Here is a 72089-nt window from a genome sequence, read left to right as displayed (position 1 = left end):
TTTCAAACTCCACACACACCGCCACGGCCTCAGTGTGCACCTGCACGGCCGCAGGCATGGTGCATTCAATGGTGTCAGCTGTTTGCCTAGGAAAATGAAGTAAACATGATCACACCACACATCCCATGATGTTTAGCAGCACTACTGCACTTACTGCACTGTACTAACTACAGCAATTATCACACTCTGCCGACAGTGCATGTACTGCTGCATATGTTTTATGTTTTATCATACTTTATCATGCTTTTATTTTGTTTCATATGTGGTGTTTGTATTTGTGTTTGTTTCCTTTTTTTACCGTCTCTTGTGTTTTTTCCAACACATCCGAGAATTCCAATCCATTTTTATGTAAATGGAAAATAAACTTGAAACTTGAAACTTGTTTATTAGCATACAAGTTCCATAAAAATTTCCACTTTGAATCTAACCAACCTCAATTGCAGTTTGGCAGAACACTTCATACAAGAACTAACTAAAACCACTTGGAATACACTCCACTCTATTGAAGCCGCGTACAGCCACAACAACCAATTCAAAATAACTAGTACTCACGTTATGATGGTGCATTCCTGCGTGCTGTTGACCTTGACTCTGACCTGAGAGCCAGTGTCCAGGTGCTCCCCCTTGATGATCACTCTGGTCCCTCCGGCACGAGAGCCTTTCCTGGGCTCCATGGACAGCAGCTTGGGGACCTGGATGTAGAAGGGGAGACACATGACTAGTAAGACATCAAATTTATCACGGGAAGTCCGGCAGTTTCTGTCATTGGACAAGGCAAACTCACTCAAACCTCTCTTCTTAACACTGAAAGGACAAATCAAAGCCATCCACATCCTGTAGGCTTCAAATATCTTGTCTTCCTAGATCGGCTGAGACAGCTGCTGACTACAACAGTAAATTAGTGAAGAGAACTGTGAAGACAGCCCGCTCTGCAGTACATCATAGTGCTGCTGAAGCCGACTGGCCTTTGGGCCCCTGCTTACAGGACAGCTACCCCGGGTTAGAAACAATAATGTTAGCACACACGCATGAAAAACTGTATGCACACGTACATTTGTATGCGCACATGCACACACACAAACACACACACACACAGAGGCTCCTGGGGCGAAGATGAATATCCCTGTCCAGCTCTGCAGCTACCACAGCATCAGCATTCCCGAGCCTTTTCCGAAGCCTCTATCCCCTCTATGAACCTCGCCTCCAGGGAAACCTCTTATCCTCACTGACAGGATTCACTTCCTCAGTGTGCACGGATGGAGAAGGCCTATTGTCTGTGTGTGTGTGTGTGTGTGTGTGTGTGTGTGTGTGTGTGTGTGTGTGTGTATGTGCATGTGCATGTGCATGTGTGTGTGTGTCAGAGTGGGCGTAAGGAGGCAGATGTTTCCGGCCCAAGGTTTGAGGAAGGAGGTGCAGTAGAGGCACATATCCTGTCTCCACTTGGATGCAAACTGTTTTTCCTTTTCCCCCACCTTCTCTTTCTCCCACATCTTCCCCTCAACGCCCCGCAGTAAAACCTCTCTCACACTGAGCGGAGCTGGATGAAGCCGAGAGGGGTTCCCACAACAACCCTGTACAATGTTTGTTGTTTTGGATTTCCTTCATCCCCGTGCATCAAGAAGGGCTTCAAGACTGTGGTGATTTCTCTGTGGGATGACTCACAGGCAGAGCCGCTCTTAGAAGCCGCTGAAATGATCGACTGTTCCAGTTTCGAAATATGAAAAAACTCTTTGTCCGTAAACAAAAAGAAACAAAGGGCTAACATGGGTATTTCCACTGGCTAAATACTCTTAATCCAATGGGAGACTGTGTGGGTCGGGGTCAATTAACACAATGCTGGCTAGCCTGGCTCCGTCAGTAATGAATTGAGAGAGAGGGACATTCCATCAAGCGCCATATTTGTTTTTGCTGGCAGGGAGTTCAGAATGACAATGGTGCTTAGTTGCACTTTTGATGAACGTTTGAAGATTCCCACACACTCACATTCTTGGATATCATAAAACGCATCTGTTAACACTCAACTGACACACTTGGGGAGGCTTTCCCACTGGGGGACAAGGAACAAGGTTTGGAGCGAGTGGAGAAGAATGTGGAGGAGAGAGAGAGAGACGGAGGAGAAAGAAAGGAGGGGCAGAAGGCGCGATGGTTGGAGAATACTCACTAAGTATGAGAAGCGCTCCTTTGACATCCCCAATCCACTCTGATCCACAACCACCTGGACGATATCTGTCATGTCAGATGCAGACGTTCCAGTCACACACACCAGCCTGGGGAATAGAAAACAACACGTTTGAATTGGACCTCCTTGTTCGATAGTCAATAAATATTGATGAATTTATAATAAGCATTGCCAAACGGAAAACCCCCAGGAATACACTCACAAATACTTGCTTCCTATATTTTTGTGTTATGAACTAATTAAAATAAAACAAAAAGAAGCTGGAGGCGCTCAACTCGAAAAACACTAATCGGAGTGAAGTGCTAAGGGTGAACCAATAACGAAAATATGAAGAATTAACCAGCACTCTCCAAAAATAATAATCTGTCTTTGCTCAGCAGTCATGATCAAGATCTCATATGCAGACAAAAGACAGATAATTAATTTCGGAGAGTTATGAACTAATTTATCAAACCGCATTCCATTTACATATGGAATTCAATATATAAAGCCTCCACATATTAGGATGCAAAGTTCAAAGCCACTCAGACCAGATGTGTCGAACCACAGTGGAGATTAAGGAACTGCAGAGGTTTTTTCTCTCACCTCTTGGCTGTGATTATGCCTTGTGCCATCAACAGGGCAGGCAGCTCTATAGGGACGTCCTGTATTAATGAGACCAAGGTGTACTGAGGCACAGGGATCTGCTGTTCTGGGGATAAAGGTACGGGGGGAACACAGCCTCTATCACCTTGCATGATCCCCTCCCAGCTTGACACCCTGTTGATTTATTTAGTCAGGTGCCTGGTGCAACGGTGGTTATAAATACTTGGCTGCACAAGGGAGCTCATGATTGACATAGGAATTGTGGGGAATTTACATACGCGGAGGAGCTGTGTTTTACCCCAGAGACTGGGCAGGACGTACGATCAGATGAAACTAGGTTGAACTGGATTGGGTTTGGCTGGACTGAGTCTGTCTGAGTGGGGATGGGTTTGGGGAGCAGCTCTGTTTGGGGGACTGAAAGAGTCTGTGTTTTAAATGTCTTTCTGGCTCAGCTCTCCCTCGTATCAAACTGGTTTTAACTATTGGCATCTAGTACTGAAACACAGTGATTCGGATTCTTATGTGTGACAAAATGTGGTAAAAAGACAAACATTAGCACTGAAAGATATTGACAAAAAACCTAATTGTGATTATTTGACAGAATCTTGCAATTTTTCTTGTCATACATTTTTTAGAACTTCAAAATTGTTTAAAGAAAACTGATTTTGTTAAAAAAAAAAAAATAGATGTCAGAGATGCAGGATTTACTGAGTTTGAATTCATTCATGGACCAAAGATTACCTGGAGCTCTAAAACACCTTGTTCACAGGTTAAGCATTTAATTATTGGAAATTGCAGTTCATAATACAATTTCGATTTCTTTTTTTATTAATTGTTCAGCTCTAACAAACATACAACCAATATCTCCGGAAGAATAAGGACAAAGGCATATATAGAGAGTTCAGCATGGAGAAGCTCTGATGAACTCAGCCCATAGCGTTTGTTTTTTTCCAACCGACAGCTCTGGATGTGTGTGGGAGGTGAGTGTGATGTTGATGCAGTGTGATCCCAGTCAAAGGACACGCTGCCCCAGACTCCCAGTAGGAGCAGACACACTGGCAGCCACAGCCTGGACTGACCTCCGCTCCGCATTCCAGCACCGCCCCGCTGCAGAGATATTATGGGTTTCACATGGTGGTATTTTGGCTAGTATGGGAGATGACTCTGGTTATTTCCCTCGAGTGGATGATGAGGATAATCAACAATCAAGTCAGTGTGTGTGTGTATGAGAGTGTGAATGTTTTCTGTAAAGGCCACTCAAGGCTCCTATGAAAATGATGGAGAGGACAACTTAGAGGACTTGAGAGCTCGAGTATCCAGAGAAATACTCCAGTAAATGAGGTGTGCCGAGACTGACCGTGCCATGAATTAAAATGTTGACACAGTGGGACTGTAGCACCGTCTCTCCAGCGCTGCTCACTTTCTTCTGGCACACAGCTGTGAACTTTCACCTCTCAGCACACGAGCAGACACCTGTCTCAACAGCCCTAGTTAGTGAGATCATGTGTGCAGGTGTGCCTCAGTGTGAGTGTGTGTGTGTGTGTTCTTGTACTTCTATCTTTTCAGTTTGAGTTTGAGTTTTTCTGAGTGAGGACATTTTTGCAAAGTGGCGGCATTTTGGCTGGTCCACATTTCTTCAAGGGGCTTTATGTTAGGACTTGGCTTTAGAGTTAAGACTAGAATTAGGCTTAGATTAACGTTAGGGTAAATTGTAATGCTAGACATGTAGTGGTGAGGGTTAAAGTTAAGGTGAGGAGTTAGGAAATGAATGTAGTCGATGGAGGGTCCCCACAAGGATAGAGGTATATAAGGATGTGTGTGTGAGTGGATGTGTGTGTGTGCACGCCTGTTGTCAGATGCACTGACATGTTATGATTTGTCAGCGCCACCTCCAGCAACGAGGATATGCTCTGCTGTCATAACAACCAGGCTCGGCAGCCAATGAGGAATGACGACGCAAGATGAGATCACCTCAGCAGTGAAATGCGATTCGTTGTTTTTGACATGTGAGTTTGGGGGAATGTGTCAGGGAGCCGCAGTGACAGGTAAGACCTGCAGGTCACCCTTGAACCAGTCTGAATGTTAATACAGTGATTGGCTTCATTGGAGCAAAACCAGATAAACAGTTCCATTCAGGGAACATTACAGATATTGAATGGAAGTTTGGATGTAATTGTCGAGTTACTGAGTTCCACCAAGCTCTGTGCGCGAGTGTCAAACCAGGGTCCTGCTGTCTCCATGGCGACAGTGTTATGGTCCCTGAGCTACAGAGGGATGGGGACGGAGCCATTTAAAATGAGAAGTGTGCTGCATAATAATATTTGTGAAAATTAGCCTCATGAATACATGAAAACTGTACCTCGCTTCAATACAGAGATGGTCCACTTTCTATTCTCAAGACTGGCAGAGAGATGGATGGAACTATGATTACATGATGAACTATGATGATCAACTGGGATGGAAACTTTATGAACTCCTTTAAAGGTAGCTCATGTGGGATTTTCTTCATATAAATAATTGTCAAATAAAATCAGATAAGGACCATACTGTGGCTCCTGAGCTGCTTTTAATGGCATATTTTATTGTTCTCTTTCTCTGCTGGTTTGACAGTCTACCTGCTGGAAGTTAATCAGGCCTGAGATCAAGATCACAAGGTTTGTAACATCATCACATTTTATTTATTGCCAGCATTCTTATGTATGCCAACGTTATTCAGCATAATATGCCATCAACAAATGTCACATTTTCACCTCTTTAATCTTTATACAAAACCTATTAATGATGCATATAAATCCATGTGCAAAATCTTTGAATTATCACTCGGTCATTTTAATCTGATAATACTTTAATATTTAATAATACTCACCGCTCAGAGACAGTGTAGTGCTCAGGCAGGAGATTACATGATACAGATCCAATGGAGACGTCCACTGCCCCGGCCCTCCGGCCCAGGTTCCTGCCCTCAACTGTCAGCAGGGTGCCTCCTTCCACCGGACCGCTCAGGGGGAAGATCTGACAAGAAAAAAGGGAAGATGGGAAGAGGGAGAATGGAGAGCCAGTAAAAACTCTGAAACGAGTATAATAAATTAGCGCTCAGAGTGAGATTATCGTCCAAAACAATGTACCGCTAATGACACGGCAAAATGGACATCACCAGAATCAGAATGGAGATGCTGACATGGAGTGTGGCTTACAGAGAGAGAAAAGGACAAGTGTCCCATGTAAGTGTTCTTCAGCCGAAGACTCAGATCTAATTGAATAGAGACGCGGTTTAGGCATATACACACAAAGTAGACTCTTAACTGTGCCAGACTGAGACTCTTCAGGCTCTAGTCCTCTACAGCACATGCAAATAAAGAGCAGCCTGAGAGCCTCCTTCACATCCCACATGTGACAGAGAGAGAGAGCGAGAGGGGTGGAGAGGCGAGGCGGAGAGGAGAGCAGAGAGGTGGATGAGTGGGGAGGCAATTTAGGGAACTGAGTGTCGAGAGGAGAGCAAGTGCGAATGGGGGTAGTGAGAGAGCAAAGCCTCAACAGGGGAATTAATGCACAGTGCTATTCCCTTTCATCTGTTTCCCTATGTGTGCTATGTCAAATTCCTCAGTCCCATTTCTCCTGTTGTTCAGAAGCGTGCTCTCACGCATCATTTCAGCCCTCGCCTTTGTTCTCTTAACTTTCCCTTCAGGAGCGGCGGAAAGAACGGAGCGGGCCGATCGCCACGGAAACACAGCCTTAGAGATAGCATCTCTGACGCCCAGAGAAAAGCAATCTACCATCAAACTTCCCACTGTAGCGTAGCTCGCCCAGCAGCATGCGTGCCTTTCTGAGTGACCCCTGGCTGAGCCGATGTCACTGTGACCCCTGTGTGTTATTAGCCCGGCTCCAGCCTGCACTGGCTCTATTGCAAACTGAGCTTTTGAACGAAAACAACACTTCTGTTTGGTCTAGGTGAGAGGACAAGGGGTGCGCCTGCATTCAGATAGCTCATTTTATGCCTGCAAGATTGACAGCAGAGACAAATAAACCATGTATTTCCACGCTAAATGGAGAAGTGGTTAAGCAAACAGAGAATGTACAGCTTTTAATATTGTCAGAAAATAAACTGTTAGAGACCAGCCGACGGCTTACAGTATATCTGTGGGATCTAGATCTCAGGAAATGATGCAAGTGTTTTCATCGGTCATATCAAGCTTTCGGATATTAAGTGTGACCACCATTCAACCACACGCCACATCCATAAATATTACCTGTGACTAAAACACATTCCCACGTTCTCTCTCATAGACACACCTGTTCTCTCTCCCATACACATACACTGTACACACACCACACACACACACACACAGTGGCAGACACACACACACACAAGCACCCAGAGACTCCGCAGAGCTCAGCAGTAAGCAGAGTTATTATCACTACATGTCCTATAGCACCTTGTGTGTGTCTGCGGTGTCATTGAGCGCAGACATTAACGTTAGCTGGCATGCTGTTCATTTACACCTCTCACAAGTCTGCGAGTCTTGATTTACAGAGCAAACTCCCCGAGGACGAGAGAGAGAGGGGGATCAGGAGGTGCGAATCTGTCTCTGCGAAACAACTTTAAAAAACCTCTGCTAGGAATGCTGGAGCAATTACATGCATCTGAGGACCAAATCATTCCATGTCCTGCTATTCAAATCGAATAAATTTCAAATACATTGTATATGCGGACATGCAACCTGTACTAGATAAACAACCTCACTAACAAAATCCATATGTTTTATTTTTTTTCATTTTTTTTGTTCTGATTGGATCAGTTTGAGGTCAGAGCTTTGATCTTCCTCTCCTCACTCCAGTTCCTCTGCATCACACTAATCAAGGAGGACAAGGGGACAAAAACAGGAAAAAAGGCTCTGACTATACTGTACCCTTCTCCACCCTTTCTCTGTCCAACTAGCTCTCAATCCTCTCACTCAACCCGCTGTCTTCCGCCAGATCCCTCTGTTCTCTTTCTCTTTTCATCTTGTGAATAAACTATGTTTGGCAGTTCCTGTTTGGGACACTGAAGAAAATCTAATCAATGTTTTGTTTTTGGGTTTTTTTGGGTTTTTTTTTAAAAACAATGGACTAGACCGCACGTAACATGAGAATAAAGGCCCTGCAGAGATAATAAAAATATCTCCAATATCTTCCATCAATGCATGGAATAGAATGCATTTTTCACAATTAAGTGGTATGTGACAAAGAAAACCTCTGCCACACAGTTTGCTGTAAAAACCTCCACCTTATTGACATTTCGGGGCGAGAGCCTAGTGATAAAGATTGCATGTGACAAAGTAGAGCGAGACAAAACACAATTTATCTGTCTAACCTTTACACACAGTCAGTATGACTACATAACAATGAGCTGGCGTGGTTTGTGTGTGAATGTTTGGGGAGAGCAGATCCTTTCCTCTGCAGGACTGAGTAATCTGACTGGACCGGACTATAACTCTAACCCCTGCCGATTCTCTGGGAGAATATGGCTGCCAGAGTGTTGCATCATACACCCCACAGAACCACAGCCCCAGTTTCCTTTCTGCAAGAGTCTCTCCTGAGGCAGCCGATGGAAGTGTGTGTGTGTGTGTATGTGTGTGAGAGAGGAAGAGAGAGAGAGAGAGAGAGAGAGGGAGAGGGAGAGAGAGAGAGAGAGAGAGAGAGAGAGTTGGATAGTCTGCCCACGCATGAGGCATTTCAACAGCTAACTTCAGTCAAATAAGAAGTACACAAGTTATACTCTCACAGAGCATCCTGTTAGTCACAGTATGCTGACAGCTACAGAGAATGAGGGATAATCGTGAATACTTCAATATGGTCCATTTGTGTGACAGACTGTGGTCTGCTGAAACGCGGTGTGTGTGTGTGTAAGAGTGTGTGTGTATGTATGTCAGCCAGCTTTGTTCCGCATGCTTATTCTCCTCTACAGGAAGTTCAGGCCGACTGGGCCTCATGTGAGCCGTGCTTCCTATGACCGTCTACTGTAGCGGCGCAGATATGACGTTCAGTAGCGGCAGAGTGGGTTTGGAGACAGTTTCCATTACAGTTCACCAAACAAATCATCATGACCACGCAGATGATCTCAATAAACTGTTTAAACAATGGTCCTGGCAGTAATCTTGACTACACTGACCATGTTGAGGAGACTGCAGTCGGGCCTCATACTAAGTAAACACTCCCCAGCTCCCTTGACCAATGTGGTTTTGCTCTTACTGTGGTCACAAATCCAAACCCGCTGATCGTCCTTATTTTCTGATCTGTTGTTTCTGTGGCTGACTACACAAAGAGCCCTACACATACACAATATATACTCACACAGTTACACACATAGTATCACTCGCTCAGATAGACAGGGCTGAACGGATAGAAGGAGTTCCCATGCCCTCCTGAGTCACTGCATATCGGTTCAGCCGGGTCCCCAGAGGGCTGCGGCTAAGTGAGTGTTAGTGTTATTCCAGATTGAACTGCTTTAATGAGAGTCTGTTCAAACACTCCTCTGTCCAAACTAAACCCCCCGGCCGCTCACACTGGACAGCTTGGGCACTGGCACACCGCACCATGTGAGTGACCCCATGATTCACTATTTTATGGCTCGAAATTAGCGGCCGGAGGCTATAAGACGGGGTGGAGGTCGAAGGAGAATGAATGCAAGCTTTTGTAGTAGGCATTCGTGCGTGCGTAACGTGTGATCTTACCTTGTGGATCTCAGGAGCAGGGCATTGATCCTTGATTGGCTGGCAGTCGTCCCTGGGTTTACAGCTGTTGTCACACCAGCCACAGAGGTGGCCCTGGTCCTCCCGACCCCAGCACTGGGAACAGTCCCAACTGCCCACTCCACAGTTATACACCTCCACTAAAAGGGGGGAGGGGGGGGCAAAGGAGGAAGCGACAGAGGCAGTGGGAGTCACTGTTATTGTAATAAAGCCACTGTTGAACAAAATTTGGCTAAACTGGTTAACTCGTGGTGCCATGGACTCGTAGGTTTCTTTTATTGATTATAGGAACCATATGGCCTGCATGCTCTAGATGAGAAGCATAAGCATTTGTGGGATGATATATACATGGCTGTAAAAATAAATCAGGGGAGAGAGTAAGAGAACTAGTGGTGGAGGGGAGAACAAAGCCAGAGAGAAACAGATGATTATGTTCATGTTCCAGTGCACCTCCCAGTGAGAAGTCCCACTTGGATCTCTGTGTGTGCATGTGTGCATGTGTTTGCATGTGCGTTTGTGCATATTATGTGTATGTACCCACATATGTGTGAGCATGCATATATGTGTGTGTGTGTTTGTAATCATAAATTTTGATGACTTTGCATGCTATGAAGCATCAGTCATGTACAGTAACAATGCAAAGCTGTTGTTCACATGGTACACACATGGTCTGTGAACAGTACATCTGGGACTGGGATAGGCAAGGATGGGCTTGTAGCTGCACTGCAGAGGAGATGCCAAAAACACTCACACCACTTATCATCATACCGCTGTTGTCATGGAGCTCAAATTTTATTTGCAATAATACACAAGAGCATGGCTTGTAAGAGGAATTGGTGTCGCTTTAAATTGCAGCTCACTATGTTCTATAATTATGGGGTAATTAGACAGTAGCATAATATGATATTATGGTAAATTATCACTTGTTGGCAAATTATGTGTTGTTGTACAGAAACCACTAATATTGCAAGTGAGAGGCAGTCTGGACACTGCGTTTTTCCCGATAAGTGAGTCTTTATTATTCTCGCTGTGTAACCAAATCCAGCAATCTCACAACAAAACATTCATTCAAACTCAGGTGATAGGCATACTTAGACAACTGTGTCAAATTTTGTCACATTTTGCTGCTGTCTAATTACACTGCAATTATGGCAGTCGAGCTAAAATCTAAAGCATAGCTAATGACTATTCTATTTTTTGTCTGTTTTGTCACCATGGGTATAATCTCTTACCTGCCATGGGTTCGGGGCTGTCGATGTATATATCGAAGTATCCTCTCTTCCTCAGGCTGAGGTGGTATACCTGACTCCGCTGTGTAGTGTACAGCTACAGGGACAGAAAGGTCAGAGGTAAGAGTGCGGCATTATGGTTGTGCTGGACGAAGTGTGAATGTGTGTGTGTTTTGTTGCAACATACATAATGCATTTACTCCCCCATGATGTTGCTCTAGATAATAATGGGTTCTTAGTTAACTTTTAAACAAGGGTTTAAAATGATGGCAATAACAACAGCTTACAAACAGGGGGTAAAAGAAACAACAAGGAATACAGTGAACCAGTAAATGTACAGTAACCGAGTTAGATCTTAATTTATATTTATTCCTGGACTGGGCAAATTGACTGTCATTTCTGTCTATACTTACTGTCACTCCACTGCACTTCACTGTTGAGCTGTTCAACCATGTGGCCTCATATCGCTGCTCTGTCCCAAAGTCACATTCCAGCTCCTCCCCCTGTTCAGCAAAGCACTCGTATTAAGCAACATACACATATTTAAACTATTATTACCAAGCAAATTGTTACATTATGTTCTTTTCAGAATGGTATCATGACCAGCGTAATACTCAAACTGAAAAAGACAGAGAGACAGAGAAGGACAGCAAGTCACCTGAAAATGTTCTCTCGAAAAGGTCTGGTAACCGTCGACAACTCTGAACAAGTTAGAATACCAGGAAACTAAAATAACCCAAGATAATTGTCCCTGCCAGGAAAAGATGCAACCCATTCATAATTCATATTCATAAACATCTGGACTCTGTAGTCCCACACCTCAGTAAGTCATCTGGGAGCCAGAGTAATGAATATGAATTCAGGCTTCATAAAATGAGTGCCCCGAGTCTGACTGAGCCAAAATATGAGGAGGTAAGACCACACAGACACTAAGGGCAATAGAGGATAATGACTTAAAGTGATGAAATCATGTGTCTGTGAATCTAGCTAACCACGATTTCACTATTTTTCTGTGATCTTTGCAACCAGAGACACTTGATTTGTATTGCATATGGCTTTTTTTTTTTTGCTTTGTTTTTTTTTTTTTTTTTTTTTTTTTTCAAAAAACATATGTTGCAATGTTCCCTGTGCTTATTTGCAGTCTGAGCACTGATAAATACTGGAGGACAATGCTGCAAGGATCTGCTTGTTGCTAAGTGTTCCACTCTTAAGACTGTTTATCGTAGTTAAATTTAAATAATTTATTCTGAGGTTACACTGTGGTAAAAGTGTGGGAACTAATGCGAGTCAGAATTCACCACAGATTCCAGAGGGGTCTGTCTGATGGTGCAGCTTTTTTCAGAGAGAGGGGAGATGTGATTGACAACACATTTCATGCTCTATTGAATCACGGACAAGATGAAGACATTATTCAAACAACTTCAGTTTGTATAAACTTTCAAAATGAAACCTATGAATAGCTGATGATATCCAGGCTGACCTAAACGTGTGTGTGCGTACATGTGTGTGTATGTGTGACTCAATGTCTGTCTCCATAGCAACACACCAGGAGAGTGTTTGAAGGGCCAGCCAGGGTTAGGCGTGTGACTGACCACGCCTGGCAACCAGTCAGCACTGGAATTTTCAGGGGATCCCAGTCACCCCCTTAACACTGATGTACGATCATCTTTTGACTCACACAGCGTGGATAAAAGAAGATTAGGGGCTAAAAAACTGATCTGGAAGGAGTCGCTGATCATTAAAATGAACAATAGTGAAATAAAGCTCCTGCTGTGTGCGATGCCTCTGATTGACTGCACATTGCACACTCTGCTGACTAAGACACAAGTCAGTCAGTCACAGTTTGATACAAGAAGCGGCCTGGACAGCTGAGAGGTGAGCAACACAAGCATTAAGATACTGGTTCATTCATCACTCTCATCTCTGTCTCATCCCTCACAGTCTCATCTCCCTTTGTCTCACACCGCAGAGATGACTGTACCTCAGGTTTTGTTCAGTCAGTGACCCAAATCAGCATACGCCAATATCCATCTGTACTTAACTCAGTTTGAAGCAAATAGACCATATGCTGCTGCTTAATTCCAATCAATTTCACATTGTGCAATTTGGACGAATTCCAAGTCCCCCTCCGTGGTGAAATCGAGTAGCTGGTGGTTTTCTACTTTACCTCATTGATGTTGCTTAGTGATAAAGTGAAGTCCTGGGTCATCCCTGACGGGGATGGAGGAACCTCTGTGGCAACCAGGCTGGGGCAGGAAGCAGCATTCTGGGGTGGGGTGGGGTGGGGGGTGGGGGGCAGGAAGTGACATATAGGAGTTAAAGAAAACAATGGATCCCCCGCACACATCCGCATCCCAAAATACCTGTCCTGTTTATCTGAAGGAGGAGGAAATGAGAGGGTGAAGTCTGGCTCTGAGGGAAATAACAATAGCTTCAAATAGAGAGACGATGAGGGATTAGAAAAACAGACCCACTGGACACTGTGATGGGCTCAGCAGAGCAGAAACACAGAGCTCCTCGTCTCTTTATGACCTACATTGCAAAGCTAATAGAGTTTTCATGCTCAAAAAGCAACCTTCATCAATTTTAATCACTTAAAAGTGACTTAACAACACAAGCCTCTTGAGTTCTCTCATGTCTTTGTTTTGTCTATCTGGGGATCTCAAACAGCACGCCTGACTTGAATTTATTGCCTCTGTCAAGAAAAACACTATGATGTCTTTACTTGTTTGCTTATGCTGCGTAACAAAAAGAGCTCTTTTCTTTTTCAAGGGGTCTTGTGATATACAGCCAGACATAAAGCACTCACAACAGTAAAACTATTTGACACTACAAGGCCAGTAGACCAGCAGCTGACCACAAGACTATGAGTCATGTAATCTTCCCCCCGACTGGGACCAGTAGTGTCAGTGGGCCCAGTCAGACGCTCCGGCCCTGAGGCCAAAATCCGCTGGGAGAGCCCCTCCACACACAGGCCATGGGACCTGGCTGGACATTAACGACTCACTCCCTAGCTCCCGGTCCGAAGGGAGCGGGGATAACAGGGTGGCTGACTTAGTCACATGACTGATGTTGTCAGGACCATACACAAAGGAGGTGAAGGATGGTGTCTGGGGAGCTGTGATAGCTTTTAATGAGGCTGCACTAGTTAGGGATAAATTCTTGAGTTTAACAACCCTGTCACGAGCACATGCCAAGCCTTTTACTCTATACAGTTTGTTTTATTTTACACCCTCTAAACTCATGGGTCTTTACACTGCCAAGCCTACATCTACAAAATCCATGCGTACAGTCACCTACTTGAAATGACAGCGGATACAAGACCACCATCAAAAATTTAGATTCACAGTGTAGAGTTATCTCTTCACCATTGGCAACAAGCAGTCTTGACATTTAGGCATAATTCCCTACAAAAACAGGGACACAGTGAATCTATTCTTCTACACGCTGGTTCCTGTGGATATATCAAGCCCAACTGCCAGGAGGAGACACTTTAGAGAAGGTCAGGGGAGCTTTAAAATGCTACATTACCCTGTTAGGAGTCTGTTAAACCACACAATGAGGTTTTATGTCCGGTTTCAAAATATCTAAGTAGTTGAGACACTTGTAACCCCATACTTAATTACCATATGATTGCTCTTGCCTAACCCGTCTGGACTGAGATCATCATAGCAGACTGGATTATGTACGCTCTAAGGCTGTGACTGCTGGGATTTTTTAATATCATGAGATTCCCTAGGCGTCTGATTTGTTGATGGATTATGGAGAATTACTCACCTCTAGCAGGTCGTGTGTTGAGTCATCTTTACTGGAAATACATGTGTGGCTCTGCTGGTCCCAGTAACACCTCCACCTGGTACTCAGACAGCTCACACATCTGACACAGACAGACAGACACACACACACACACACATAGACAACAAAAGATAGAGTAATATTAAAATGAGAAACATCTCCCGGGAAAGTGAAGTGGTAAAGTCCCACGCCACTGGAGCCACATATGTGGTTTAGGATCGAATCCTGCCAGAGATTTCTCCCCTGTGTTCCCTCTCAGCAGAATACATAAGGTGAGTAGGCGGCCCACTCTGCTTTATGTGGAGAAAAAACAAAATATCAGAGGCCGAGTCGGTTACTGACATCAAAGTTCAGTTTTAATAGAGGGAAGTAATGAATAGCCGCGGTATCTGACACATTCATCTCACAGATAGTTACAACATCCAGGAGAGGTCAAACTGGGCCAACTTTGCAGAGACAAAGCATACAAAGCAAACAACGCATTTCTCTATAAACAGACAGAACGAAAAGCTTATGCGTGTGCATTTGTGTGTGTGCGTGTCTTCCCAGATAAACCGCCCAAAGTAGAACACCTCCACTGAGTGTGTGTCTGTCTTGCCTCCGGGAAGAGACAGATGTCCCACACTAGCAATGATAGCGCCTCCAGTGATAGCGCCACTCTGAGGGGGTCTTTAGATTGGAAGGGTGGGGTAGGGGGGAGTGAGGGGGTGGTGTAAGTAGATGCAGAAACATAGGGGGGGGATGAGTATGTGTATGTGTGTGTGTGTGTGTGTGTGTGTGTGAGGGGGGGGGGGGGGGTTGCGAGGCGTGATTAGAAGCAGACGGCCGTCTCAAGGCTCTGATCAGCTACGTCTTTTTTGTTTTCCCCAACTCCCTTTCTGTCCCACTAACTAACTAACACGTGTACACATAAACATGTGTACACGTTTGTATGTACATACACACTCACATACACACACATATACAAACGTATACATTTATACGCACGTATGTACATGCAAACACATCTAAAACAACATGTTCACATGCTCACTCTCTCCGCTTGACCTAACACCAACAGTCCATACCCTGTAACCCTGCCCACCCCCAATCGTAATGACCACGCACACACACACACACACACACACACACACTAAATACACAGACAAGCTAGCACTCTCAGGGCCTCTCAGTGGACACAGCGCCTAAACACACATTCTCAATCATGTCTCTGTCAAGGAGAAAGACAGTAGTAAGAAAAGACCGGTTTCAGGGTACAAGGGGGAGGGACAGAGAGGGACAAAGGCAGACAAGGAAAGACAGAAAAAAAGGAAGGAGATGTGCCAAATTAGGGTGCAAGGGAGGAAGAGAGAAAACTGGAGAGACAAGAGTGAGCAAGGGAAAAAGATTTAAAGCAAATACGAAAGAGAAAGTGTGTGTGTGTGTGAGAGAGAGAGAGAAAGAGAGAGGGAGAGAGAGAGAGAGAGAGAGAGAGAGAGAGAGAGAGAGAGAGAGAGAGGGCAGGTTAGGTGGTTGTCCAACTGGGCTGTTTGGTGAGAGTGGAATGCTATCGTCTGGTTGTCATTAACACTTTGCCTAGTGACCACTTAGAATGGGCCGTGGGAGAACTGTCTAAACACAAACACACACACACACACACACACACACACACATAATCGCTGATACACACGCAAACTGATGTAGCGCCCACACAGAACTGTCATAACATGCGCAAAGAACTTTAGTTTCAACATATGCCCCTCCAAAAAACTGAGGAACTGGCTCAAAACAAAAGAAGCTGCTATCTAGTTTCATTCAAGAGAAGTAGCTCATGAGGCTGTCTGTTCAGGGGTTATTAAAAAAAACAGCTTGAAGTGATTAAAGTCAGATAGAGTATAGCGGCTCCTCGGTTTGCAGCCCGACACTCTTCCTGTGAGAATGGCACTTAGCTCATTATCACCTTCAACAAAGCACCGTCTAATTTCACACTCCTGGACCTCACTGAGGACATGGGCCGTGCGCACATATTGGGTGTAGCCTTGCACACGCGTACATGCAACTACGCCGTTCACACCTTCAGACCATTTTGAGACGTGAACAAAAGGGAACACACCCACACAGTTTCAATCTCAGGGGATCAGTCAAACACTCAGACACATACACACGCTGATGCCCCACTAAGCCTAAGATCTGCCAATCAGATAAAGTGGATCCCCAGATATGGTCCAACATGCAGGAGGAAGCCAGCTGGATTGCCTCCAGAAGTGAGAAGGCCCTCTTTGTGACCGGGACGCCTTCGGCCATACGAGCCGTGCTCCTCCACAGGAACAAACATCAACACGACCAGCCAGACTTCATACATATCCAATTTCCTTGGGCTTAACGTTTACAGAATATTAATCCCACATTTGATCCTGTGTTGAAAAACCTTGAGCAAGCTAAATATAATATAAGCCATCCTAGAGGACGTGTCGGCAATGTTTACCCGCTAAGGCCTAGATAGACGAATAGACGACAGGAAAAAAAAAAAAAGAGAGGATGAGGTTAGGGACAGAGTGGAAAGCCCTCGGAGATGAACACAGAGTGGAGAGGCTTTGCTGTCCTTTCTGCTTCCAGCTACATGTGCACATCTAGAATGCAATAGAGACTCCAGCTGACATTTGGCCGACATTTGAGTGATGCTCCAGCTTGGCAGAAGCCTCTGTACAGGGATAGCTGTAATCTCAGTTATTGGTATTTAGGCCCCATTTGAGAGATGTTTGTTTTGGAGGATCTTGCGCAAATCAAGTGAGGTCAATGGAGGAAGGTGTGGGGGGTAAGTGTGTGTCAGGTTGGCGCTAAGGGAGCCAAGGGATGCTGTAGGTTGGCCAAGTATCACCAACCCTGAATGATTCAAGAACATGACGATAGCTGTGTGACTCACGGTGTCTTGGGGTGAATCGCTCCAGTCCTCTGACAGTCATAGATGATGAAGCTGCCTGATACCACGGATGTACCGTTCACTTTTATCGCCACAGGAACGGTGAGATGATCTGGAAAAACAAGCGCATGTACAAACTGCTGCCTATTTCAAGCATTTGAGATGATATGTCATAATACAAAGTAGTCGGCACAACAGCGAGATATCCTCGAGCTATAGTGATTTTACTGCGTTTTGAAATGCGAAAGGGGGAATTACATTTGCTTTAACACAGTTACTGTACTTTTATTGTGTGTAGAGTTATGACGGACGGTGTTGGCACAGAGCCAAATGGATGCCTGTTGGCAGTCTCACCTCGGCCAGGAGGGATGGGTGGGTAGTTTTCCCGAGGGAGCAAGGGACAGGTCTGGATCTGAGCGGGACCGTAATCCAGGTGCACAGTGGCAGCTGTGGAAACACCCAGTCCATAGTCACACTCCACCCGGGAGCCCGCCAGATCAGGAACACTGCCGTTTATCAGAATGCCCACATCCTGAGGGAGAAACAGATATAAGAGAGGATGAATTTAATGAACCGCCCATCTTTACATGAATTACAAATCCAGTTCTCTATATTTATGTACTGTATGTCTAAGGTAGAGGGCAAATGGACAAATGGTGCTGGAATTACTAAGTTTGCTCAGGAGTTCAGGCAGAGGAAAAAGAGAAACTAATGTGTCATGAAGAAACAGATGGTACAGTGCTACACTCGCATCTAAATTTGGCTATGTGATGAAGTATGACAGACGTATAATGAGAAACATAACACCTCACTGACATGAATGAATTTCAGCAAAAATATTTCCATGTGTGAGAAAAGCAGGGAAGGGGGGCAAGCAGGGGAAGGTTTTTGAACACCGAGAAAGAGCAAAATGACATACAGCTTAACAGAGATTAGCTGAAGTGGCCAGCAACATGTGGTAACATGTCTTACAAAAATCTGTTCTATTGTCTATTGGAATTGATCACTTCCTGGCAAAAGCCCCGACTTCCTGCTTCCTGCCTGCTGCTTCCTGTTTGGGAGACAACCTTGAGCTGAGCTTCCTGCGGCTCTGACTGCCTGTGGACTGGGCAGCTGCTGGATCCATTACAGCCAGCCAGCCTGACCCACATACTGAGCAAATATCCCCAATTAATGACCTATCTGGAATACTTCAGCCTCTACTAATTATGAGTACTAATTCAAAGTCAAATATATTGTAAGTGCCAGAATTCTGTGAGTCTAATTATCACATCGTTATTGGTATTTTAGCATGTGAGGACATGATTAGATATGTTGACTGTGAGAGCTTATTAAAAACAACAGTAAACATCGTCGCCCCCCACAAATGCAGGCCCCCCTTGGGCCAGTCGGTAACAAGATGCATCAACCCTCCAATTTTGATCACAATAGGACCGGTGGTGTAGCGGTGATGGCCTTTCAAAGTCTGAAATTTTAACCTTTAATTATAGTGTCCCCATCAGGCCAATCATGGCGCAATGGCACAATGTAATTTTTTTAAATGCCAGAACACAGTGCCAAAATGCATAATCAACTTTTGTAAAAAATCGGAGCAGTGACATCTGAGATATCCATTTGAGTTAAAAATTCTGACCTTTAATTACAGTGTCCTCATTAGGCCAATCAGTGTAATTTGTAAGGAAAGATGGATGTGTAGCGAGCTTCGTGTCAATCGGACTTGCGGTGCAGGGTCGGGGTTAGGGAGACAGCAGTAGTGAAGGGTGTTAATGTTACCTTGATGTCTGCTGACAGGCTGATCTCTGGGGGGGTCAGAGTCATGGATGGACACTGCTGAGGGCCTTCACTCATGCTGATCCAGGAGCGTGCCAGCGGCTCCTGAGCACACTCCCTCTGGATGGTGCATCTGCACAAAGGACAGAGGGTGACAGACAGTTTAGAGCCTCAGTGAATCATATTATTTCTTGGGCGCAGACGTAAATTACAGCACAAAGAGACTTGATATCATATTATTAAGTTTTCTGCACTGCGTATGTCGTTGACGCTGCAAGCAACTCGAGAAACCACACCACATATTGTTTTTTTACGACCAGAAAAACATCAGCTTGTTTCCTCCTTGGTCTGCAGTGAAAACTTGCAGCTGAACTGTTGAGTGAGACTGTCCATCAGCAGCCAATTACGCACCATATACGTTGGAGTATGTCCCGCCTGAGAACACATGAGCCTCTTACATAATTGCTAGCCGGAGCTACAGCTAGTAATCATCTAGAACAAATTGGCCATTGGACAGTCACACTGGGATGTGGTTGCTAGTGGCGTGAACGCAGAGGAAAGCATCCAGCATGATAAAAGACCAATGCCATGCATACCAGACTGTGCTCCACAATGATTCTCTAAGGCCAACATTTTGTCCTCTGTGAGGAGACTGAGGATATACTTGGTGTTTCTTTTTATTCCAATACTTGACGAATCCTCACCGTTGGGTTTCATGGTCTGCTTCCCACAGATTTATGAGGCGCTCTGGTTTCCTAATGTCACATTCAGACCTCGGCTGTCAGTTTGTCTGGCTCAACACAAGAGACTGCTTGACTCTAGGTCACGCACATCGCCATGGCAACCCATCCCTCAGGCACTAAGATCAGGGGCCAGTTACCAATAATTGAATAAAGGAACTACCAGCCTGACTCTTAATCTGTGTGAATCAACAGTCTGTGTGTGTTTGTGTGTGTGTGTGTGTGTGTGTGTGTGTGTGTGTGTGTGTGTGTGTGTGTGTGTGTGTGGACATGCATACAGGTGTGTGTGCCTATCTGAGTATAATGTATGCCTAGGAGTGAACAAGTGTGAGAGGGCATTCATCAAGTAGGGTGGCCTCATATTCTGACTTCTGTTTCACTAATAGACCTCAGCAGCCCCTTGGCACAGTGCTGTAGTTCATCAGCAGTGCAGAATGCAAGGGCAAAACGACCTCAGACTGAGGAGAAGCCAAAGAGGCCCCATTTAGCCACGTCCTAACACACCACATAATGAGTTTGGCACATACACTTCCATCTCACACTTTCACAGTTGTTTTAAAATAGGGTGTGCGTGTGTCTGCGCCTGCTTGTGTGTGCGAATGCATAACCCTAAGTGTGAGTGTGTGTGTCCAAGGAGAGTGAATGTCCAGATTCTCAGTCCCACTGGCACTGAGGGACTGAGAGGGGCCGTGAGGTCAGCTGCTGAACTAAGAATAGAACTGAAAGGCTGTGCAAGCCACACAAAAATCCCCTAGACACAAACAAACTCATAAACTCTGAACACAGTATCTCAGCAAACTCAACGACCATACTAGAACAGATTTACCAAAAAATCTAATACACTGTAAGCCATCAGCAACTGCAGTATAGCGCCCCCTGTTGAAGTGCGGTCACCCCACTCATTGGATGGAAGAACATTTTGTATTAGAAGAACATATGCATTTTTGTATTAGTATTTTAATTTATTGTCCGAGCTTTTGATACAAGCACTGACAATATGTGACAGCTAAGTAAGTGTTTGAGTAAGTGTTTTTGAGGCAGTTTAAAAAAAACCCTCTTGTTTTCTGTCTAGAGGAACACATTTAGATGGTCAAGTAAACTCCAGGTTTTATCTTCAAGTACTGAAAACCACACAGATGCCATTTAGAAGAAACTAAAACCAGCATCCAGGAAACGCCCTCTTATAACCTTGAAAGAAAAAGACAGATAAACATCAACAAACAGCATGTGATTTGCTAGCAACTGACCGAAAAAAAGTCCCGTACTCTCACTCTCACTCCCTGACCAAGGAGCTGATAGCACCTCTAAAACCCAGCGAGACATCATGCAATATTTATTACTTCCTTCTTTTTTCAAATACTTTCTTAAAATGCATTTATGCCTGGTCTGTCAATTCTTTCAAACAACAATTTGTTTGGGAAGAGCAATGAAGAAAAACAAATCCAAGACACTCTTCTTAGTTAAAAAGTTAAAAGTTAAAAAGACTTTATTTTGGTATCTAATGCATGGCATTACAGTTGGCCCAAAGTTGGGCCAACAATGTGATTAGTTTAAATGATCATATGCGTAAATGCACATACAGTATGCACACACACACAAACACTCACACACACACTTGCTCATCACCTGCTTCGCTACAGCTTGCACACTTCAAAAGCCTTCCAAACAGCTCCTTAAAATAAACAGAGTCAACATATGCAGCTAAAATATGACCTGAGAAAACTCATCACTTTCTAAGTGTCTGTGCATCAGAGAAGTGATAAGGGGGTAAGCCAGTAAGAGTGTTAAATATCATCCAGCATGAGAACATATGAGCCTCTAACTGTGCACACACACACACACACACACACACACACACACACACACACACACACGCATGCACACACACTCTCACACAGAGACTGGCAGGCGAGCACATGCAGATAAGCATGATAATTTTCCAATCACAAAGACTACACATGACGCACAATTTGAATCAAATAAAGATATTAGAGTGCATTCTTGTGACGTGTACCAGATTAAACCAACTCCAGCATGAAAAGAGGCTTCTTTTGATCAAGGACTAAGCTTTATCTCTGGTAGGGGAACTTGCCCTGTATTCAGACAACAATGCCGGCTCCAACGCCCTAACAGACATGCTTTCATACTCGCTATACATGCAGACATGCTGAGAGACGTCAGAGCCATGCATAAAATCAAACAGACACCCACAGAGACAGCGGTGGCTTCTCAGATTGTGAGATACTTCTCTAGTGGTCGTTTTTATTTTTTTTTTGTATTTGAATATGTGTAGTTGTATCAGACAGGGAGGTGACAGGGAGGACCAGCCACCCTCACACATCAACCCCTGATCCCCCGGGCTCCGGGGCCACAGCGCCAGCCCAGCGGCCAGCGTGACTGGCCAAACACTGCACCAGACACACACACACACACATGACATCAGCTCCCTGGACTCCAAGAGCCAAACACACAGACACACACGCACACACACACACGCTCACACTTACACACTTTGACATTTCCTTGTCAAAAGAGCCAGTGTGCACTCTCCCTCCCACCACCATCATCACAATCAACGGTCCTTTGTAGAGGGAAAGAGAGGAGGACAAGGGCATGGGGTGGGGGGGTGAGGTGGGGGTGGGGGGGTGGGAGAGGGATGAGGACTAGGGAGAGACAAAGAGAGAGAGACAGAGAGAGTGAGGTTGGGAGAAGGATAACTAAATTCTCAAAGCTACTGGAAAATGTGAGGGGAGGGGAAGAAAGGAAGAAAGGCAGCCGAAGACAGAGAGAGAATCACGAGGGTAAAAAAAAATGCAGTGAAGCGAGAAAGGGACTGGGATAAAGAGACGGCAGATAGATAAATAAGGAGAGGAGACAGGGAGATGACAGACAGTGAGACAGTCTGACCACACATACACACATAGGGCTCCGACCACATACACACACACACACACACACACCTAGACACACACACACACACACACACACACACACACACGCTCACAGCTCTCATCAGTTCCACTCTCCCAGCTTTCAATGGCCCCTGGCTATGCCAGAGCCTCCAGAGCTGCAGCACAGCTCCTCACGAAATCTCTATCTCTTCTGATCTGCTTTAATCACCAAGCAACCGACCAACACAGACCACACACACACACACGCATGCACACATATATACACACACACAAACAATATACAAGGATATAAACACAGCTCGACATCACACATATTTCCCTGAGTAAAACAACAGTCGTGAAAGCCAGTGAACACAGAGCCAGAGAGCCGGTCCTGACAGAGCCACATTAATCACAGTGTACTCTCACTCGCTCACACTAACACTTCAGCCAAGTCACTCCTCACTGGGCGCTTCCAGCCTGTCACTCCCTACCCAAACTGCCCAGGCACCCAGAGACCAAACAATGATGTGACTCCCCAGTCTAAAGGGTAATAAAAAGCAAATCTATTCTGCTCTGAACACTTCTACTGCCTCCTACCCAACAACGTAGTCGCTCGCTGCCAAGATTTATTCAGCCGGGTGACATTTTGAAATTGAGAGTGAAGCTTTAGGTTATGAAAACCAAGAAGCGAGCCTCAGCGCTTTATTGATTCAAGTATTCAAATGATCAAAATGACAAGCAGATTTCATTTTCCTGTAGCGACGATCTGATGTTTTATTGCCTCAAAATGAACATAACTTAAGTCAATGAGCAGATTCACTCACATAAACTTCAATTGCAGTTGAATTATGAGTTTGCGACAGTGTTTCTTTGGCTCTTATTTTGATAATTCCAGTTCTTGAATAACAACATGAGAGAAACAAAGAATTTCCGCTTGTTCTCGACCCATTACGTCAGTCAGCATGTGGCATGTGTGACACCAAAGCATATGATGGCCTGATTGAATTACGTGTTTTACTGGGAACAGCAGAGAGAGCAAGAGCAAGAGAGATAGATGGAGACAAAGACAGTAAGATGGATAGATAGATAGCTGGAGAGACGGAGGGAGAGAGAGGGAGAGAGACAGACAGACAGACAGACAGACAGAGACAAAGACTTAGACAGTGAGTTAGATAGATAGATAGATAGATAGATAGATAGATAGATAGATAGATAGGTGGGGAGAGAGAGAGAGAGACAAAGACTGACAGTGAGATAGATAGATAGATAGATAGATAGATAGGTGGAGAGAGAGAGGGAGAGAGAGACACAGAGACAAAGACTTTGACAGTGAGATAGATAGATAGATAGATAGATAGATAGATGGAGAGAGAGAGAGAGAGAGAGAGAGAGAGAGAGAGAGAGAGATATTCTGTTTCTTACCTATTGTCCAGTGTGCACCAGCCACAGTGGGCGTCACCTGCTCCCAGACAGTCGCTGCAGCTCCTGTATTGGCCACATTCTGCCACTTTCACCCTCAGCAGCTACACAACACAAGAGAGAGATGAAACACACACACATGCACACACACACACACACACACACACACACACACAACTTTAAACACTCCTAAAACTGCGTGAAAACAACACATTTTCGACGTCCATGCAGGGCGTTAACAGAAAAATCTGTACTTATCAAACATGTTATGGATCTCAGCTTTCTGGTTAACATTAGCTCTTATTATTTTCCTCATGCATGCAACAATTCTCTATGGCCGTGTCTCACAAGAGCTTTATCTTATCAGCGTACGTGTGAAAATGACAGGTCTATGCTTCTGAGGCAGGAAGCGCAGTGATTTTTCCGACACCAGCCAGCCAACAATCAGCAACATTTGCTCACATACTGCACAATGTAACTGCTACAAGTGCAACCACATCCTCTTATAAACATGACCGTTATGAAGCATATTGGTTTGGAGCCTCGGCATGAAAACATATTGAAGGTCCCTGCACGGTGTTATCTTCGCCACAAATATGTGATTGTTCAGCTGAATTGAGGTGAGGAGGATTCATTGGATGTGAAATGAGATCTGTCACAGTGACATTCCTGGTCTGATTACTCTATTCTGTATGTTATGATGAATCTCTCCCATGCCTCTGCATGAATAACTCAGGGACAGAGAGAACCAATGATCATCAGCGGGATTCTTACATGGTGAGAGGTCATGAGATAGAGGAAGTTCCTGTCGTTGGGGTCGAAGGTCATGATGTGGTGAACTGATTCACTGGCTGGCAGCTTCAGTGTCCAGTGACTGGCCAAGGTCAGGTTCATCAGGAGGGTCAGCTGCGAAGAGGAGACCAAGTATGAGACAGGGCAGAGGATACAGGGTGGAGCACAGTTGCAGAATGGTGTAGTAGAAGACAATTTATTTTTTCAATGTTTGTTTATCAAGGGAATGTTAACTGAACATGCATGATCCTTCAACTCAAGTCACATTCATACAGTTAAACATTTCCAACATTGGGAGCTGCCCAGGACAACCACAGTCTTCTTCTGTTGGCCACTGAAGAGGCAAAAAAGAGGCCTACGTGATTTGCTCAAGGGCCCCTCAACAGCAGCTGCTGAGGGAGGGGAGAGAGTTTTGTATTCACTTCCTCCACCCAGATCTTCTCAGCTGGTCAGGGGATTCACACCTGCCTTACCCTCTTCTTCCCTACCACCTCCGCCACTGGCTCCATCATTACAAACGCAGTTGCACGGCCAAGCTTTGTTCAAACCCACAGAAATGTATTTGAAATTCTAGTCAAGATAACAAGTTTTCCAAAGACACCAAATGTGTCATGCTGAATTACAGGGAAATGTGTAGAAAATGATGCACAAACATCTAGATTTTTTCCATTTGATGTAATGGTGCAGCCATAAAAACATGGCGTCTTGTATTTTAATATTTCATTCAATATAAGAAAGCGTTGGAACGAGCAGATACAGAATATGGTTGTGATGTTGTTGTACAGTTAGGAAAAAAAAAATTTCTAACTTTGAAGCTGCTTAAGGGGAAATTTAAGGGTAAGTAAAGTCAGGGTACAAGGGGTTAACGTCACACACACTTCTCTAACCTTGAGGCAACTGCAGCCATCGATTGATTAATGAACACTGAAGTCCTTCAGCAAAATAAATAGATTCCTAACCTGACTCAGATCACATGAAAAAGAACATAACATGAACCAAAAACGCCTATTATTTATGAAATAGCTGTATAAACAGCAGCTGCCACAGTTATGGAAAAGTAACATTTTTTGTCATGAATGTTTCCAGCCTTCATATTTATATCTTTCATATATATTCAACATTCTCAAGCATATTTTAGGAGGCCTTTCATTCAAGTAGTGTGCCTAATCTTGTTCCGCCGAGCAGTGATTTATCCACACAGGCTTTCCTACAGCTCAAGATAATGAAACGGGTGACATATTCTCACGTACGCACAAACATGCGCACGCGCGCGCACACACACACACACACACACACACAGTGCTGCATAGAAAAACAAACTCTGCTGACTGAGACTTCCTGTCACGCAGACAGTGAGAGGTCTTATTTCTGTGATTCGTCGGGGTTTCTCTTCAATGAAGACATCCTGCCATCTTGAGGAACTGGCAAACTGACCAACGTCTGGTGACAAGCACAGGGTGAACCGCTTCTCCATCCGCCGAACACACAAACAGCCTCACGCGCACACACACACACACACACACACACACACGCACACACAAGAGAAACTCATTACCACCCACTGAGAGGCACTGGTTACTGTTCAACCAGAGCTGACAGAGGCTTAGTAAACCACCTGTGATGAGAGGCATTATCTCAACCTCCACATAACACTGTCTCTTTCCTGACACCGTCCACCCACACACACACACAACACACACACAAACACACACACACACACACACACACACACACACACACACACACACACACACACAAACACACACATATAAAACAAGAAAGGAAGCATGCTCCCTTGGCTTGCAGTCTCTATAGACAATGCAGCTGTGCTATGTCTTCACCCCACACCCAGGCAAATAAAGGCCAAACACACACACACACACACACACACACACACACACACACACACACTGAGAGGTCCAGTGAGGAGTGAGTAAACAGCAGCCCACACACCTGGACGGAGCAGGAGCAGAGAGGAGCAGTAAGGAGAGCGATGGCACAGTGTACCGCCAGGTCAACCAACAAAACACCTGCTGTACTGGCAGGTCGCTCTGACTCTCTATTCTCTGTCTGTCTGCCTCCACATGAAAGACTCTATTCAACCAAGGAGTGCTCAGCTGCCGTTCGCTCTTTCACTGTGTGTGTGTGTGTGTGTGTGTGTGTGTGTGTGTGTGTGTGTGTGTGTGTGTGTGTGTCTGCGTGTACCTGCGTGTGTAAAGGAGAGAGAGAGAGACAATGAAACAGAGGGAGGTGACGCAGGAGTGAGACAGAATAAGAGAGAGAGGGAGATAAAGTCTGTTTGTTTACAAAATGAATCAAAGGGCCCTTTCTATTTGAGACGGCGTGAGAGAGGAATGGAGAGAGGGGACAATAAGTGATGAACTGAGAAGAGTGGGCGGACAGAGGGAGAAAAATTGGAAGAGAGCGAGTGAGATAAAGGCGGACACTGTGAGAGGCAGAAAATGGAAGTCAGCTGTAATAGGGAGGGAGAGACTTCATTAAAAAATGCATGTAATTACAAATTACTTCATTGGGGGCTCTCCTAAAGACAGTAAAAGAGGCCTAACTTAATCTCAACCGCTGTTCCCCTGTGTTCAGCCTCAGCCAAACTCACAGTCAGAATCACATTACACACACTAACAGCACCATTAACCTCTGTAACAGCTCTTCCCCCAGGGCACACACACACGAACACACACACACACACACACACCTATACACACAATGAACACACGTAAAGCATAAACACACAAACCATACTGCCCAAGGTCTCAAAAAAACGATGTGCCCTGTGCCTGTATAAGTACTTATAAAGACACACAAAAACAAGGTTGACACACAAGCTGAGAGAACACACATATAGCACATAATTATAGGGTATGCAGTCTTCTGGGTAAACACGTGAAATCACAAAACCACTCTCACTGGCCTAAAGACACAGTCAAACACCTAAAAACACAAAACAGTCAAACGTGCAATCAAGCAAACAGACCAAATGGACAGACACACACACACACACACACTCAGACACACAGTTGCTTACACCATCCCAACCCGATGTTGCACATCCGGTATAAACCATCCAAATTACTGCCTGCTCAGCCAAGGCTAAAACAGTCCTCTCATCTGGAGGAGAAAACAAGGAGCTCTTTTAGGAGGCCCAAAAAACAAAACACCCTGGAGCGGAGTGGTTTTAATGTTGTAAAAGGTACCAGTCTAATGCAAAACAATAGGGTCAGAAAGCTTTCAGAGTCAGTTTTATGTTGTTCCCCCAGACAGCTGAGAAGTAGCTTGTGGCGCTGGCAGGCCGCCTGCTGCTTAGCAGGCTCAGCGAGGGGTGACTAGGAATGTGGCTGAGACAGAATTAAGGAATGCCGTTAATTGGACTTGGAGGTTTTCATAAGCTGGACCCTGTGCAGATGTTCTGAAGCTGAGGTCGCACACCGTCGACTCAAACCACCAACGCACGGCAAGACTGAGTCACGCGTCGTCAACCGATCTTGTTAACCGGCTCTGCGGTGATCTCTCAGACAATAGCCAGGTCTGATAAACATTAGTGCACATGATTAGGACTACTTAGTGGACCTCTAATGGGCCAGGATGGGTCATGGATGAATAGAGTGAGGGGGTTGGGCGGTGACGGCATGAACACCGGGTCCCTCTGCTGAGAACTGACAAGATGAAAGCAGACATTCCAGCTTGTTCACCAGGCCGAAAGTTTTTCATCAAGAACCCAGGTTTGGTTTATTGAAAGACTCAGCAGCCACATCAGAGCAACACAAACTCTGTCAGTGTTATAGCTTTTCCTCGCTTAAGGGCTCTGTCACATTGAGAATAGTAAATCCATTCAGTGGTGACCACTATGTACTGTAACTGTATTTTGACCGGAGGTTATGCATAGTTTTCCAACAGTACCATGCATTGTTCAAGCACTGTATGTACTGTATTGATAGTGAGAGAATTTCTGTGTTGCGTGAGTGTGTGTGTCTGCATTGTGTGAGTGTCCTTGTGTGTGTGTCTCACCTTACGAAGTCGCCCATTGTTGGTGCCCAGAAAGACCACGGTGTGGTTGTGCACGTTGTCCACGGCGACCGAACTGAGGCCGGGGTATTCGAAGAGGGGTGTGGCCTTCAGGGGCCTCCGTAGGGCCAGAGGGTGCTGCAGGTGGGCTGCACCGCAGTCCAGCTGCTCTGGCTGCAACTAAGACACGGACAAAATGAAAGAGTCAACTCCGATCAGCCTTCACATGTGAAGCACACTGACTTTGCAGATTAGAAACAGGACAGAGCAGAGCACAAACAGAAGGTATGAAGAAAGGGAAAGCTGGTAGTAATTATCCCAACTGTTCTGTTCATTCTTCTAAATCACTTTTTAGGAGACCATTAAGTCCACCGCACTGGATAAGCATAACATGGGATAAATACGGCAATGGCTGTTATCATATCTCTGTGAAAACTTGAAAAGGGTTTTACAAGGGTCTCCAACACTCGTAGGTCTCTGCCTTTGTCAAATCCTCAGTGGGAATTGATAAAACATTAGTACCACGCTTGGATGAGCACCAGCACCTATAGGGAATTCTCAGAGTATTTTAGAGCACGCAGAAGCAAAAAGGAATTAAGCACAGTGGATATTTGTAGAGTCGTTTCCCACGGGCCCTTCTGCTCCCGGCCTCCTCTCTCTTATCATAAATTGTGTCTGGCGTTCCCTCAGTGCCGGCCTTCACATGGTCTACAAAAAGATCGGATTTCACCAGTCACAGTAAACTAAAGGCCAAACTAAAGAAAGGCTTGCTTTCTTCTGTGAGGGATATGCAGGTTGGATTCCAGCAAAAAAAAAAACAAAAAAAACACACACAACCACTTCAAACTGTAAGCGGGTGTCTATCAGAGGAAGGCCTACGGGCCAATTGAGCTAGTATTCAGACAACTGGTCACGGGAGACAAGACAGTCCCGGGGAGGGCAACTTTGTGACCTGATAGCACAGCGGTCCCGGGACAGCCTCCCTCGACCTCCGCTCTGTCAATCAAGCCCACCACAGTGAAAGACCTTTGCAACTGCACAAGTCTTTGTCTTTATTATCAGGCCCCATCAATATGGAGGAAGAACCTGGGGCAACACATTGCGTGCAAGGCCAAAGTTTCCACAAGGGCAAAAATTTGGTCTGGTAGTCGAAACCGCATGCTTCAAAAGACAAACTTCATTTTATTGCCATGATAGACTTTGGTTTCATGTCTGACCATGTGCTCATGACAAAGCAGCTATTTATTCATAAATTTGTGGTTGAGTTATAGTTAGCAACGCATAATAAACAAAAATCTCTGATAAAGAAACATGTTGTCCGACATTTTATTGAAGAAGAAAGGAAAGTATTGCCCTTCTCCATCTTCAGATTTGATTGGAGATAAGGAGCTGCTGGATATGAGTGGAGTCTCATCCTTCCCATAACCCCCAGTGTGGCTCTGCAGCATCTTTCCAGCTATCATGACCCCGACTCGTGACATGGGAGATTCCTTCTCTAAATCATGAGCCGCGAGGCTAAAGAGGATTATTTCTTCCGGGAACTGTCAAATACAGCAGTCATGAGCGCGGTTTTTCATTTCAGTCAGCCAGTATTTTCTCATCGATGTTGAACACTTTACGGCCTGCAGGTTTCATAAACCTAAAATGAGTAGCCCGGACTTTTTGCACTCCGCTTTCATCATACCCAGGCCGCTTACACTGCAAAAAATATCCACTTACTAATTCATAAAATCTTATTTCTGTTAAATCATCTGCCAGAGTGCGGTGAGATGATTTCACTTGTTTTTAGTGGACTGAGGGAGATCTGCCTTATTATTCTGTCTTGTTTCAAGATATTAACAGTTTCTAGAAATTTCCTGAAACAAGTGAAACTGCTTTGGAAACAAGTGGAACTGTCTCACGCCACTGTTTTTATATTATATATTATTTATTATATAAGACTTTAAGACTGAATATGAAACTTATGACAATTATTTGTACGTGTAGGTGTATGAGTAAAAAAGTTATCCTAACAAGTCTAATCATAATTAAATGAAAGGCAATCAAATGCAATCAAAAACGGAGATAATTAACTTGCTAATTGTTTTGAATAACATGAGATCTAATGAGGATCAATATTAGCCCTTACCACTAGATTTCCCTTTTGAACGCAGGCCGCCCCGGAGCCCTGGATGACACTGTCCAGCACCTGCACGTCGCTGCTGGGGGAGTTGGAGCAGTTTCTGCGGCCCTGCCGGATCTCCTCCTCGATGTCCCAAAACCTGAAGGCGCACAGAGCAGACTTTCTGTCCGCCTTGGAAAACACTCCAAACAGGTAGGACTCTGTCTTCCCTTGGTCCGTGTGGATCTCTGCGGGGTAAACGGACAACAGCCGGTTGTAAATGTTCCCGTTAAATCCACACTGAAGAGGCATCTGGATGTAGGACTCGGTGAGCTTCCTGCTCTCCGGGCCCGAGGTGGATTTTCTGGGGGTCTCGTTATCCAGGCATATCCTGGCGAGGATGCTGTTCGGCTGGCTCTCCTTGTGGCCCATTTTTGCATCATTGTTGATGGCAATGTAGGAGTAAGTCTTCTGTATGAACGCGTGGACGAAGTTCAACTTATTTTTCGTTTTGACCTCTTGTTTGATCTTGAACACATTATCCTCTGAGGGGTTGATGTCATATGTGAAAAGTCGGGATAGATCCTTGATGTTCAGAGAGCGGATGGCGATCTCCGGAGTGTTCTCAAAGCGCAGGTCCTCCTTGCTGTGGTTCTTGGGGAAAAACGGAGTACCGGCGCCCGTGTAAGTCGCCCCGACTAGAAGCCGGGTGTTGCCCCCGTGGCTCCTGAAGATGAGCCCGACAGTGGATGCGTTCGGGTGATTGGCAGCAATATTGAGCATGCTGGGGAACACAGTCTTCTCGCCCTGAGGTGGGAACTCCACTGCTATCTCCGAAATATTCTCCATCTTCCTGAGCTCGCAGAAGCCTTGGTACACGGAGCCACACACCACCACGACCCCCTGCTCCCGGTCCAGCTCCAGGAGCTTATTGTAGTTGTCAGTGAGGGATTTGGGATGCTCGCACGGAGCCTGGGGCAGCTGAGGCGCATGGCACAACAGGTTGTCCTCCACCGGTCCGGTCCTCTTCTCCACCTCGATGCTCAAGGTCCCGTTCAGCTGGTAGACTGTGTTGACGGTGGCCAGGTAGACCTTTCTGGAGACCTGATCGACCACGAAGTTATTTGTCTGATTTGGAGACGCGAACGCCTGTTGGATTTGCAGCGCGCTGGCACTCCAGCGCGTCTCCAAAGCCAAGACGCCGAGGAGCAGAACAGCTATCTCTATCGAAGGAGGCATTTTTCCTTCTGACCGGCTTCCGCGTGTTCTGTGCCGAGGGGTGCATTGAGTAAAGACAAAATTGTGTGTTTGTTCCTACTGCGACAATCCGAGAGGAAAGGCTGTTTCCTGCTCAACGCCTAAACCCAGAATGACGCGATAAGCGAGTCGTGCTTCCTTTTCAGGCTGCCTCCCCTGCCCCTCTCCCTCTCTGCCCACTCTGCAGCTCACCAGCCCCGCTCCCCAATTATACTAGGCTTCCATACCTTATTGCCATTTTACAGATCAACAAACAGACTACTACTAAAATCATTGATTCGTTAAAGTTGATTGAGGTTTGGTGGTGCGCAATTTCTGGACATCTTCGTGGCCACGCAACTTGGTGATAAAACAACACGTCTTTTGAGTCATGTTTTGTCTGGCTTATCCAAGAAGTACATTTATAAACAACACTACCATCAATACACACAATACAAAGTGCATTGAAAGTAAATGTAATAGCTTCTAAAGGGGCGTCAAGTCCCTGCCTCTATCATCATCCGTCAAAAATAAATTATCTGGTGGAGAAATTACTGACTGACAAGTTATAATGATTTGGCCAATATGATAAATTATTAGACGTAGGTCACCAAATTCGCACAGCTTAGAGAGGACATTGGTCCTGAATCATCCCCCGATGTGATTTGTTTACATGTAGTTTCCGATTAGATCTATTGCAAGTGTATCTTAATCTAATCCATCTACAAGATCAAATATGGACGCATTTCGGCTAAGGTATGGCAGATGCCCATACCTTGCCATATCCATCTATTCTTTCTCTATACATGGGGCACTTGATGAATCTCCGCCCGGCGTGGTTCCGCTCATCTCGGGGTTAATGACAGGTCATCCTCCCACCTCCTGTGCTCCCCGGTCCCTTGGCTCTCAGATTAGTTCTGCAGATCCGGAGGGTTCCGTTTTGGGCACATACGGCACGGTAAGCACCGTGAAAGTGCTACCAGATGGGCACAACAGCACACCTTTCCGGTTTTTGACATTCACATCTATCCAGCAGAGATTTTGCGCGCTTTACCTCATAAATATTCAAGCGCAACACATGCGCCCCTCTCATAAATGCACGAATATGGTTAGAAATTCTGTCTCTGGAAGGAGTAGGCTACGCGTATGCTCACATCTCTGAATAGAATCGAATGGTCTCTAGTAAGGAAACAACACCAAACGTGTCAGACACTGTGGACGGCTGCATAAATCTGCTTACAGGCGAGACAGATTGAGAAGTGTTATCTCTCTGAATACATGCAATAAAGCTGATGCTAAATCGCGCGCAATCACTTGTGCCTATTTACTGTCGGCTCCTCTGGGGACAAACTCTCTCTCCTCTCGGCTCCCCCATCACCACTTGCCGCTGTTAGCTGGACTGATAAGTGCGCCCCGTGTTTAGATTGGCGCACAGCCATGCGCATCAAATCTGGCCGTGTAGAAGAGCAGGAAAGTGTTCTGATAAAGCACAACATAATGACCCCCACACACACACTGCACACCACTGTGACTGACCCTCCATCAGGCTCCTGTGTGTGTGTGTGTCCTAATGTCTCTGTAGGCCGTAGGGGGGATGTGTGTGTGAGGTAGGGGAGGGATAAGGTCCAGCATGGGTCAGGGCTGTCCAGCATCAGATATCACTGGCGAGGTGTGACTGAGTGCTGTGGTTTGGTTACGCTCAATCATACATGACAGCCAACGGAATAAGCTGTGTGTGTGTGTGTGTGTGTGTGTGTGTGTGTGTGTGTGAGAGAGAGAGAGAGAGAGAGAGAGAGAGAGAGTTGTAGAATCTAAACTAGTGGGACTCGGACTCTTCTGTGTTTGTAATGAAAACATTGTCCGTGGAGTTTTGGCTGTAAGGCCGTGGTTAAAGGGGCTTTCCACCCAACCTGTTTCCTTCCTGATAAGGAGTGACACCTCTTTGTGCTCAGACACCCACTTCCTTTATAACGGACCCGTCCACATTCACACACACTGACAGTAACACATGTCCCATATAACCGCTCACAGCCACGGGATGCATCAATGAGGACAGACAAGGCAAAAGATCTCCATCTAGTGGCTACATGGTGAAACTTCAGAAGAGGTGATTTGAACCAGAAAATATGTGTGCGCTCGGTCCATGCTGTAGTCATTATTATCCATATGTGAATGTAAAAGGAAGCACGCATCTACAAACAGCCCCCCCACACCTTCACACACACACACACACACACACACACACACACACACACACACACACACACACACACACACACACACACACACACACACACACACACATTATTAAAACTTCACATAAAAGAAATAAGGACGCCACATGAGTTAGTCAGGAATGCGCTTTATTTATCCCACACTTAGAAAAGGACATCAGAAGGCACTGGAGTGGTTTTTAGCACACAACCTTACATCACAGGATTCACTGCAAGGTTAAGCTGGGGTCATAGGTCAGCTCAGTGTCAACTCCTCTGCTGCACCCTTGATGGCAAGATTGAAAAGGATTAATAAATCCACTGTTTAAAATTGCATGTTTAACCCTAAAGGAATCACATTTATCCACATTCTGAGTTGCACTGAACTCAATTCATTACCATGGATTTTATTGTCAATCATTTAGGCAGAGATGACAACGATCCTGACCTGAGCCGGTGCCTCATCTCCCAAAGAGGACTAATGTTTCAAGAGTGACAACCTCTGAAGTCTTTTATCAAAGGTTTCTCAAGCCTCGTCCAGACCTACGATATATTATCTAGCAGTGTGCTAAAGTGCAGCTGTACAGTTCAGTTCAAATGATCTCACTATCGGTTATCATGAAATCAGCTCCTCAGCATGAAATGCAGGGTGGACGACCTATGTGCCGGGTCATCTCGTCACGTCCTTGACCAGACGAGTGCGAGGATAAGATAGACCGGGCGCTGAGCCAAGGAACTTTACTCAAGGAAGCAAGACTGAGAAACACACATCTGAAGATTTTGAGTCAAGTTCATATTCAGGCTGTGAATTCTGTGACAGATTTTCCCTTGCAAAAATGATGTCTCCCAAAAAAGATAAATCCGTGACATCCAGGCAGACACATTCATGACATTATCTGAATAGAAGCGAGACTTGCTGAGCCATCTGCCCATTCTCAGCTCATTCACTCAGCTTGGACCCTCTGGGCGCTCAGGCATCCCTGGGTAGACTAAGGTTTGGCACTGGGTGATTACACCATAGAGTAGTGTACTTGCAGAAAAAGCAGGACGGCCACATACTGAATACGCAGGGAGAGTGTCTGATGAGTAGCACAATATCACATACAGGCAGTGTGCATTTGACTGGCATGGCAGTGGAGACGACTTGCACTGTAGATATGAAGCAGCAGCATTCCCGTTCCAACTGAGATTGAGTTGGAGAAGCACCGGTGGTCTCTCTTTCCTAACCTGATCGGATCAAATATGGCGGGGTCGAGGCAAGTACCCTGGCAACTTCATTTTACCTGTACAATGGCCTTTGTCATTGCTTTTAAAAAGCAAAACCAGTTTCTGTCTGTTTCAGCTATTCTTGATGAAAACATGCAGGATTGTACGCATGTTGCAAAATATGGCAGATTCATTGCTTGAGAAAGATGAGCAGTTCTCTGTGTATCTCTGTGTGGTGGTGCTATGGTGAGTGGTCCATCACAGCTTTTCCTTCTAAAGCTGGCCCCATTCGCCTTCAGTTCTTATGATTCACTATTACCTCTCCTACTTAACACAGTTTATCCTCTTGTTTTACTTTAAAAAAAAAAAGAAAATAAGTAAAAGGACGTGATCTTTTCTAGTAGAACCACTAAGGAAGCACAAGGAGTCTCTAGTCATCATGACACAACGTCATGGTCAGTCCTTCATTTCTGAGGAAATGCAGAGCGATTTCCTCAATTTGAGAAAAGGTTCTGTCTCATCAAATTTCATCACAGCAGGAGAGGAACAACTCCCAGGAACGTTTTCAGCCATGGTACAAATCTACCAATCACAGCTATGTAAGAGTTCTTTTCCTAAAAGCAATCAATCACATTATCACATTTGCATGTCTCTACAAATGGACTGGACCTTTGAGGTGAATCACCAAACCAGTTTCCTGACTAAACTCCTCTTCGTGCAGAGTGAGAGGAGCATAATGCTACACGGTACTGAATAAAATAATGCTGAAAATAAAATCATATTATTAGAAATAATAACAATATACTTGATTAAACTCTAAAGGTAAAAACAGTATGACGCTGCATTCTGTGAGGGATAACAACACTATAGTTCATGTCCAAAATGTAAACAGAGTCTCTTCTTTCCTAAATGAAAGTCATCAGTGTCCTCAACTTTCCTCCAGCTGTTCCTCTCTCACTATCTTGAATCCTGTCCCAATGTGCTCAGCCGACTGGACACATTATCAGCGCCCAGCCACACAGCCATCGTATTGGCAGTTACGTTCTTCAGGCTTCCTGCACACGACTGGAACTATAGTTACACCGTCTGGTGTCTTCAAAACAACACATGTTCGCTTCAAGCCGGTCATCTGGGGGGCTGCAGTGCTCGGTGCGTGTACCCCGAGAGCGCGTCCCAGTTCCTCCACAGGAAGGCCAGGAGGAGGATGAGAAGTAGGGTGGAGAGGGAGCGTGAGCGGGTCTTCATCAGGGGAACCACACAGTTGGCCACAGTAGAGACAAAGACCAGTAGGACAGCCATTAGGGCCAGCAGCACATTGATGAGTTTCCCCAGGAGGGTCCTGGCTGTGGCATTTTCCAGCCCCTCCAACTGGACCACCTGCTGCTGCTGCTGCTGCAGCTCCATCTTGGAGATCCTGGTCTGACACGCCTCCAGGGCCTCCTGCAGAGGGAAGACACAATACAAAACCAATCAGCAAATTTACCTTAGGCAAGCATAAAGATAAAAAATGTTGATTCATAAGGAATACGCCCATAATATACTGTATATTTCATAGACCTTTACCACCCCCTGCTGCCAGGGAAGAGAAATGCAGTAAAGTGGCAACTTGAGGCTTAAAACAGGTATACACATACTCACACCTAGGCCCTCATAGAGAACAGGACAGGACAAGAGTAATGTGAGTCATAAACAAGGAAATGCTATTGTTTACAATATGCACAGATACAGATGGACAGACTGGATTCTCTGTCTCATCTTCCCCTGTTTACAGTGTCAACAGGCACAATGACATAATACCTTTTACAGTCAAGAGGCTGTGTGCCTCCCTCATGCAGAACTTTCAGTTTAACTCAGATGAATACCATGAGGCTATGAGGTATAGTCTGAACAGTGCACATTAGCTTTAATAAAGCAATAAGCCAGAGAGTCTGTGCTCCCATTAGACCTCTTAGGTTATAAAATCACTGTACAACACTGCGGTGAGTGGCTTATTGCTTCTATAAAGTGGTGGCAACACATCATCGCATTACAAATAAAAAAATTAAATGTTCAACAAATCTTTAAATTTTTAATTAACTAGTATTAATACTGTTAATAATAATCTGCAAAGCAATATTCTCTCTGAGCAGTAGCAAAACAAAGTGGTTGCTAAGCAACACATAACTACCAGTATGAATTTTAGTTAGTGCATTAATATTAATATGAACTATTATGCAGTCACAGGTGTGCGTTTATCAGGTCTTGAATAGCCTTGAACGTGACTCAACCAATCACAACTGAGGACCAGAACTTTGTGTAAATAGTTTATGCTTTATCCTCTCAAATTCCTTATCATCCAAGAGCCACCTTGCCACGCCTCTCAAGAAAGCAATGAAGTATGTTTATGTTTGGAAACTATGGCAGGTTACATTTCTGAAATACACTGTCAATTTTATGTATAATTAGAAAATGAGAAAATCGATTTAACACAACTGAATTTTAAAGCAATTCACTATATTAATTCATTCCCAGTATGGACTGTGTGCTTGTGGACGTTAGCAGTTCCAGACAGACCTGGATGTCCCTTGCTCTCTCATAGGACTGGTAGGCGATCTTCTCCTCCATGCTGGCCAGCTCCTGTTTCAGGTTCAGGATCTCATTCTGGTGAAGTTCAGTCAGGTCATTTAGCTGCTCCTCAAGACGTTCACACCTGAACACACACACAGAAAAAACACACGTGAGTTTCAGGCATGATTAGCTTATACAAAGAACCACACGCAGGCATTAGCAGAAGAAGACTGAAGCTGTTTGGCCAAATGGCACCTGACTGGACTGATGACTCGCCCTGAAGAGATTAGGACACGCTTACTCATCTGCTGATCAAACCGGCCAATCACAGAGAGTTAGCAGTATGAGACTGGCCAATGGCAGACACTCAGCAGCAGGAAGAGGGATCTATACTGCTGTTTGTTTTGGCAAGCACATACAATTAGATGGGTAATATAGGCCAAGAATAGACAGGAGACTGTTTTTCTGCATGTGCGTGTGTGTGCTTATTCGCTTTTCCTGGTGAATCAAAATAAGCAGAATATATGCCATGTAGGTACTAAAAACAATATATGCAATGAAGTGTGATGGGATGTGTGAGATCGCATATGCAATTAAGTGCATGATACTAGTATAATATTTAACCTCTCATCACATTTTCTCATAATAGAGAAAGTGAGAGCAGAGAAACTCGAATATGACCTCATATTTGTTTATAATAACAACATGGCTCAGTGAAATTGTTCTGGTCATGAGACGGCTGAGACAGTCAACAAGCTCGGACAGGCCATTCTCGGTCACAGACAGTACAGATTCAGTCATTGAGGAAGTGCTCCATTTACACAGACAGGAGCTATGAAGAACTATGATTGCTTTATGAATGATTATCCCCAGAGGGCGTGCTGAAATGAGCTCCTTAGTGGCCCTTCTGCTGCTATTATTTTGAGCTTAGAAGAGAAACACTGAACCTTGTGGTCTCAGATGGACATTTTAGGGAGAAAAATGTTCATGTTTCTCTCTCCCCCTTTCCTTTGTCCCCTCCTATTACTGCCCCTCTCAATCTTTCTACTCCCTTACTGGGACATTCAGGAGGAATGTGAATATGTTTTTTTTTCAAAGGGCAGAGGCCAAATGCCCACCAGCACACACACAGTTAGACCAAAACAAAAACAAAGCTGCAGGCAGCAGACGTCTCTGTGAGTGCAAGAGCAGAGGTGTGGAGCTGGGGCTGAAATAACTCTGAAGCTCTTTGTGTTCAGTGGACACTTGTGGTTTGTGCAGGTGCTTCTGTCACTTGCTCCCTTCATGGAGAGCTCACTTTAAATATAAACTGCTGCCTCAAAACAACAAAACTATTGTTCTATTACATGCAGTGCTGAGGCTAGTGACAGAGTTCAGTATACACTTTAAATGTTAAAGCACCTTGTTAGGCAAGGTAATGACAACAGTCCTGTTTTTTGGACAGATAAACAGAAAATAATAGGACGGCCTATGCAGTTGTACATAATGCATGCGACAATGGTACAAATGCTTTGAGAATAAGTGGAAAACTAGCACACCTGTGCTTTACATGTGCATTCAGATGAGAGTGGGGTCAAGGTTTGTCTTTATCTACAGTACAGTATATGCTAGCATTGATAAAAGTCCTCTTCAGCCCACATGCAGGACGAGTGCTGCCTCGATGACATGCTACCAGATAACACAGCAATATAAATGGGCAGAGCTTGCTCAGGAGTATGCTTCCAAATATAGTGCTTCTTCCTGATAGGTTGACTTTTAGGGGATTTCTTATGCTTATCTAGTTAAGCTTTTGGAAGGTATGACAAACTTTAAGGTGCTCTGCCTCTCACACAGACTCTCTCTCACATATTCTCTTTCAAACTTTCTCTAATAGATGTGTACCTGAAGCGTTCCTCCTGCAGAGCCTGCATAATAACAGTGTAGTCTCTCTGATAGTGGCTCTTCAAGCCCTCCAGGCTTTCCTCCAGCCGTGTCTGGCCCTCCCTCAGGTCCTGCACCTCGTGTAGCAGCATGTCCAGGCTGGAGCTCTGGCTCCTCTCCAGGGTGTTGCCCTTGGAGCTGGGGGGACCGCCTGGAGCCCCTGTGGTGCTGTTGGCCCCCGCTGAGCCTGACGTAGCACTAGAGCAGTCATCCTCACTCCCATACTTGGGACTGGACTGGAGGTGATGCCCAGCGCTGCCCAGCGAACGTCCCCCAGCCCCCGTCACCCCTTCTTCCACTGAGGGGTCATCCAGAGAGTCTTTCAGGGAGGGGATGTTGTCAGCGCTGCCGAATTTGTTGCGGATCAGTGAGGCGATCTCCCGCGGTTTGGAGACGACGGCCCCAGCGGCGGAGTGGGTAGCCTGGGAGAAGGTGGAGAAGCCTCCCTTGACGCTGTCCACCACGCCCTCGCTGAAGCCCGTGACTTTGGCTCCAACATCCTTCAGGCCCTGCTGCATGTCCCGCAGAACATCCTTGGGCTGGCGCGGGATGCCGTTGTGCTCCACTTCGCGCAGCTTACGGTGGTAGTGGTCCAGCTTCCTCTGCAGCTGCTGGATGGTCTGGGCCGATTTCTGGTTCTTCTTCTCAAAGACCTGACAGCCGCAAAACAGGTTTTTATTAGCATAGGGATTACGGAGGCACTGCATTAATCCACTTCAATATTAGCAAGGTCCCACCCTGCCTCTAGGCTCAGACAAAACTGAACAAACGGGATCAGTGTTAATGTGGGCCAATTAGCAACCTGGACTGCATTTTTCCATAAAATCTACATAACATTAATATTTCTAGAGACAGCAGCGCCTCCTCCTCCTACCTGCTTGATGCGTGTGCTTTGCTGCTTGTCAGCATTGTTGGCCAGTTTGAGGTACTCGGCGACATTGTCAACCTTGGCTGTCTGCTCGATCTTGATCTGCTCTGTGAGCTTGAGGATTTTCTGCTGCAGCTGGGCGATGGCCTGCTTGGTGCGCTGGGGGTCCGGGGTGGTATCCTCACCCCCCGGGAACGAGCCGTCCGCCCCGCACGACACGGCCAGGGGGGTCTGGCCCAACCCACTCACCTCCAACCGATCGATCTGGAGGCGAGGAAAAGAATAGAAGGAGATTGGGGTGGGTAGGGGTGAGAGGAGTCGGGGATAAAAAGAGGAATATGGAGGGAGGGGGGCAAAGAAGGAAGAAAAAGAGTGTGAGTTGCATATTGAGACTTTTAGTCATTTTGCTGACACACACTAAAAAGGGAGACTTCTCTTCTGCATTGTAAGTTTCTATAGAGGGGAAACTGTGCCAGTTGAGACGGCCAATTCCTCTGAAGCGAAAGATGCAATATTGCTACACCCATGGATTGACAAAGAAAAGAAAGCAGAAGAACAATCCATTTCCAGACATATGTCCAGAGAAACAATACACAACTCATTAGATCCAGGTGTGAATCCAGAGCAATCCCCAAATCAGGTTAAATCGGTGAGTGGAAACTGACAGTATCATCCTAATCTCCATAATGCTTTCCGTTCAGTGAGCGACAATATAGGACAAGACTGACGGGATATTGGATTTGCGTTTACAGCTGTTTTACAGATTAGAAATCCCTGTCTGTGTTGCTTTTTCAGACAGTGACCTGATTTTGTCAATAGGTCACACAGCATTCATGTAAAAATCAAAGACACTATCTAAATTGGAAGTTTGGGGTTTGTCTATATCTCCTTAAAGCTGCAAGATAAAAACTTGGGAAGATGAACCTAGAACCTTCAATCACAGAGACACAATGTGATTCATTTTCTCACAAAACACATAGCAGTAGGCCTACATTAGGCTGTATTTGAATTTCATTATCATCAGTTAGCATGCTGTGAAAAGAAGCAGCTGAATCTGATAGTGCACCCTGGGGCCTTGGCACAGGCAGCGGGACAGCGCCAAAACCTGAAGAGTCAGAGGAAGAGAGAGACTGACTGAAGATCATTTACAGTGACTATTCACACTGGCATCTACCAGCCACACATCGTCACCCAGCTGTCATGTAGGCCTACGAGTATCAACAAACCACAGTTGGTAAAAGCACCAGGCGCTCACCTGCGCAACAACATGACTAATTGATGACAGGCACCACCGTCAACAAAACAAACCACAACGCATCCGGGAGAAACCACAAACTACAGAGCCTTTACAACTTTCTTTCTGACCAGTGAAACTAATGACTAATTAAAATAAACAATCCAAGCCTAGATCTGTTTCATAGATCATCTTCTGGAAAACAGGCAACTCCCAAAGTGCGCTCACCTTCCCATTCCGCAAACGGAGAAGTTGTTCCCAGTGCATTTTATCCAAAGTGAAGGCGCACTGTGTATTTTCATCTGTCCTGCCACCTCGGCTCGGGTTTAAATCCTCGAAGGTAATCCCGCTCCGAGGCTCTCTGTTTTCGCCGGGTTGTCCCTCTCTCTCCGACTACCCGGGCTTGTTGTGAAAGTTGAAGCGCACCTGAAACTGTCTACCCGGCTCTCTGTTTCGCCCCACCTCCGTCCCGCCCCAAAACGCGACTATAGGCTGACGTAACCCCCTGAGCTCGCGACTCAGCTGAGCCAGAGCAACACGCGGCAGACAGCCAGACGTCAATCATCCTCGCTGTGTGCAGAAATAGCTGCTCAGTCTGGGATTTTTTTTTTTTTAACTATGGGCACTATATAGGTCTACTGTTCTGCTGAGGCTATGATAAAAAATTAAAAACCAAAAAGAAGACTACAATACAAATAGTTACCACTACGACTAGCCTACTAAGCCTACTACTACTAATAATGACATTAATAACTTTATTTGTAACCTAGGTCTACAGCATTTTTCTAACAGAAACTGTTTCACAATCAAGAAAACCGCAACGATGTTATAATATAATATCTGAATTATATTTCTGTTATCCATTCATGATCTTTGAATGTTACTTTACGCTTGTGGGATATTATATCGTTTTTATATAGCGCGCCCTTCATCACTAAAGCATATGTCAAAGACTTTACAAAGAACGAGCCTTAGATCTAACTAATCAACAAACAAAATGAAGAAATACAGTATGCAACAAAATAAAACATAAGGAAGCAAAACAGACCACAAATGAGATATTGATGCTTAATATCTCAGAACTGCTAGATACCTTAGCTTATGTAAAAAAAATAAAATGAAATTTTAAGACTGAAGAGAAATTTTTTTCTTTACCTAACCAAACCATTAAATTCCGCCTGTGTATGCAGTTTCAACTTCATCAAGCGCGACGACATACTGTCCAAATCGAAAAGAGAAGAAAAATGCATATTCAGGCTATTTATAGAAACCCTAAATAAACCTAAATAGGCCAAGCTCTGAAATGCTGTGGTTTTCCATTGTAAACGAGAAATCACGATAATATTCCTAATAGCCTATTTTCATGGGGACTGTCTGCGGTGCTCAATAGTGAGTTTTAATGACGTTATCGTACTTTCTAGTATTTTTTTTTAATCTCTTAAGGTATAACTTATATATTCCTATAGAGACTTAAAGTTAATTTGTTATATCTATCCTTCTACGTGTATTATATAGGATTATAGGTTTTGTTCGCAAGGGAAAACAGTTTTTGTTTATGAGATCAGACTGTTCAACCGTGAGGACAAATCCTGAAATCGAGTTGAACAAGAGGCGGCAGGTCAGTCTGGGCCGCAATGTGAGACTGTCCCGTCAACCCCCAGCCTCTCTGTCTCTGTGCCAGCCGATGGAGAGGATTACAACGGGGCAAGAAAAACCAGTCCGACATCCTCTTTAGCGCGCGCGAACACACACACACACACACACACACACCTTAGCCTGGGGCACATTCTTCTAGGTGTAGAGAATAGGGTGACAATAGAGATTTGGCAAGTCTTCCATTTTCAATTTTAGGTTGTTTAACTTTCAAAGTAGGCGGCTTTGCATTGTGCTCATTACTGTAGGCCTATTATAGCAAGTAGGCCCACATCCATGACTCAATACCCGGCAAATGTTGTTTACAGTAAGTCTAATCATTAGAAATCCTCTGACCGGCAGCCAAGCCGATCAAATGAATCAGAGTAGACTAGAATGGCATGCTGGTAGCCTACAGTGGGGAAAAGACAGGTGACGCTTCAGAGCAGCACATGGTCTGTTGTCGGATATAAACACATTATAAATAGCTTCATGTGCATGCGGGGAAGCATGAATGAGCCCTCTAATTATTACACACCAGAGTCTCTTACATGTGGCCTGTGTGAAGAGAATGAAAGTTCATTATATCCACTGTGGGTCTTTACTTTTTATCTTCAAATATAACCTCTACATATGGAGTTTCTGCCTTATTTTGCCCTTGTTCACAGACGATCAAAGCATGCGACCCAAATTAAAAGAATCACTGGATATGACCCACATGATCTAATATGTGGCCTCTGACCGAAGATGCAGAGAAAGAGGGCAAAGGCCCAGTCAGCTGATCAGGTTGAACTGGAGTACCCTGCAATGCAGGGTAGATAGAGGTTTTTGCCATTGTGATAAGGAAGCTTAGAGACCTACACGCAGTGGCACCAATAATCTATGCCCTTTCATTGATCCAAAGAATGCACTATCAGCAGAGTCCATCAATTATGTAAAGCAAACAAATCATATACACAGACGCGCGCGCGCACACACACACACACACGACAGGGATCCTCAGTGAAGCTGGTCAGTCAGGTGGAGTTTCCCAGGGTGTGCCCTCTACAGTAGGACTCACTGCCATTTATATTAACATTTCTAGAGACAGCTCATATATTCTCTGTCTCTATGACTGCCTCTATGTCACCGCACAGATATGATCTCACTTCCAAACTGGTTCACTCGCTATATAACACTGTTATGTTACCAGACATAGCACAGCAATGTTTCATTCCCAGCCTTCGGATGCAGCAGAGTTCCAGTTATGGATGCGTGTGATGTGGAGTTTTGCCTGTAGAGCCGTCCATACAATCAGTGTCATCCCTGAGTGTTTGGGTTTTTCTGTGACTAATCATGTGTGTAATTAAAGATGGTGAGCTGAAGGATTAGGCTAATTTCCCAGGGTTAATACAGCCAGGCATGCTGATGTGCTGAGCTGCTGGAGCAATGAGGGACAGACAGCACATCACTGGAGTCTATGGAGCCTAATGAGGCAAGCAGTGTGTGTGTGTGTGTAAGTGTGTGATGATCACGCTCTGATTAGGGTTTATCAGTAAGACAAAGGGTCTCCATGGACTAACACACACACACACACACACACACACACACACACACAGACACGCCGAGCCCATTCGCCCTCCACCCATGTCTGAGCCCCCAAACTGGGTCTGCCTGCTGGTCTGGACCTGATTGTGCAACAGACTCTGATCCATGTAAAGCTGGTTAGAGCCAAACCTGACTTACCCAAGATCCACCAGAGGCCTGGGAAAGGCCAGCGAATCCTAAACACACAGACTTATGGACACTCACCTCACACAAACAGGCATTTCTAAAGCATTCCCAGGCTCATGTTGTTAGATATGCATTACACATAATTAGACACACACACACTGAGAACATCTTGTACTGCCCCATCTCTCTCTCTCTCTCTGTCTGACGTAGGTCATGAAGTAGAAAATGGACTGGTGCTGTCATAAGACCCTATCCTCTTTTTTCTGCAATCTCTCAGCCCTTCTTTCTCCTCATGTCTCCAAACATGCCATCCCCTGCTCTCTTCTCCTCTAAGCCTTGTTTAATGTGTTGGTTGTTTTGTCAGATGACTAAGGTGAGTTCAGGTTCTGGTTATGTTGAGATGTTCTGATGGACGAGGAGTGGAAACACACAGTCTTAAGCTTCTTCTCACACACTGATGGATATCTACATCCTGGAATCTGAACCCCTCGACTGCTGGATATCCTTTAAAGATGTTTGGATTTTGCACCATGAGTTTAAGAATTTTTTTATACAAAACCATCCTATTATTTGTTATGTTTTAGGCTTATATTCAACCAGCTTAAATAATGGCCCTAGATAATTAGGGTAAACGTATCATGGCATGGCTTTGAGCTGTGGTTTTGATTGTTTTGGATATAAACAATTTGGTCTGAAACCTCTAAGCTCTATCAAAGACCTACCCTCTTTCTATTTTCTATCACACACAAACTCTATGTTCTCTATGGTCAAGGTCAGGTTCTGCTGGCTCTGTGTATGTGTGTGTGTGTGTAGGAGTAATTAAGAGTCTTTTACCTTGTTAGTTAGCATGCCCCTCATTCCCGCTGAGTGATTTTGAGCTTCCTGTGTTGTCAGGTTGGGTTTCTCTCGCAGCAGCGGTTTCACGTGCCAAGGTGCTACTGTGATACTACAGGGATACTGTAACACCCTGTTTCTCTCTGGGAACCCTGCTCTGCCCTGCTCTACACCTCTCCCCCGGCAATATCCCGTTACATCATTCTCAGAAGTGACGAAAAGGTGAAGAGGTGACACAGCACTGTACATCACTGTTTTAGTGGTCGTTGGCTGGGGTTGGCTGGCTCTCCGCTTACTTGTCTACACAGTCCTTGATGAGATATCCATGAGGGACGTGATCTTGGATCCATGGTGCAAGTCTTATGAAAATACCATTTGTTGCTCTGTCAAACTATCTTTGTATTCTTCACATTTTAAAGCTGTCCTCCCTCCGTTTCTACCACTTATATCTCTCTGCCTTTATCACTCACCTTCTGGTGGCCTGGAAACCAATCATCTCTGAGTGACTGAACTTCATACTCCTCAGTAGTTGGTTTGATCTTTAACCCTGAAGTGTGTGGATCAGACAGTGTACCTGGTCGTCATAGTAACAAGATGACAGGGCTGAGTAATCCCAAAGTCTACTTTTAAATAGATAAAAACGTATCAGTTTGTGCCTTGCCACAGAGTGGCAGAGAAGCATGTGTCTCCATGAAGTGTGTACTCGCACATTGTGTACTGCAGAGGTATAATACAGTTATTTTAGCTACAAAATGACTTTGTCCTCGATAAACTTAAATGAAAGACCGCTATACATTTCTTGCACAGAGTACAAGTTATTTGAATTAAGCCTGGAACGTCAGCCCATGTGACCGATCCATGCCATGTCATGATGACCTTATTAAATAATTGAGAGCAGGACGTGCTGAGGAGGAATGAGGAACCAGGCTGGGAGAACTCAGCCGGGGGAGGATACTGCCGACTGGGCTGAGGCACCAGTATTCCCCTTATTCCCCTCTGCTTGCCCTGCAACCTCTCCTTCTCCCCCTTTTTCCTTCTTACTTCTTTTCACTGCCATCACCCTTTTTATTTCCTCATGGTTTCAGTTCCCACTCAGCCATGCCAAATTAAGTAGTGCTGATATTGACACAAAAGACATGTTTTTAATGGAAATCCGCTTCTTGGTTTCTTTAAGGGGATCCAATCTGGCAACAATGAACCCCATTCACCAGCTATGGACAATTACATAACTCTGTGTGATGCTGGACAAGAGGTGGTTTACTCAACACATACACACATGAATGAGCACACACCGACACTAAGTTGTACTAATAATCATGCAAAACACACAGACGCACACACACACACACTGCCTGAGCTTGCCAGTAACTAACTTTTGTTGTGTTAAGGAATTCAGAGGGTGTGAGAAAAAGCCTGTTGTGTCCACTTCCAACAGAAAGAAACACACATCAGCAGCTCAGCTCCAGGTCTGAAAAAAAAACCCTCTGTGGCTTCTCTTGGCCCAACCATCACAACAAAGGCTTTCAGTCCCTGTGATGTCAAGACAAAATCCTGTTCAAGCCTAGGGATTGGTCTCCCACCAGATTTCACAGCTTCTAAGTCTCTGAAACGCCTTTTATGGTCTTTATTTAGTTACAAAACACAGGACACGTCACAGACCCATTTCTGACAGGCGAGCAGTCATGTAACACCGTGTCAAGGTGGACAAGGGTACAACTTTCATGGCACAGGTATGAATCTTTTAAGACATGAATACAATAAGCTATGTTGCACACATGCACAAGAATAAACCTCAAAACATAAACATTCTACTACTGATGGGCATGAATGTACACACACACATACATACACACACACACTGTATACAGGTGGAGACTCACGGTGGTGGGGGTAGGAGGTGGAGAGGAGTCAGCAGTTACCAGGTTGAGGATGACCTCCATGGCGGGGAGACGCATGCGCACGGCTCTGTCTGGACCTCTGTCTGTCTATCTGTCTGTCTGTCTCCCTGGCTGTCCCTCAGGAGACGACCACAGCCGGGGCAGAGGGGAAGAGCACGACCCCGGGAGACCGCTCATCACTCCGGACACACTCCCAAACAAAGTCCACTTGACTCAAAGTCCACTGGACAAAGAAGCCACTTCACAACAAGTCCAGGAGGCAGAGACTTGGGTTGATTGAATATCCAGAATCCATAGAGTGCTCAGTCCCTCCAGCACTTAACCATGACTATTGATAGCGCAGAGTCTAGAGACTTAGCTTGTGCTGCTGCTACCAGCCCAAGAGTTACAAGTAGCAGCCGCTCCTCAGAGCCCATGACCACGCTTCACCGCTAACACACACACTCCGCCAGTACACAGCACCCAGCAGAGAGCCTATGGAGTGCACAAACACACACACGTATGCGCTTCGGCGAGCACAGCTCCCACAGACAGGGTGTGTTGGTGGGAGAACAAGGAGTCCTCTGGAACGAAGGGTCAGTCTGATGCAGACGTGGGGTGACAGAGCCGAGGCGGTTAATCGGATGAAGAGTAGCAGGGTCGGATGGAAGCGGAGTGAAAAGAAGGAAGAGTTGACTGTGGAGTTAACTGTTCAAAGAGTCCGTCGGGCATAAAATCCTCCAAGGGAGAAAAGAGAGGCAGAGACCCAGAGGACGGATGTGAGGGGAGCGAGGGAGCAGTCAGGAAAAAAAGAGCCCACCAGGAGCTGTCACTGAGAGAGAGGGAGTGAGAGAGAGCGAGCAAAGGAGAGAGGGGTTGTGAGAGAGCTTAGGGAAGGGAGGGGGGGGGCTTTTCTTTCTGTTGGAGTTTCTAGGCCAGCTCAGCTCCACAACAGTGGCTAGCTGAGGCAGAAAGAACTCATGAAGGGAAAAAAAGTCCTCCATTCCCTCCTTGCAATTATCGTACACAATTTGATTGTCACAGCCAATCAGCTTCCTGAGTCATCATGCTGTAATGAATCACCTTCCACAGCCTGTGTACCCCAATGAACAGGGTTGGACAAAGTGTTTCTCCTGACCAATCACACATTATATCCTGAATTACACAATCAATTGTACTTATGCTTAAGATACCATTAACTAATGTCTAGACTTCACTTCTACTCTACTAGTCCATGTGAAGCACCCATCCAGTAGCGGTCTATCAACAAGTGTTTGCTGTTCATGTATATAACATGAAATCTTCAGATCTAAAGAAGTGGAACAGTTTCAGTTAAAGCTAGAGTTTCGCCCCAGGATAAACCCCTTTTCAGATTACAGTCATATGACGGCTACAAAGCTGCAATTCAAAACTGTGCAAATGTGCGCACACATGCAAATGGTCTAACTGCTTCACTGTTAAAACAAAGTGTTTCCAAACCAAAACCTTGTACTGAGATCTCACAGCAACATTTTAGTAATCCTTTTGGGTAGACTGGTAAATTACACATCAAAAGAAGTGGAGAGCTGAACATGTTTAAGTGAGTTCACATTCAAGCTCTCCTGCAAACACCATTGATAAGCTTGGTTGCATTGCTCTTCTTGGTTTCACAACACAATCTCAGTGTTTCGAGCCACCACTTCCAACAGTGTAAGAACCAATTAGGGAAGAGAAGCAAAGCAGGGCACGTAGGGGGTAAGGCAGGACAAGGGCTACCAAAGACTTCTGCACAGAGGCTGAGAGGAGGGAGGGGGAGAGGGGAGAATGAATACAGGCTTTAATGAGAGACTAAGAGCGGGAGGAGTTAGGGGACCGAGAGAGAGGGGGTAGGATTTAGGGGAAAAGGCTGCTTATATAAGAGCAAACCTCACTTGCTCAGAGGGTAGCGCAAGTGTGTAACGTGTGGGTTTGGTTCCAGTATTGAATCAAAGGGGCACATGGCAGCATCAGTGGTTTAAAGTAAGCCGCATGCCCTAACCATTACTAAAGAGAGACAGTCGGCTATTGTGAAGCTGCACATCACTAAAGCTATATTCCCTTTATTTCCCTCCACTCATTCAGCCCTGTAAAGTACATTACACTGTCTTTATGAGCGAATGGGTCTCATGCAGGAAGCGATATACGAACAATTTTTCTCTTATTTTTGTTCGTATCCACGATTTGTTCTTATTTTGTTAGTGCCCATTGATTTCTGGGATTCACCAGTGTTTTCTTATTTTTGCTCTTCTCTTAGGTAAGAGAAAATTTTACGAGTGGTCGAGAGCACTCTTACCAAGATAAGAAAAAAACATCTTGTTTTCACAGTCCACAAATTGTTTGTCCAACGCAAGGAAACATAAGTTTTAAATTTGAGGAACATAAAAAAAATGCATGAATATCATATAATCAAATTTAGATTATTATATGTTTTAGAGTAATTATAATGATTGGATTATTAAATTCGTGGGCTAAAGAAATACTGTTGGTCCATTGATCCCAATTAAGACTATATAAAAACCCTTGGATGATATTGCGTGCGTTCAGCTTCTGAATCTTACATACTGCTCTTAGATGCTTTGGCCAACCAGGCCTTACGCAGAGAACGTGTTTTTAGAGATCGCACAGATCTATTTGATGAGATGGATGAATGGCTGCTGAGCCATTTCAGATTGCCAAGAGCACCTCTCCAATTCTTGGCCATGTGCCAGAGTATTTGCACACGGCACAACACCTGCCCTTATATGGTGTTTAGGGGGCGTTACCTATGCTAATAAACAATCAGCCACGGGCCTCCAATTTATGATCAAGTGGGATTCATCATTCAGCACACCTGGGTAAGAGCAGATTTGGATGGTTAAGAACGTTTGGTGCATCTGGAGTTGACTTCTCTTATTTTTTCTCTTAACAGAAAATTAAGAGAAAATATAAGAGACACACACACACACACACGACACACCTCAAGTGAAAACACCATAAAGGACCATAAATTAATGCACACAGCAACAAACAACGTAAAAATCTTCACAATGCTATCTCCTGACGAATATCTGCCAATCACCAGTCAGTGAGGGGAAGCCCACAGTGCAGATTCTGCCCAACAGGTTTCTAGGTGTTTTCAGAAGTGAATGCATCACATACATTCTTTTCCCCTGATCTCAGTGTCACTCAAGCCTGATGTCCTCACCTCCTGCGGGGCTACGTGGACCCCAAGTAGTGTTCCTGTCACTCCGGGAATACCCAAACCGTAAGCATGACTCAGGATGTCTTTATGCATCCCATAGTAGCATGCCTTACTAACATTCCCCAAATAGCGGAGTGGCTCCGCAATGACACATTCACAGAGGGGGGTGGGGGGGTGGGGGACCTCACACACTGTCCTGACAAGTGACTGATGCAAGAGAAATGGAGACGCTGGCTTGAGGGCAGTTTTACCTCATTGGCACCACACTGAATTAGGGACGGAAAGATAAGCTGATATGTGATCTGTGCCTTAGGAGTAATTCTAAATCACAGGCATAAATTAATGTTAGCTACTGGGACTCAAGTATGGAAGTTACACTATAATTAAAGGGCAATATTATTTAACTCAAACGTGATATTGTTCTCAAATATTTGTTTCCATCAAATGGCAATTATTGTTGATTTCTTTTTTTTTGTCTCATCCATTTTCCTTATTTGCATTTTTAATTAATTAGATGTGGTGAAAATGAAATACATAGTTCTTTTTTTTTAACTCTTTCTTTTGTATTGTATGCAAAATGTATGTAAAATTAAAAAGAGAAACAAAAACAAGTCTATAGACAGAAATGTAAAGGGAATTGAATATGGAACAATGACACAATAAAGTATACAAAAAAAGTGATATCTCAGACACCACTGGTCTGATTTTGATGAGACTTAGAGGAATGATGCATTTTGTTACAGACTGGCCCAGCGGGTGCCTGCATCATCTGTGGGGAACGACATCCTTTAGTTGTTCCATTGTCCACTAAGCAATAAGGTTGAATGGGGACAATGTCAGACAGAGGCACAGCTGGTGTCTGAGTTGTGTCCCTGTCCTAAAACATGTAGGGAAGTGTCGCACTGTACTGTTTATTCAGTGCATTTATAGCACTTACGTGAGTGTATGTGCGAGTGTGTGTGAATGTCTGGAATATATGTGCGAACCAGGTCAATGAAAAAAGTGCCATAATTCCACCTGAAGCTCTTTGTTGCTATAAGCCTTTGTGGCGTCTCACTTAATGGGTTTGAGAGAGATTTGCCTTGCAGACAAAACAATGACCCATTTGAAGAAATACACACACTACAACGTCTCTCCCTCTTCCACACACACCCACACACACCCACACACTCATACATCTGTAAAGAGGACATGACCAGCTAAACTGGTGGTGTATATGACCCGTCCAGAGCAGGCAGGTATAACACATGCTTACCTAGTAGGATGAAATACTGCCATGATCAGCGAGTTGGTACTGTATAAGTCTCACTTATTACATTACAATGTTACAGTGACTGTCCCCACTTAAGCTGACATTGACTTTCACGTTGATATTCACTTAGGTCGCAGGCTTGACAAGAGAGGTACTGTACATTTTCAATAGACAATGCTCTGACTGACGAGCCCACACATTAAGGCACAGAGACAGAGTGTGGAGAGCTTTCCTCAGCCAGTGGACAGAGGCATCAGGACAACATAATACTCATTGTCATTCGGAGGACAGAGCCTGGTGCTGAACAGCGGCCAGGCTGGTGCAGCCCAGCCAGAAAGTTCTGGAAGAATCCAAAAGAGACAGAAAAGAGACAGGGAAGAGATAGTCCAAGAGACTGGGAATGGGGAAAGGGTGAATAGATTTAGAGTAGAACATAGGATTTGCAGTAATTAGAAGTGAGAATGATGATGATTGTTGAAAGATTAAGTTAGGTATGTTATACTGTGAGAAATTACATAGAGGAAGAGACAAAAAGATCAAGTGAAAAAATGACAGTGAAAACAAGGTAGAGTAAAGGGATCCAATTTGATCCCCATGTTCCCTTTCATTTGAATATAGATGATGGTATGTGGTAAAGGTGTGGTTCGTTCACTTATGATTGCATGAAAATTCAATACTACCTGAAGGCACAAAACAAAAGCATGCGATTTTTGACACGTCATTTTGAAACACCTTGTTTGATGTTTTTGTGCACTGCAGTGAGAGATTTAAAGTGAAGTTTACATTTCACCACCACGTTGGGTAATATATTTAAGTGCAATTTTTATCATCTGATAATACCAGCACACATTAAATGAGAGCTCTGAACACAAAACAATCAGTTTCTCTAATCACATCTCTAATACCATATTTGGAAGTGGTGTTGTGATCGGTATTCTGTGTAATCTCAATGCAATCCAGCCACAATGTACATACAAGCAAGGTTATGTTTAGGCCAAGTGTGGACAAATGGCGATGAAGTCTCACAAAATCAGATTTTTAGAATTGGACTCACATCAAAATGACAAGTGTGACTGCAACCATTGTAGTATTGTGCCAACCCTAATGACCAGTGATTACGGGTTATGACGGTGTGTGTTGTGCTGTTGTTTGGGAGTGTGAGAGGTTACGTAAAGGCAGAAGAGCGAGGGCTTTGTCTGCTCAGACTGGGGGTAATTCAAGCCTCTGAGAGGAGAGAGCCAGGCTTGGGGCTCCGGCCCCCATGAACAATACCTTCCCCATAAGAGAAGCCCCCTGTCCAACCCTGGCTGTCCAAGCCTCCCTGGTCCGAGCTCCTGTCTAATCAATGGCCCTATTAGCAGTTACATAAAGCATTGGGCACTTTAGACACAGTGGCCATTATGACTGGAGGGGTCAGAGAGCGTGAAGGGTCTTCGGAGCCAACTCAAACATTGGCATCTACAAGGGCCAAGCAGGAAGATAAACAAAACAAAGGACAATAACAACAACACAAACGATTATGAGTGCTCAGTCTCATTCCATGTCTGGTGGCAGATAATGAAGAATGGCATCGGTCCACCCTCCGGAAGCTAATCACTTTGGTGCCAATCAAGGAAAGCCAAATCTGTCAGGAGGTACATTTGGACCATTTGCACATGGCCTATATGCTTGAGGCTGGACTAAGGAACACACAGTTATTTACAGGTCTATCCCCATTGATCCTCATGAGTGATTCTGTGTAAGCGCATGTTGGTGTGCATCTGTGCATGGGTGTGTGTGCATGCACAAAGGGTTGTGGGTCAGTTCATGTAAACACAGCACCCATGCATGAGGGTATGGGTATTGTTTAGACCTTGGACGGTACATGGAGCACAGGTGTGTGAGGTAATGCCTGTATGTTGTGTGTGTGGGCAGAAGACCTTGGAAAGTACTTGTACATGGCGTTCCAGTATACCTACAATGTGCATACACATGAAAGAGACACGTATGAGTATGGGTGGGGGGAGACAGAGAGTGTATGTGTGTAAAAGATAGTGCGTGTATGTGCGTATGAGACAGTGTGCGTATGAGACAGTGTGTGTATGTGTGTATGAGACAGTGTGTGTATGTGGGGGGAGACAGAGTGGGTACATGGGGAAGTGTGTGTCCCCTGGTGGTGGTCAGTATTTGTTGGAGCTGCTCCTGTTTATACCCGGCCCATCCTGGTTATGCAACATGGAGACAGAGAGGCCACTGGCCCAAAAATACAGAGTTGGTCTAGCTGGATACTGTACAATACACAGTGTACCATGGGGCAGTAAGCTGGCCCAAACACACTGCCAGCCTATTCATAGGCAGGAAGATGGAGAATTCAGGACAATCAGTTCTGGCCTTTTGGCCCTGAAAGATTGTTTGATCTGGCTCCTTCTCAATACCCCTCTCCAGTCCTCTCCATCTCAACCCCCTACCGCTCTCTGTGGCCCAATGTTGACCTCACTACCCACTTTAAAATACTAGTTGCTCTGAGGCCGGGGTACTGTGAGGGAAGTTTGAGCGAACCAACACTGTGTGAATTGGGCCACCAGGAAGCAGCGGATTTCATAACGGGAAGAGAGATAATGAGGAATGAGGGATGAGCGCCACACAAATATCATGGTGATTGGCTAATGGGATGTTCTCATCAGTGTTTGACAGCTATTATCTAATGAAAATCTTAGGGGGCATTGTCCCATTACTACTGAAAAAATAATGGTGACCGTCTTATTGAAGCTAACTTACAACATACAATAATTACCTTTTCATCCAGGAAAGTTGACCGTTAGTGCGTGAGGTTCAACGTCACAAAACCCTGATCAAGATTGAGACCTGGACCAAACTCTGCTCTGCTTGGTGTGAAAGTTCAGTGCTTAATGCGTCCCGCCCTGTGTCCGAGTCGTCCGCCATATTGAACACAGAATGTAAACACTGAATGTCTACTTTTGATGATGTTAGAGGGTAGCAGCTGTATGAGGCTTGGTGTGAATTGCCTCCTACATGGGATAGACCTAGATCAGCATACTGTAATAAGAGGAAATCACAAGAGAACACCACAACTGAGATTCAGCTACAGTCATAATCCACTAGGGGGAGCTAGAGCACAAACTATACCAAAGTGTCTGTCATCTACTGTACGGACAATAGGTTCAGTTTTGGGATCAGTGTTTTTGACCACAACCATTTCCTGACATGTTTCCTGTCAATATCCCTTCTCCTTTATTACATTCTTCCATTATTGCCCCTTCTTGTGACAGATTTAATACACAACCCAACCCCTTTATGTAACTTTATTGAGACCTGACGTGGACGTCACATCAAGGCTCATAGGTGCCTGTGGGCTAATACCTCTGTAAGGGAGGAAGGGAGGATATGTCACAGAGATGAGCAGCAGAAATGGCAAGATGAGCGAGTGAGGGCAGAAAATGGTGTAACTTAAACCCTTGTGGTTATATAATATGTCGAGACGGGACAGCATGAGAAGAGATTAGAGAAAAAGAGGGAGTCATGGGTAGACAATGTTAGATAATGACATCTATGTCTTTATCTATGACATGAGTGCAGAGATAAAGCCTATGGTCAGACCTATTTGTGACGCCATGGCAGTTGGGATGGAAGATCCTCAACAAACTGCAACATAAATACGCTGTGCTGTTTGACTGGATTGGAGGTCATTTTCTACTGGGAAAATGAGACTTTCTGATAGGTGGAAGCAGAGTGAAAAAATGGAGGACTCCTAGGATTCCTATTGGTTGATACACATGAGTAGGACAGGTCTGACTCACGGTATTGGTGGAGAGGAAATATGATGATTCCCTTGAGAATGTGATCAGATTTGAATTTTGTGTGTGAGAGTGTGTGTGTGTGTGTGTGTGTGTGTGTGTTTGTGAGTGTGTTTTAAGTGGGTCAGTGGAGCAGAGCTGAGCTCAGCGATCTATAGCCTCATCTATTATTCATCAGACTCACACTAAATTATATAGACGGAGCAGGGAGTGGCAGGGACACAGAGCATAGCCTCTCTGGTCTGCCTGATTCCTCCTCTCTCTCTCTCTCTCTCTCTCTCTCTCTCCCTCTCCCTCTCTCTCCCTTTCTCTCTCTTAGCAAGAGCAATTTCCTTCTTAAAACAATCTACAGGTCACCCGCAGTAAGGACAAGAAAACCAAACAAATCACTCTTCCAGACAGATGTACTTTATTGCATTTTGATTTGACTGGTGAAGGAGGTCATCCTCAGACCGATCACTGAGTCGGTCCTGTCAGAGTGACAATATGGACCAAAGGCCGCTAAGAATGAGTCCAGCCAGAGAACAGAGTCTGAGGAACAGACATGTGTGTCTAGGTTGACCAGAACATCCTTAGTGACTGACCAAATATGTGGCAATCCTGCAACGGCTGAGAAAACAGCACCACCAGCATAGACACACGTGCATGCCTACACTCATGCTCTCTATCTCACAAACACATGCACACACACACACACACACAAATACACACATACACACACACACCAGTCCAAAGAGGAAGGACCAGCTGCGGGCCAAGAATAAATACACAAAGGATGACCCATGGTGACTCACTGCTGACATGTACACATAAATGCACATGACCTCATGCACACATTTACACCCACACCAATTCATATGGACTACAAAATCCAGACAACAAGTGCTAATAATGTCAAATAATCGGTTGGCGTCTTGCTTTACCAAAATGTTTTTGAGTTATTTCCTGGAAAATTAATCAGTTGGTATTGGTCTTTGATGAACACCGAGTCTAAAGAAGTCTCTCTCCATGACTGCATCTGCAGGGGGGAAGGATGTGGAATATCATTACAGATTCATCAATAGGATGACTTTTAGACAACCAGGAATTTCTTTGGTCGGGGACAGATACATAATACATTTGAACGTCCTTGGGAAGTGAACTTGACGGGCACTGGTTCAGAAGCCTATCTATTAATAGTGCAGCGGAGAGACACCCAGAGAGCCGCAGCAGACTCCTTCCTCATACAGACCCAGATTAGAAACCTATAAACCTGGCAGAGAGGGAAGAATGGCTTCAACCTCACAGCTCTCTCTTCCTCTTTCTTTCCCCATCACTCCCCTCCCTCCCTCCATCCTGCTGATCACCAAACCCCCCTCCCTCCACCTAGCGACTCATCTTTCAAACATTCCTCCACCCTTTCTCTCTTTCAAGCCATCCGCTCGGCCCTGCCTTTCACACCATCACATCCGCCTTGACGGTTTCACGCCCCAAATTGTTCGTTATGCCTTAACTATGCAGCCGTGTGTGTGTGTGTGTGGAGTGGCCGAATGTGTTCCCACTGTGGTGAATGCTAATAGCAACCAGCTCCGGAAAAAGGGCGTTGGCCTAAATGTATAATCACTTATGAATATTCAACAACCTAATTAAACAGGCTGGGGCTACCCTTCAAAGGGAAGAGAAACAGTTGGGTGGAGAGTTCAAACACACACAAAGACACACATGCACACATGCATGCGCGCGCGCGCGCACACACACACACACACCCACACACCTACACACACCCACACACCTACACACACACACACACACACACACACACACAATCCAATTCAAGGCTACACACAAGATTTTACATGGTACAACAAAACAGTTACATCTATTTATTCTACTTTGCTGATTTTCTTTGAAGTGGAAGACAGGAGTCCCACTGAAGACCAACTGATCTACTTAACACCTCATAGCTTTCATCAAAAATCCCTTGTGTCGTGTCATTAATCTGTTTGGACTTACTGAAAAAGATTCTACTCTATCTGGCACTACCATAAATTTAAATATGTGTATCTTTGCAGTGCATACACAAACACACACATACACACCAGGAACAGGAAACACGAGTGTCTCTTTACCACTGAGATCTCAGAGATAGGGCAGCGTTCAGCTCTGACATTTGAAATACTTGTCACTGTGTTTGTAATATAAGGCTATTATGGCTCTTACAAGACAAAAGAGAAACCTTAATTATGCTTTAATTAAAAATGTTTGCAACTTATTTAACACAAAGTCAAATATGGTGAATGGCTTCGAAGTCAAATTTTAGAGGGCATTTTTTTCTTTGTCTCTCAGAGGTTGTTATTCCACCAGACAGGCTGATGAGGTGGCTGTAACATCAGACAGTGAACCTGTGAGCATTCAGCTGGGGAAAAGCCGCTTTCGGCCCTGTTTGAACATCCCTCCGTTACCATGGAGATGGGCAACCAGCTCCACTGTCTGAGCACTGGACACAAGGGAGGAGGAGGAAGATGAAGAGAGAAAAAGACACTAAAAGAAAGAGAGAGTCTCCAACACAAGAAGTAAGACAAACAGTCGAAAGGTGTTCGAGTCATCGGGGCGAGAGCGAAAGAGGAATTGTGAAAGGGTGAATGAGGGAGAGGGAGAGAGAGAGAGGGAAGAAAGCGGAAGAACCGAAGTAGGGGAATAACAAGCAGGGTAGCAGATGTAGCCCGTTGTTCATTGAGGAAATGTACTGTTTGATTACAGAACCGATCACTCTCTCACATATAAACAAATAAACACAAAGATATAAACATCACATGCACGCACGCACATACATACACACATACACACACACACACACATTCACACACACAAACTGCAAACAGTAATAAAGTGATGAAGCACTGGGCAGGGTTGAAGGCAGGACAGGATAAAGGGCTAGAAGAGGAGAGCCAACTTAACATGTTTAATCCAAAGTCGATACTGGTGTTTGCACTGCTGATCAATAACTATCTCTCTACCTCGGTCTCCCTCTCTCTCACATAACACACACACACACACACACACACACCCTTAACAAAGAGCTATTGTAGAACTAATATTAAGCACACATGGCTATCAAAGCCAAACATACAAACTTACTGTCTCTCTTTCACGCAAAGACACACACACATATTAATAAACTGACAATGGTCGCATTTGTCTGCAGATTCAGTAGCTATGAGGCACACATGCGCACACACACACACACATGCACACACTGCAGAATGCATGCACACATCCACACAAACATCACACATACACACACACGCGGAAAAAACACAAAAAATACACGCCGGACTGACTGCCCGTAGGAGAAAAGCTGGCAAGGCAATATTTACAGTTGGCAAAAAAAAGATGTGAAGCGCTCAGGGGAAGAAAGAGAGAAGGGGTTTCTGTTTGTCTGAGATGAAGGGATGAAAAAAAGGCAGGGGAGTGAGAAAGTACAGGAAAGGAAAATGTCTGAGAGAAAGAAAAGGCAGTATATGTAATAGTATAAGGCCAGGAGAGGAGAATTGGCAAGGATGAGCGTGAGGGCAGAGGCAGAGAACGGAGATTAAAACAGTTGAAAAGAACAATTTCTCAGCCCCTCTATCAGTAGAAGTCAGTACAAACCACAAGATCACAACCGCAGATCTGCCAAACCCATTAGCAGCCCTGCCCTGCTTCCTCCTCCGAACCCTGTAACACTGTAATAAGGTCTCAGAGTAACTAACAACAGCTCTCAACCACAGAGAGTCATGATGAGGCACTGACAGCAACACCCCACACACACACACACACACACATACTGTACACACACACTCTCTGTCTGAAAAACAATTTGCCATGGGCTGGTGGTTGGCAAACAGAGCGTGGGGATGACATCACCTCCAGTATGGACTAAGAGCACATGCCTCATCACCCCCACGGCGCTCTCTCTCTCTCTCTCTCTCTGCTGAAGTCAATCGAAACTCAGTTGTTTGATTATATACGGGTTTGACTGTGTGCCTGTGTGAGTGTGTTTACCATGACTGGAGGGCAGTCTGCTGTAGAGGTTTGATGAAGCACGATGGATACCATATGCAATTGCAGCCCTGAATGTGAGCAAGCAATAACCCTGTGTGTTTGTCTGGTGGAGCTTTTTCAAAAGAGCAAATAAGTCAATGTCACTGAAACAGTTCCATGACAAGCCACAGAGCCTGCTGCAGAGGGCACAAGTGCTGTCATCAACACACAGCCAGTAGCCAGGAGAGGTGAGAGACAATGAGAGCACAGTGATGAGGAGGATGCTAATAGGTGTTTAAGCTAGCAGGGACAGAACAAGCCTCAGGGGACCGGGTGATGTTCAGTGCCTCCCACTGCCACTTCTCCTAACCCCTTTTAGAGGAAACGACTGGTGGAATTATGAAAGAGGACCAATTCATTTACAAGTAAGGCTGTATTGCCAAATTAAAGCGGGCATTTAATGTCAAACCACATTCCAGAGGATTAGCTTTTTCCAGTTCTAGGCTCCCCACCTAGAGATGTTACAGCTGCATGATTCCCACTCAGCTGGATCTTGCTTCTCTGGGTTTAAAAAATGTGAGGCATTTTGTTTTTTGTGGGTTAGGACACTGCAGGAGAACACAGCATGTAATTCTGGCAAGGAAACCATAGCAGGATGATAGACAATAGAAGACAGAGGAGTGGGGAGGGGGGATGAACAGATGAGCAGGCAGACAGGTGGGCAGGTGGAGAGGCGGCCTGAGGGAAAGAGACAGTGTCATCCACCCCCCCCACCCCCCTTCCAATATTTCCCACAATCCCTCTTTTGGAGGGGACGAGGTTAGCGAACAGACAGTTTGCAGACAGGCCCTGGAGGAGGCTATGTGCTCCAAAGAAACACACACACACACACACACACACAAATCCGATAGTGCAAGAAGACTCCTGCCTCAAGGCTTGGCTTCTGTTTCATCTCAACTCAGTAGCTCATATCCCACTAGAGCCTACTCCCTTCTTCCTCCCCATCCCCTGTCCCTACACTAGTCCTTCATCCTGGCAAAGCTTCCTAAACATTTTCCAGCTTCCAGCTCTTCACTCCCTCGATCTGTTTTTACTCCTGGTCTTTTTCTCCATCCCTGAGCAGCTGAAGAGACCAGACCAGAATAGATCAGACTCCATCAGTCTGGGTCATTGGAGCTGTGTGTGTGTGTGTGTGTGTGTGTGTGTGCGTGTGTGTGTTCCATGCACGTGAACATCCTCCACTACCATTACACAGAGCTAAAAAACACTCGGGAGGGTGTAGTCGATCAATTAATCAGCAGCTAATTGTAATTACTCCCACAGGCTGAGCACCAGCTGCACAACAGCGGGTTCTTAACAGATCTAATGCTGAGTTTCAATACAGCCCCCTACTCTCTTTAATGGTACTACCACCAAGGGATAGATATATCTAATTCATGGACAGTTGTAACGCACAGTAAACTAGCCTGTTATGGCAAGCGAGTCATAAAAACTCCCCAACCAGCAATAATGAAACATAATGTTTACCAATAATTACATCCCTTGGCGACTGATCGACTTTATTATGCTGCTACTTTAACAGCTGCAGCGCGAGTTACTGTTTAACATGAGTCGAGATACAGTGCAAAGACCGACAGCTCAGTTAGGTCAGATAAAAAAAAGTGATAAAGGAAGAGTGGAAAAGAGGAAGAAAATCTCTGTGTATCAGACAAAGCTGATGTACACAAACTGCACAGGACGACACTTTCTCCCCATCCAACAATGGAGTCAAGTTGTAGCATTTATAACTTTACAGTAAGACTGTTGTCCTGAACGACAGGCGCACACAAAGCCCTGATCCAGCAACCAAAAACACAAACACCTGACACAATACGAAACAGCAGGCAGACAGAGAGAAAGAGAGAGAGAGAGAAAGAGATATGCAAAAGAGTCACACAAGCATTACGTAGATAACGAAAGGCTTCACAACAAGCAGAAGTTTTGAGTCAACTGGATGGAGCTGCAGCATGTAGACAGGAAAACTCACGCAGGGGAGTTCAGGACTGAGTTTCTCTGTTTGAGACTTACCTTAGAGTACTGTCTGCGAAGACTGAAGCGCTGCACCATCCTGACTGACTGGCAGACACACCAACAGATGGACCCCCCGTTCTACTCCTCTCCACACACACTGAAGCCTCTCGCAAGTACACACCACCTCACATAGCACACTCCACATTCACACACACACACACACACACACACACACACACTGAAGGCACACAAGCTAGCCTCCTCTCCAAACATCCAGGCGCACACACATTTCCCTCTGCCTCACACCATCAATCTAGTCCATGCTGCTTCATCTACTACGCAAACACAAGTGAGAAGAGAAAGAAAGGAGAGAGGGAGCGGGAGGTGAAAAAAAAGAGGGAGTGAAAGAGGGAGGGAGAGCAGGCAGAGATAACGAGAGCTCAGCTGTGTTACCCTCTGCTCATATTCAGCTTGATTCCCAGTGCTCTCTCTCTCTCTTTCTCACACACACACACACACACACACACACACACACAGGATTTAGAAGGCAGATAGTGGTGAGGCACGCGGTCTAACAGTCACACAAACACACCCTTCCACATTTCCTCCTGAACCACTATCACAGTATCTGTAATCAGAATACATTCACACACACACACACACACACACACACAGACACGACATACATGCAGTGTACACATCACACAGCCAACGCTCAGCTCTCACACATCTAGGACGAGGCAAGGTTGCCTCCTGCTTCCTGCCAGTGAGCTGAGGCTGGGTGGGGAGAGGAGGAGGGGAGAAGGGAGGAGGAGGAGGAGGAGGAGGAGGAGGGACCGGCTGACTGTCTGTACCGACTCTCTCCGGAGACTGAGGGAGGGGGACAGAGAGAGGGAAAGAGAGAAAGAGGAAGAAAAAGCAAGGGGAGCGCAGGAGGGGAATGGCTGCAAAGAAAGAAAGAGAAGGAAAGAAAGAAGGAGGGTGAAAAGGTACTGACAGGGGAGTTGAGAAGAGAAGAAGGAGGAGCAGGGAGATGGAGAGGTTTGGCAATTTAAGGAGGATGAGCAAAAATGACATTTGTTAAGGCGTGGCTTCATAAAATTCTTTGAAATCATTCCTGGAACAATCTTGTGACACAAACACACACACACAGTCTGTGTCTGTGTAACCCCTGACCTCCACTAACAGCAGGGTGCCATGCACCTCCAAGGTCGACCATGCCGTTACCATGGAAACTGCAGTGGGGCGTTGCTCCAGGCAGCTTGCCGTGCATTTCAGGGTAACCACGGCGACTGCTCAGATGACCTGAATGACATTGCTGTGCTGGCTGAGACAGGGCTGTGATGTTAGCTAGAGATGAGTGAGAGGTCATTATCCCTGCCAAGGGCACGCAGCAGACCACAGAGAGGTTGATGGTCATCTACTGCGTCTCCATCACAGAGACAGGAGTAATGGAGCACAGATGTCTGGCTGTCAGCCCGGCTCTGTCATCCCAGGTGAGGTCATTCACACAGGACTAAGGATGCTTGATTGCAGGAGGAAGGAGGGGGAGGGGGTATATTAAATTCAACTCACAGATAAGCTGTCAGTTATCAACACCCTCTGGTCTAGACTTAATGCCCACAGCTGGATTGATAACCGGCCATCATTCTTTCTGTGGCACACTGATACTGATACGAAAGTCTTTGCCACAGCTTATTTCATTAAGCCAAGGATCAGTCTAGTCTACCACAAACATGAGCTCATAATGCAAACACAACCTCCACATGAACCAAGCCCAGCGCCGCTCACAGCAGGTAGCTGATCTGACAGTGACCTCTGGTGGCAGACAGAACTAACTGCACACTGAAATACCTAAGGCCGTCAAAAATGATTGGTAAGAATAGAGAATAGATTGCGCAGGGGTTTTAACAAATCAATAAAAATAACAAAACATATAAATAATGCTAGTTCACTTATTTTCCATGACAGTAGCAGCAGAACATTGCACTCCAAAGGCAATACACTTAATGATCTCTTGATTAAACACATTGTGCTTTTATAAAGAAGTGCAGCCTTCAGCAACCCGGTTATCCTATATGAGATAGGAATGTAATGGAGTTAGGACACTCTGGCTGGGAAACAAATTTATTTCAAGTAGATAAGCAGAAATAGCTGGTTATCTGAGTGGAATGTATTATGATGATAAAGGGCTTTGAAAATACATTTTGTGTCTTCATAGCAGCATTTATTGTAAGCCAAAGGGAAAATCATTCTAAAAGCAGATGCTTAGTCTGTCATTTGCTTTGACTTGGTTTGCTTTCATTGGTGCTCTGTAATACCTGTGAGTGTGTGCATGTGTGTGTGTGTGCACGCTTGTGTGTATTTGTGTGTATGTTTCATTTGTTCATGTGTTGCGTACACATCTGGCCTCAGCCTGGATTAGTTAGCTGCTGTTCATGAGGCATTTGAGGACAGGAGCACAGCTTACATGTTATATCAAACTGCACACACACACATAGAGAATGTGATTTCACATCCCTTTGAGAAAAAATCACTACTTGTCATACAAACAACTTTGTATTTGATCAAAGTATTGCGGTCAGCTGGGGAAAATCACCTCAATAATGACACACAGAAGTAAACAACCTATCCATGGGTTCACAGCTGAAACAGCAGGTAATCTTACAACAGCAGCAAGGTGAATCTGAACCTTTGATTGACAGTTCATTGACAGACGAGGTCTGACACCAGTGAAAGAGGAAAACGGAAACACTGATCTGCCTCTTTAGTGATAATATGATTGACGGCTGCTGTCACTCACCCTTTCCGTCTCCTCCGTTGACTGGTACCCTGATGACAGCACCACGTCTCCGGCGGGGTATCCAGGGGCGGGGCTGCTTGGTGTGGTGTCGGTGGTGGAGGAGGAGCGCGGGCGGCTGGCATGCTGCTGCGGATCGTGGGTATTGCGGCGGTGGAGGAACTGGGGGCTGCCTCTCAGGAGGGGATCGCGGTCTCCGCTCCCAGACCCCGACCATGTCCCGGACCCCTTACTCCGCCTACTCTGCAGGCTGGTCCCACGCCTCATCATGCCCGTGGGGGCTGAGCCCTGGCCAGCTGCAGAGGGAACCACAGGAGCAGAGAGGGGGTCAGAGTCGGGACAGCAGGGTCCCGAGGCGTCCTCAGGGGCAGAGGGTGAGGTGCCGCCTGCTGACACCACAGAGGAAGATGAGGAGGAGGAAGAGGAGGTGATGGTGGAGCGAGAAAGGGAGAGGCGTTTGCGCTGCTGCTGGAACAGCTGTTTGAGGCCCTGGCCAAGAACCCCCATGCTCTCCCTGGCGTTTTGACTCATCTTACTCAAGGAGGGATGCTCTGACTGGGACAAGGCCCTCCTCAGTCCAGGGCCCTGTGACCCCCATGCCACTCCTCTAGCCTCGGGGCCTGAACCTGGGCCCGCCCCCTCTGGCTCCCTTTGACTGCCGGCCCTCCGCTGCATATGGCCCTGACGACCTCTCATGGGTTGCAGGATGGGGGAAAGCAGGGAGGATTATAGAAAAGTCTACTCTCACTTCCCTCTCTAGCTGTCAAATAGGCAGAGGGTGGGACTAGGACAATGATTGCAGAGGAGAGAAGACTAGAACACAGTAGAGTACAGTAGAGGACAGTAGTAGTGGACTGTCTGGGAGAGGGTCGGATCAGCTCAGTGGCGGTCAGAGGGACGAGTCCATAGAGGAAGCATGCATCTTTGATTCAGGAACAAGTAGCCATGCTGGTCTAGCACAGAGAGAGAGGAGATGGATTATGAGAGGCTGGAAAGTTGCCTAGACCCAGTCCCATGAATCATCAGCTTGTACTCACTTGTATTCACTTGTGACCATTTGAATATTTGTGATTTCGTGAGACTGGCAGGGTTTCCTCTGAAATGTACGGGCATTAAGCACTCAGATTGGTGTTTCCAGTCTGTGAGCTGGACACTAGGGATGGGACGATATATTGATATATTGCGATACAAAAATGTGACGTATCGTGGGGCAGAATCTGCTGTAGTAATCACTAATGAGACGGCTTGCCCATCACAATTTCTCTCAATTCAAGCTCTCCATTGAAATTATATTATTTGCATTTTGTAATGACATTTTTTAATTGTTTACATTATAGCAATGCCATTCCTAGAAAGATTTGTGGCTCAGAAATAAACATAATTCTGTATTCATACTTATATACATAATACTGCAGTCATACTTTGTTGTCATTGAACTTTTGTTAATTACATCATATCCTGGTTGTATCAAATTGTGAATCTCATATCGTATATCAAATTGTATCGTGAAATAAGCATATCGTCCAGTCCCTACTGGACACTGTTAATCTGTGTTTACATGTACTAAAGCAACTCCTTGCTACTGTTATTAAAAAGGAACAATCTAGGCTGAATATCACTGGTCGACAATATCAGGAAAGCTGCCCCAAAAACAGCTGTGCCAGTCCTCTGAATCATTCAGCATTCAAATAGACACATGATTGATGAGCAAATACAAGTAAAACAAAACAAGCTGGATCCAGGTTAGCAGGAATGATACAGACAACAAGATATAGCATAAATGGATTCAAAAGCAGGCAGCTACATGCAGGCTGAGAGAAAAAATGAAAAAGCCTGAAGAGGAACAGGTCGGAAAGGCACAAGAAGCTGTGAAAATAAAGAAAAGGATGCAGAGAGGGAGAGGATGAGAGAGGGAGAGAGATAATGACTCACATAAGTAGAAAAAAACCCACCTACCATCAGCCCAACTGTCAGCCTAGTATGACTCACTCCCCTGGATTACCTGAGAGAGAGGTGGATAGAGGGAGATTGGAAGAGACAGGGTTAGGAAACAAAAAACAAAAAGAGAGGATGATATCAAGACTCAGTACTTCAATGGAGTCACTGACCTCTAGATACTCAAACAATCAGCCATCTCTTCCTGACTGCAATCAATAATCACTTGCTCTGTGAGCTGTGAATATATGCTGTATATTGAACAGCACGTGTGACACTGTGTCACACGACTCCCGATACTGTGTGTGTGTGTGTGTGTGTGTTCCTCCAGGAGCTCATTTGCTGTCCCCAAAGACATCCCTTCCTCACCTTGTGGCAGTATCTGGAGACAAGGGTTTCCACACAAAAAACAACCAACAGTTGCAGTATTGCAAACACAAGATGCAAGATTGCCCCCTTCAGCCTTACGCACTGCCAAACTGAATCAAAGTCAGCGACCAAAACAACAAAGTAGACACCTGATAAAACAAGCTGTCTTCCCCCCAGAAGAGAGGTTATGTGCAGGAACAGTGACACACAGACAGGCAGTCAGTAAGTTAGACAGGCAGTCAGTCAGTCAGAGTCTCCCTGCGGTGCCACTGGCTGCTCCCATTGAGGGCAGCAAAACAAGCAAGCCAGGAACATCCAGAGCCCTGGGGAGGGACAGTTATATATGCAAACTATACTCCTTCAGCTGCACTGTCAAGTCATGAAAAATAACACAGCAACGTTGGACAGACAGGCACACACACACACACACACACACACATGCACTCAGGATTGCAAGAATGCAATCTACACAAATGCAGCTGTGATAAGCCTGACTCACATCACTGTTAATACAATCAGCTGTTCAGTTTGACAATGGGTCCAGAGAGAGAGAGAGAAGGGGAGGGAGCATGAAGCGACTTAGCGCATCACACCACACACTGCCCATACTGTCACTGCAAAGGAGAGGCACATTCATGCACACACTTGCAAGCTCATGCACTTACACACACACTCACTCACACACTCACACATTTGCCTTCTACACAAGCTGATAAAACAATTTCTCTGAAATGATGAAGATCCATCTAAACAAGATCAAGTTCACGATTAAGATAATCTATTCTGGTAGATCAACAGATTCAGTTCAGCAGTTATTAATGTGTGTATTTCGGAGGTGCTCTGTTAAGACGGCAGTGCCAGTGTGTAATCATCAGTTAAATGTTACTGTTGCCTGCCAGAGAAAGAGCAGGTGGTGAGCAGGTTCGCTTTAGCCACCTGCTAGCTGGCTGCTCCCTCTAGCTGTAACAAATATTGTGCTGTCACACGTTCCGCATGGGCATTTCATACTAATAACACACCTTCAACCTGCTGTTGGTGCTGATTAGAGCTGGGAAATATTATTTTAATATTATAATTTACTGTCTATCAAAAGAATTATATACTCGATGAAATAAGATATCGAGTTATCATGATACACAATTCTGTTGTCTAGGGTTAGAGATCTGAAGCAAAATTGTTTATATTATTTGAAAATATTAACAATGACATTTGAGTATTATTGGAGTAGGAGTATAAATATGAGTTTTATATTACCATGCAGTTCAGTGCAATAAACATCAGTTTGATTGTTTAATGTGATTTTACACATTTGGAGATATCGTTATGTCTCAAAATCAAAATACCTTCTTAAGGTTATTGTGTTATTATTTTTTTCCATATCTCTATATAGCTCTAGTATTGATCACTTCCTTGTAGAAGGTGAACACACATGCGCGCGCACACACACACACACACACACACACACACACACACACATGTATTCATAAAGTATTAATAAAGTACCTACCTACCTACCTACCTACCTATCCATGCGTCGTGAGCACAAACACATAAACACACATACAGACACATACAGCTAGTAAGTGCCACTTTCTGACAGTCACCATGAAGTGTGATGGATTATGATGGAGGACTGTAGTGTTTTTTGTTTTGGAGCTGGTGAGGACCTACATTAATCCTGCACCTACATACTTTAATCCTGTCCTGAAGCTGAAGCTGAACCTGAAGCCCTGCCCCAACCCCTGTCCCCGTCCCTCCCTCTGTGTCTCTAAATCCTCTCCTTCATCCCCAGGCTGATCCCAACGCTGGATGTTTTCTTGATTGCCTATGGTTTTATATTCAAACTAAATCCTCTTTCAGGAGCCTTTAGAGGACAAAGCTTTATTGTCAGACACAGTGCGTATATGTGGTGTGTATGTTTGTGCTTGTGTGTGTCTGTGTGTGTGTGTGTGTGTGTGTGTATGTGTGCTCCTGCATCATCATTTTTGTGCAATTTATTAGGCAAGGCCTGGCTTTCCACATTGAGCGATGATGAAAAAAAAAAAAAACACCAGATGGATCTATGAATGACGACTCTCCTGTTGGGCTCTTTTCTGACCCATCCATTTCTCCACTGTGTTGCACAGTCATGACACCAAACCACCAGACCAAAGTCAGATCCATCTTCATGATCACGACAGCACACCAGACTTCTGCAAAAGACCACACAGCTGACAACAGCATCCCTGTTGCCTCACACTCATTCTGAATTACCATATTGCTTTATTTCTGAGAAAAAACTGGGAGTAGCTTGTAAGTGTTTCTGGGGCCTGGATCAATACAAGTTGATTAACAGGCAACTAGAAGCAAGATGAACTGAAATTTTGAAAAAGTGTGGGAAAACAGCAATAGATCTCAAGTTCAAGTTTACTTTCCTCATTTCTCAACATCTAACGGGATTAACGTTATGGATGCTGAGGTCAATTTCACTTATAACAATGTGATACATTATTGATCCCAGTATGGAAGTTCTCTTTTCAATCGCTCCACTCCACAGGGAGCAGGATTGACCATAGATGCGCGCTGATGGACGGATGTACTTTGGTCTGTTTAAGCCCCGTCTCTGTGGCTTCAGCAGCAGAAACAGAGTGGTGATTATCAGAGTCAACAGGTGTCAGCAACAGCCGGGGTCGGCAGCAGCCCCAATGAGTCAGCATGTTTCTCCGAATCACCACAGCTCTGTCAAAGGTGAACGGGCTACGACCGCCTGGACAATGGCCTCTCTGGAACCTTGTCAGTCTCATGTCTTTGTACACACACACACACACACACACACACACATACATATACCCACACTCATGGCCTTGTCCCTATAGCTCTCCAGCTCATTCCATTCAGTTGAGCCGCCAGTCTTGCTGTCCTGCTGCCATTGTCTTCAGCCAGCTAAACTAGCGAGATAGCTATAGCACAGCAGAGGGTTGGCACTGCCAGACAGGCAAAAGACAACTCACACTCTGGAAATTTCATCACAGCGGCTCATTTTGCATATACTGACAAGCATGTGTGAATTAATCTAATGGATACAGGATTCAGCTGAATGAAATGAAGGGTTATTATGATAACTACCTGACAACTATCATGTGGTTTCTTCACCTTCCTTACCTCTTTGCTTCATTTAAACAAGCTCTGCAAAGTGCAAGTATTTTCCCTTGGTAAATGTTCACTTAAGCTTCCCAGAAAGGAAACAGCAGCAGCCTCATTCAGGCAAGTTGTAATGAAGGAGATACGGCCCTAATGTATAATCCAATCCATTATCATCATTGAACAAGGAGGGCTATCAAATGTGATTATTTAAAAAGCAGATTAAGTCCCTCAATTACAAGAGTGAGGGTGGCAGTTCAAGCAGCTAACAAATCAATCTGCAATTTAACATAATGTAACATTAATTATGTATGTTTTCCAACTGAAAGTGAGGCAACCCTCTGGAAAAATCAACACTGGGTAATGTATTATGATCATTTGTACACTCATTTTACCACAGAATTTTCCAAACAAATGATCTGCACAATAAGCCAACCACTCTAGTTGTAGTTCTGCCTGACGGTTCAGTTTGTCCACTTTAATTCTCCGCTTGACATAAAAAAAAAGTTGCAAACTGGGCACGACCCACACAAAGGGATGGTCAATCTGGCCCATGGTCTTTGACACTGAGGCAGCCATGTTGTTCATTGTTGAACATACAGTAGGTTGACTCAAAATATGGCCATAGCTTAAACAAGAACGTACAGTGTTCCAGAAGAGGCTGAAAGCTGACGTGGAACAGACTGCTCTTTGTTCCCTCTGAGCCACACACAGGCCCATCGCTGCTCTTTGTGCTGCGCCTCTTTCACTGACAGACACACATCAATAAGAGGGGAATTAGGCCAGAGAGTTCTGGCAGCGCTGTTTGTGTGCGAGTGCGTGGCACGGATGCGGGTGCGTGTATATGTGTGTGTGTGTGTGTGAGAGAGAGAGAGTGAGACAGAAAGTGAAAGAAAAAGATAAAGAGAGAAAAAGGGAGAACAGGAATGATAGCGTGTGGAAATGTGCATTTGCGTATACATTTGTGAGTGAGTGAGTGAGTGTGTGTGTGTGTTCTCTTGGACCAATGGAAACTGGACCATATCTCATTCAGCAGCTGCATAATGACAGCATAGGCAGGAAACAGGAACAATCGTTATTGTATTTGTGTGTGTGTGTGTGTGTGTGTGTGCGAGTGTGTGAGTGTGTGGGGCGGGGTGGGGTGGGGTGGCAGAGAATAGCGTAGTTGAGCGTGTCA

The 72089-nt window shown here is 45.1% G+C and overlaps 2 protein-coding genes across 5 annotated transcripts in view; both read right to left on the bottom strand.

Annotated features, from left to right (window-relative positions):
• Positions 1 to 32502, bottom strand: part of plxnd1 (plexin D1) — a gene marked incomplete at its 3' end in the record, with an annotated part of 49258 nt that extends 16756 nt beyond the window's left edge. The window contains exons 1-16 of the mRNA XM_071531529.1: positions 31179 to 32502; positions 29054 to 29230; positions 25013 to 25144; positions 24242 to 24342; positions 19189 to 19318; positions 17770 to 17947; positions 17419 to 17527; positions 14499 to 14598; positions 12889 to 12987; positions 11135 to 11224; positions 10725 to 10818; positions 9475 to 9632; positions 5631 to 5776; positions 2162 to 2267; positions 553 to 692; positions 1 to 86 (exon numbers count right to left, since the gene is read on the bottom strand). The exon at positions 1 to 86 is cut by the window's left edge and continues 94 nt beyond it. Of these exons, the coding sequence (XP_071387630.1) occupies positions 1 to 86; positions 553 to 692; positions 2162 to 2267; positions 5631 to 5776; positions 9475 to 9632; positions 10725 to 10818; positions 11135 to 11224; positions 12889 to 12987; positions 14499 to 14598; positions 17419 to 17527; positions 17770 to 17947; positions 19189 to 19318; positions 24242 to 24342; positions 25013 to 25144; positions 29054 to 29230; positions 31179 to 32390 (3058 nt within the window). The remainder of the gene's footprint in view (positions 87 to 552; positions 693 to 2161; positions 2268 to 5630; positions 5777 to 9474; positions 9633 to 10724; positions 10819 to 11134; positions 11225 to 12888; positions 12988 to 14498; positions 14599 to 17418; positions 17528 to 17769; positions 17948 to 19188; positions 19319 to 24241; positions 24343 to 25012; positions 25145 to 29053; positions 29231 to 31178) is intronic.
• A 2241-nt stretch (positions 32503 to 34743) lies between these two features.
• On the bottom strand, positions 34744 to 67492 carry LOC139654456 (transmembrane and coiled-coil domains protein 1-like). 4 transcript variants are annotated; one of them, XM_071531526.1, is made up of 6 exons: positions 67445 to 67492; positions 65492 to 65784; positions 41148 to 41405; positions 40235 to 40926; positions 38360 to 38495; positions 34744 to 37246 (listed from the first exon to the last, which is right to left on the bottom strand). In XM_071531526.1, exons 2-6 carry the CDS (start codon positions 65756 to 65758, stop codon positions 36932 to 36934), a joined length of 1668 nt encoding a protein of 555 aa, XP_071387627.1. In that variant the 5' UTR covers positions 65759 to 65784; positions 67445 to 67492; the 3' UTR covers positions 34744 to 36931. The 4 variants fall into 4 exon arrangements, with proteins under 4 accessions (XP_071387627.1, XP_071387626.1, XP_071387629.1 ...); XM_071531525.1 differs by lacking the exon at positions 67445 to 67492 and having other exon boundaries at positions 65492 to 66163; XM_071531528.1 differs by lacking the exons at positions 65492 to 65784; positions 67445 to 67492 and adding an exon at positions 62746 to 62866.
• Positions 67493 to 72089: the final 4597 nt, after the last annotated feature.

This window comes from Centroberyx affinis, unplaced genomic scaffold (genome assembly GCF_046629955.1).
Source record: "Centroberyx affinis isolate AG114_WGS23_722 - 3 ecotype Tasmania unplaced genomic scaffold, CSIRO-AGI_Caff_v1 ptg002091l_1, whole genome shotgun sequence".
NCBI lineage: Eukaryota > Metazoa > Chordata > Actinopteri > Beryciformes > Berycidae > Centroberyx > Centroberyx affinis.
This window is presented reverse-complemented; position numbering and strand designations above follow the sequence as displayed.

Coding starts and splice junctions, on each gene's coding strand:
- LOC139654456 (XM_071531525.1), bottom strand. CDS start 66,163: ATGCAGCGGAGGGCCGGCAGTCAAAGGGAGCCAGAGGGGGCGGGCCCA. Junction 41,406..65,491: donor CAACGGAGGAGACGGAAAGG/GTGAGTGACAGC, acceptor CCTCGCCTCCAG/ATCGATCGGTTGGAGGTGAG. Junction 38,496..40,234: donor CTGCAGGAGGAACGCTTCAG/GTACACATCTAT, acceptor GTGTGTGTTCAG/GTGTGAACGTCTTGAGGAGC.